The 72089-nt window shown below is 36.6% G+C and overlaps 1 protein-coding gene across 4 annotated transcripts; it reads right to left on the bottom strand.

Annotated features, from left to right (window-relative positions):
- Nucleotides 1-11759: 11759 nt before the first annotated feature.
- Nucleotides 11760-69223, bottom strand: LOC125396011 (sulfotransferase 2A1-like). 4 transcript variants are annotated; one of them, XR_015738541.1, is made up of 8 exons: nt 68997-69223; nt 57643-57851; nt 55879-56005; nt 40028-40122; nt 29842-30019; nt 21735-21840; nt 14991-15115; nt 11760-12252 (listed from the first exon to the last, which is right to left on the bottom strand). XR_015738541.1 is itself a non-coding variant. In XM_087908905.1 (7 exons), coding segments are annotated over exons 1-7 (846 nt in total). In that variant the 5' UTR covers nt 69127-69223; the 3' UTR covers nt 11763-12251. The 4 variants fall into 4 exon arrangements, 3 of the variants coding, with proteins under 3 accessions (XP_087765031.1, XP_087765036.1, XP_087765025.1); XM_087908905.1 differs by lacking the exon at nt 14991-15115 and having other exon boundaries at nt 11763-12252; XM_087908910.1 differs by lacking the exons at nt 11760-12252; nt 14991-15115 and adding an exon at nt 68447-68482 and having other exon boundaries at nt 21651-21840; nt 68997-69136.
- Nucleotides 69224-72089: the final 2866 nt, after the last annotated feature.

The following is a 72089-nucleotide window of genomic DNA, read 5'->3' as shown; positions in this document are numbered from 1 at the left end:
CCCCTGTTCCAGATGGGAGGGGGCGTTTGCCCTTTTTCCCCCCTAGTATATATACCCGACTTGTGCTTAATAAAGTGGCCATTTACTCCTTTGGTGAATGAGCCTGGTCTCTCTGTGTGTCTGTTCAACCCTTAGGATATTTATCCTTTCTCGTGGACTTGGTTCGGGGCGGCCGCACGCCTGAATCAGGTTTGGGAGTTCACAGAAATTGCAGTCAACGGGCAGTGACTCTTCTGTTTCTATTTTGTGAAACACATTAAGGAATATAGGTATTAACTCTACTTGGATTATCTGATATAATTCTGCATTGAAACCATCTGGGCCAGGGCTTTTTTGGTAGGGAGGTTTCTGATGACAGCTTCTATTTCCTCATGACTTACGGGTCTGTTTAAACTGCTCACCTGGTCTTGACTTAATTTTGTTAAATTGTATTTAACTAAAAAAGTGTCCATTTCTTCCACATTTTCCAATTTTGTGGCATACAGGCTTTTGTAGTAAGATCTACTGATTCTCTGAAATTCCTCTGTGTCTGTGGTTATGTCCCCCTTTTCATTTCTGATCTTATTAATTTGCAGTTTCTCTCTCTGCCATTTGATTAGTTTGAATAGAGGTTTGTCAATCTTGTTGATTTTCCCCAAGAACTAGCTTTTTGTTTCAGTGATTCTTTGGATTGTTTTCTGTGTTTCTATTTTGTTGATTTCAGCCCTCAGTTTGATTATTTCCAGTCTTCTACTCCTCCTGGGTGAGTCTGCTTATTTTTTTCTAGAGCTTTCAGGTGTGCTGTTAAGTCACTAATGTGTGCTTTCTCGTTAGTGACTTATTTTCTTTTTGTGAGCATTTAGTGCTATGAACTTTCCTCTTAGCACTACTTTCATAGTGTCCCATAGGTTTGGGTATGTTGTGTCTTTATTTTTGTTGAATTCAAGGAAGACTTTAATTTCTCTCTTTATTTCTTTCTTGACCCAGGGATGGTTCAGTAGTTGACTGTTCAGTTTCCATGAGTTTGTAGGCTTTCTGGGGTTAGATTTATTGTTGAATTCTAACTTTATTCCAAGGTGATCTGATCTAACATTATTCCAAGTATACAGGTGATTACTACAATATCTATGGATGTTTACTTTGTCACCAATTATGTGATCAATTTTTGAGAAAGTTCCATGAAATGCTGAGAAGAATGTATATTCTTTTCTGTTTGGGTGGAATGTTCAATATATGTCTGTTAGGTCAGTTTGTTTGGTTCATTACATCTGTTAGTTCTCTTATTTCTCTGTTAAGTTTCTGTCTGGTTGACCTGTCCATTGGTGAGAGAGGAGTGTTGAAATCATCCACTATTAGAGTGTGGGGTTTGTTGTATGTTCTGAGTTCTAGTAATGTTTCTTTTACATATGTGGGTGCTTTTATATTAGGGGCATAGATATTCAGGATTGAGACTTTCTCCTGATGAATTGTTCCTATTATGAGTATAAAATGGCCATCTCCATCTCTTCTGATTGATTTTAGTTTGAAGTTAGTTTTGTTGGAAATTAGAATGGCCACACCTGCTTGTTTCTTAGGTCCATTTGCTTGGAAAACCTTTTCCCAACCCTTTACTCTGAGTAGGTGTCTGTCTTTGTGGTTGAGGTGTGTTTCTTGTAAACAGCAGAATGTTGGATCTTGTTTTTGTATCCAATCTCTTAGTCTGTGCCTTTTTATAGGTGAGTTGAGTCCGTTGATATTAAGTGATAATAATGACCAGTGGTTATTGACTCCAGTTATTTTTCTGATCCTCTTGTTTGTGTGTTTCCCTTCTTTGAGTTGTTCTGGTGAAGGGTTGTCAGATGCTTGTGTTATTACGAGCGTTGTTGGCTTCCTTGGTTTGTGGTTTTCCTTCTAGTATTTTCTGTAGGAATGGGTTTGTGACTACGTATTGTTTAAATCTGTTTTTGTCCTGGAATATTTTGTTTTCTCCATTGATGGTAAATACAAGCTTTGCTGGGTATAGTATTCTGGGATTGCATCCTTGGTCTCTTAGTTTCTGCAGCACATCTATTCTAGACCTTCTGGCTTTCATGGTTTTCATTGAGAAGTCAGGTGTAATTCTGATAGGTTTCCCTTTATATGTTACTTGACCTTTTTCCCTTGTTGCTCTTAATATTTGTCTTTATTCTCTATGTTTTGTGTTTTGAATATTATATGGCGAGAGGATTTTTTTTATCCAGTCTATTTGGTGTTCTATATGCTTCTTGTACCATCAGAGGAATACCCTTCTTTAGATTGGGAAAGTTTTCTTTAATAATTTTGGTGAAAATATTTTCTGGGCCTTTGAGCTGTAAATCTTCTGCTTTTTCTATTCCTATTATTCTTAGGCTTGGCTTTTTCACGGTGTCCCAGATTTCCTGGATGTTTTGTGTTACGAATTTGTTGGATTTGTTTTGTTCTTTAATCACTGAGTTTATTTCCTCTACAGTGTCTTCAGTGTCTGAGATTCTTTCTTCTATCTCTTGTATTCTGTTAGTAATACTTGTCCCTGCGGTTTCTATTTATTTACCCAGATTTTCCATATCCAGCCTTCCCTCCTTTGGTGTTTTCTTCATTACTTCCATTTTATTTTTTAAGTCTTGAACTGTTTCCCTTATCTGTTTGATTGACTTTTCTTGGATTTCTTGTTTTGCTTGGGTTTTTTTGAGAGATTTATTCATTTCATCTACTTTTTTGTTGTTATCTCTTTTCTTTATGGCAGGTTTTCACCTCCTGTTTAAGTTCCTCTATTATTTTCATATAGTTCCGCTTATAGTCGATTTCTTCTATTTCTTCTGGAGTAGGGTGTTCAATTCTTCTAGTTTCGTGATCCCTTGGTTCTGGTGATGTCATGTTGCTTTTCAGGTTGTTGGAGGAATTTTTGCATATATATCAAGAAGTAGAGTTTGTGGGCAGAAATAAGTTACACATATGTAATAACATCACTCAAGTATATTAATTTCAGACATTCTAAGCTTTTTTATGCAACCTAGCTTTTGTTTGATAAATATGTGACACATAGAAAAGACATTGAATTACTTTAATTAATAATGACTTAGTTTTCTTTTTAAAAAAAATCTTCATTTATTTTACATACCAGTCCCAGGTCTGCATACTTCTCCTCCTCCCTCTCCCCTCAATTTCTCCCAACAACACCCCCATTCATTCCTCAGCGAGGGAAAGGCCTACCATGGGTAGTTGATCACATCTGTCACACCACCTTGAGTTAAGACCTAGTCCCTCCACCTGCATCTAAGCTGAGTAAGATACAGCTCCATAGGGAATTATCTCCAAAAAGCCAGTTCATACACTAGAGACAAATCCTGATCTAACTGCCAGTTGGCTCTCAAACTGCTCAAGCCACACAAATTCAGAGGGCCTAGTTTGATCCAATGCTGCTTATCTAGCTGTCAATTGAGAGTCAGTGAGCTTCAACTAGCTCAGGTCAGATGTTTCCCCATCATCATCTTGCTCCCTTTGATCATAATATCACTCCTCCCTCTCCTTGACTGTACTCCAGGAGTTCAACCCAGTGCTTGGCTGCAGACCTCTGCATCTGTTTCTATAAGCTATTGTATGAAGGTTTTATAATAACAATGTGGTAATCAATCTGATTACAGGTCAATGCCAGCTGAGGCACACTCTCCACTATTGGTTAGAGGCTTTGCTGTGGTCATCCCCAGTGCCAGTTTTTGATAACCCCTTAATGGCTCCCTCTATCAAGACATCTCTTTCCTTGTTCTCCCTCTCATTTCTTCCCCCAACTTGAACGTACAGTTAACTAGTGTTTCCCTCCAATTTCCTTCATCCCTCTCCCCTACTCTTCCACCTTCAATTCCCCTGCACTCCCAATTTATTCAAGAGATTTTGTCTATTTACCTTTCACCGAGGTGTGCATGTATGCCTTTTTTAGGCATCTCCTTGTTACCTAGCTTCTCTGAAGTTCTGGTCTGTAGGCTGGTTATCCTTTGATTTATGTCTGATATCAACTTATGAGTGAGTACATACTGTGTTTGTCTTTCTGGGTCTGGGTTACTTCACTCAGGATATTTTCTCTAGTTTCATCCATTTGTCTACAAATTTCAAGATTTTGAGACTCAGGCTAATATATCCCTGGGTGACCCTGAATTACTTTCATGTTCATTTTAAAAGTTATAGTTATCCTCCTGGATATTGGAATTAGACAATGTTGCCAGGCAAACTTGGGTGCACGGAGCATGGGGGGGGTGGAAGTAAGGGGAGATGGTTGGAAAGAAGGGAGAGGGGGAGGATTGGGGATGGCTTGGGGGAATGGGATGAGGGGGAGGGAGGAAGGATTGATGTGGGAGTGGGGAGGTGTGTATCTCAACTAAGGGAGTCATTTTGAGGTTTGCAAGAGACTTGATTCTGGAGGGTTTCCCAGGCCCAAGGAGAGTTTCCCAGATTGTTCCCTCGGCAGCAGAGAAGAGGGTGCCTGAACTGGCCTTAGCCCATAACCATACTGATGAATATTTTGCATATCACCATAGAACCTTCATCTGCCGATGGATGGAGATAGAGACAGAGACACACATTGGAACACTGAACTTAACTCCCTAGGTCAAAATGAGAAGCAGATGGAGGGAGAGCATGAGCAAGGAAGGCAGGATCAGAGGGAACCTTCATCAGACAATGGATGGAGATGGCGACGGAGACCCACATTGGAACACTGAACTGAGCCCCCAAGGTCCAAATGAGGAGCAGAAGGAGCGAGAACATGAAAAAGGAAGTCAGGACCCCAAGGGGTGCTTTCACCCACTGATACAAGGGATCTGGTCTCGTGGGAACTCACCAGGGCCAGCTGGACTGGGACTGAATGAGCATGTGATCTGGCTGCATTCTCTGAATCTTGCTAACATGGGAGCTGACTGGGAGGCCATTGACAATGGTGCTGGGTCTTGTTTCGTCTGCATGTGCTGGCTCTGTGGGATCCTGGTCTATTTGGATGTTCACCTTCCAGGACCTGGAGGCAGGGGGGAGGAAGTTGGACTTCCAGCAGGACAGGAGGCCCTGACTGCTCTTGGGACTGGAGAGGGAGGAGGGGAGGGAGTGGGGGGAGTGGGAGGGTATTGGGCGAAGGGACGGAAGTGAAATTTTTTTATAAATAAATGAATAAAAAAGACTCTTACCCAGGGACTCTTACCCAGGGACCTCCGACGCACTAGATGTCGACAGCTTGCCACTATGACCACTGAATTCTTTTCTAAAGGATGTGGGTTCAAATTCAAGCACCTATATGGTAGATCACAAACACCTGTATTTCAATTTCCACTTCTAAGATCACTGATATTGTGGCCACACACGATTGTGCAAATATACAAGCATGTAACACTCAAACAAATAAAACAAAACAAAAATTGACTTTATTTATCTGTTTATGTCTGTGCTGCAGCATATGTATGGAGATCAGATGACACCTTATTGTAGTTGCTTTCATCCTTTCACCTTGTGGAATATGATGATAGAATACATGGCTTCAGACTTAGTGTCAATTTTGGATCCATGGGAATCATGAAAAGATGGGTACAGACCACCAAAGTCTAAGAAACCAGAAGCAAACTTTATTTCAGAAACCAGGTTCCAGAAACAAATAAATAAATAAATAACTCTATAGGGGCACAAAATCTTACCAACAAGCTGAGACCACAGCTAGAGATGGATTTTGCAATACTGTGGCGAAGGCTGGTTTCTGAACCCACTTTTTATAGTAGGGGCACCAAACATCAGGACTGAACAAAGGAATCTTTACATGAGGTAAAATTCACATACAGATTGCCTTACTTTACAATCCTTATTAACAGAATTTTTTGTTCATCTAGTGTTTGTACTTAATCTATTGTCTTTCTTGATACTTTCAGGTACTGTATACTGAAGCCCTTGCTCTCCTCTTTGATTCTGTCAATTTCACACAGCAGGAATAATGTGTAACCCAGAAGTCATATATCTATCTCCTAAAGGCTAGCTTAGCTGATATCTGTAATTAATCAAGATTGGTCGAATGTGTGAGGCTCTCAGTTTTCAGAGAGATGCTTTGGCCTTGTAAATAGAGCTATGAGTTTTAAAGGAAAGTATTCCACTGTTAATAGTTAATACTTAAGCTTCTGAGAAAGCTTCTGGCAGTCTGTTCTCATTAACCTCATCTTACAGCTTTAGATTTTTTATATTCCTACATTTCTATATTTTTATTCTTGGACCCTTCACAATCACACTTAGTTATTCAACTGTCTTGACTCCCAGTTTCTTCTTTTGCTTTCAGACAGGGTCTCACATTTTTAGTATAACTTTTCAGATAGAGTTTCACTGTCAAGTTTTGGATTTTCTGTAATTAATTATGTAGATCAGGCTCACCCAAGATCTCCTTTAAGCCAAGCTGTTGAAGCACTGGGCCTTCCTGTCTCCTACTTCTGAATACTGAGATGACAGGTGTGAGTCACCATGCCTGGTTTTCCTTGTTATTTCACAGGCCATGGTAGGAATGTACTAAGAAACCCTCAGAACCTAAGCTAGATCCTGAGAGTAGCTGGAGGACTGCAGGGAGGAACTTCCCATCTATCTGAAAGTGGAAGACCAGTGGTGAGAGGGATATCGTCTTGGAATGAGAAGAGCACTTATACTCGTAAATGAGTGTCACATGCTAGGGCTGACTGAGAAAGTTTGCTGGCCCAGGGCTCTCAGCTCTTTATAGAAATGGGATTGATTTATTGCTGAACAAAGAGTTCACTTGTCATTTGAAAATATCCATGTTGGGGCCAGAACCCTTACACCTGAATTCTTTTGTTCTCTCTCTTTTTTATTTTATTTCATGTTGTTTTATTTTATTTTATTTCTGAGAAAGTGTTTCTCTGTGTAGCCTTCACTGTCCTGGAACTCAATATGTAGACAAACCCCTGAAACAGATATCTCTCTGCCTCTGTCTTCTGATTGCTGGGGTTAAAGGCATGTGACACTAGGACTGAGCTCTGTTTCAACTTTTCACAGAACTGTCTCACACCCTCTCATTCCTTTATTTATTCTATCACTTTAGAACTGATCTCACTATATTATCCTGGCATCCATGGAAATCTCTATTTACACCAGGATGTCTTTAATCTTCCCTAGATCCACATGGATCTTCCTCTTCAACACCTGGACTAAAGACATGGGCCCCTATGCCGAGCACCTTCTTTCTTGGAAATAGGGTATCATGTTGCCCAAGTCCAGGTTGTTCTTTACCTCGTCTTGTACCAGAGCACAACCTATATTCTTGGTCCTCTGTGTCCACTTTCTGCTAATCCTTCTCTAATCTACTCCCCAGCCACAATTTTCTATGCTGGTATTAAATGCTCTTAACATCATTCCAAGATACTTATGAAAATCAACTATCTTTTTTGATACAGGACCTCTTGTAGTGCAGGCTTACCTCAAACTCTTTATGTCACTGAATATGACCTGGCAATTCTGGTTTCCAGCCTCTATTTCCTGAGTGTTGGGTTGAAGATCTTGCTAAATACTGAACACACAACTTCCTGATTACTAGTCAAGTATCCCGAAAAACCAATCCCTCATGATGGTGACAAATTTTGCAAGTCAATCAAAAACTAAACTTTGGAAATGTAGAGATGGTTCAGAGAATAAGAGCACTTGTTGTTCTTCCACAGGATAGGAGTTTGATTCTCAGAACCCATATGAGAGCTAACAATCTTCTGTATCTTAAGTTTCTGGGGTTGTGATGCAATATTCTGGCCTCTATGGACAGATTATCAAAATGTACATGTATGCACACTGACAGAAATAAAATAAGATAAAGCTTTTAAAAAATTCCTTTATTTTGAGATCACAACTGCACCATTTACTTTATCCTTCCAGACCCCCAAACCTTCCATGTAACCCTTCTGGCTCTCTTTAAATTAATAGGCTCTACCTTCATTGTTGCATAATGTATGTTCTCAATTATATGACTTCAACCCACTCAGTGTATATAAAGTCACTTGTATGTATATAGAATTGACCCCTTAATACAAGATGACCAAGTTGTGTGATCTTCCTTGGTGAAAACTGTCCCTCCTTAGGACAGGCATTCTTTAGTTGACTGTACTTTTTGTAGGATTGTAGGATATTTTGTAGGAAAATACAAGTATTTTCCCTTGTACTTGTTTGAAGACTATTGGTGTTCATTGTGTTCTGCTCTGCTTAACCATCTGTGTTGGTGAAACTTTCAAGTTCACAAACATATATTAAACCCAAATTAAAAAAAAGTGCTGGAGAGAAATCTCAGTAATTAAGAGCACTACTTAATCTTCCATATATCTAGTGTTGTTTTCTTAGCATGGACACAGTAGCTCAAAACCATTCAGTTTCAGGGTTCCAACTTAGTCTTTTGGTATCTTTGGTCTTAATGAAAAAACAGGGTTCACAGGGCATGCATTCTGGCAAAACACTTACACACATACACACACACACGCACCAAAAAAAAACCACAGAAAAAAATAAAGAACTAAAGAAACAAGACAATAAAATTCTAAGTAATTCAATTAAAAATGGGGTACTGAACTGAACAGAGAATTCTCAAAAGAAGAAGTTCAAATGGCCAAACTATACTTAAGGACATGTTCAACTTCCTTAGCTTTCAGGAAAATGCAAATCAAAACAATTTTGACATACCATCTTATACTTGTCAGAATAGCTAAAATAAAAAAAACCAAGGTTGGATAGGATGTGGAGTAAGGAGAGCACTCATCCGTTGCTGGTGGGAATGCAAACTTGAGCAAACACTTTGGGTATCAGTGTGGCAGTTTCTCAGAAAATTGGGAATCAATCTACCTCAGGATCCAGCAATACCACTCTTGGGAAAATACCCAAGAGATGCACAATCATACTACAAAAGCATTTGTTCAACTATGTTCATAGTAGCATTATGTGTAATAACCAGAACCTGGAAACAACCTAGCTGCCCCTCAATAAAAGAATGGATAAAGAAAGTGTGGCACATCTATACATATATATAAATCAGTGATATCTTGAATTTTGCATGCAAATGAATGGAAATAGAAAACACTATCCTGAGTGAGATAACCCAGACCCGAAAATATGAATAGTGTATGTACTCACTTGTTAATGTATTCTAGTCATAAACAAGGACATAAAGCCTATAGTTCAAGATCCTAGAAAAGCTAAGTAAAAAAGTGAACCCAAAGAAAAACATATAGTTATCCTCCTGGAAATTGGAAGAAGACAATATCGCCAGGCAGAAGTTAGGAGCATAGGAATGGGGGTGGGGTGTGTGGAAGGGGAGAAGGGAAGAAAAAAGGGAGAAGGAGAGGGTTGGGGAGAGCTTGGGGGAGTGGGATGGTTGAAAGAGAGGAGGGACAGATATGGGAACAGAGAAGGAGATATCATAATTAAGGGAGCCATTTTGGGGTTGGCAAGAGGCTTGGCTCTATAGGGGTTCCCAGGTGTCCACAGGGATGTTCCAAGCTAGGACCCTGGGCAGTGGAGGAGAGGGTGCCTGAACTGGCCTTGCCCTGTACTCAGACTGATGACTATCTTGAATATCACCATAGAACCTTTGTCCAGTGATGGATGGAGATAGAGACAGAGACACACATTGGAGCACTGGACAGAGCTCCCAATGTCCAGTTGATGGGCAGAAGAAGGGAGAATATGAGCAAGGAAGTCAGGATCAGAAGGGCTTGGTTCACCCACTGAGACAATGTGCCTGAGCTAATGGGAGCTCACCAAATACAGTTGGACTGGAACTGAATGAGCATAGGATCAAATCGGATCCTTTGAATGTGGGTGACAATAAGGGCAGACTGAGAAGCCAATGATAATGGCACTGGTATTTGTCTCTACTGCATGTACTGGCTTTTTGGGATCCTATTCTATTTGAATGCATACCTTCCTAAGCCTGGATCGAGGGGAAAGAGCCTTGGACTTGCTGCAGGTCAGGGTACCCCTGCCCTCTCTTAGGACTGGATGGGAGGAGAATGATGACTGGGGGAGCAGGAGGGAAGTGGGAGGAAGGAAGAATGTAGAAATTCTGATTGGTCTTTTTTTATAAAGTAATAAAAAATAATCTGCTGAAACAAAATAATGAAGTCTAAAAGATAATCAGGGGTTGGATGACTAATTAGGCATTAAGGAAGTTTACCACCCTTTCAGAATATACAGGTTCAATTTCCAGAACAAGCTTGGCAGTTTAGAATCATGAGTATCTCCCTTTCTAGCGGATCTCAAGCCCTCTCTTACTTCTGAGGGCACCAGTCACACATATATGTACACTTACTATTTGTTTGTGTACCACATTATTATTTATTCTTTTGAGTCAGTATTTCATGTGATCATATTTGTGTGTTATGTGTGTGAGGGTGTGGTGGTGTGTCTACATAAAAGCATGTGCCCTCTGAGGTGATGAGGGCGGTAACTTGTATGAGCTTAGAGTTACAAGGAGCTGTTTCTATATTTAACTGTGTGTTATGTGTGTGTGTTGAGTGGGTGGTGTGTCCACAGAAGAGTTTCTGTATTTAACTGTGTTATGTGTGTGTGTGATGAGTAGGTGTGTTCACAGAAGAGCATGTGGCCTCTGAAGCAATGAGGGTGTTAGATTATAGCAACTTTGAGTTACGAGCAGCTGTTAATCTCCTCACATTGGTTTTATAAACTGAACTTGGGTCCCTTAAAGTCACTAAGAACAGGTTTTTCTCATCACCATGTGACCTAATAGGGTCATATAGCAGAGCAAACCTTCCAAAAGAGAACTGAAGGTAGGCAAGGATAGCTGTTGTGCTGCTGATGGCCACTAGGAGGTAGCAACACAAGTCATCCCAGTCCCAGGCATCACCACCACTATCAGAACTTGGTTTTTTGGTTCCTAGTTAGCCTTTCTATGGGGCCTCAGATCTGGAAATGTGATAGAAATTTGACCTTTTTTCTTTCATATGCACATTTTTCCATTTTTGTTATAATCAGATTAACCATAATCTTTGTGTCTTTATTCAGAAATGAACATGCCAGCACCCACTTTACAAAGCTGTGAGGGTAAAATTCAGACATTTCAAGAAGCCCAGTAAATCAAGAGAATAAATGTTTTGATAAATTCAAACTGTTTAAGAAGACTAAGAGCAACATTAAATAAATGGGACTTCTGAAACTAAGAAGCTTCTGTAGCAAAGGACACTGCCATTAAGACAAAAAGGCATCCTACTGAATGGGAGAAGATCTTCACCAACCCCGCATTAGACAAAGATCTGATCTCCAAAATATATAAAGAACTCAAGAAAATAGACTTTAAAATTCAAATTAATCAAATTAAAAAATGGGGGTACTGAACTGAACAGAGAATTCTCAGCAGACGAAGTTCAAATGGCCAAAAGTCACTTAAGGTCATGTTCAACTTCCTTAGCAATCAGGATAAGGCAAATCAAAACAACTTTCAGACACCATCTGACACATGTCAGAATGGCTAAAATCAAAAACACGAATGATATCCTATGCTAGAGAGGATGTGAAGTAGGGCGAACACTCATTTATTGTGGGTGGGAATGCAAACTTGTGCAATGACTTTAGAATTTACCTTCTTTAATAATATGTCATTAGTTCATATACCATATAATTAAGTATATGTATAACAGGGTATTGAGCCTCCAGAACTATACAGAAAAGTTATGGAAATTAAGAAGGCACTTTTATTCTTTTTTTCTTTTTATTTTTTTTTTAAATTTTACATGCCAACCACAGTTTCCCCTCCTTCCTCTCCTCTTGTTCCCTCACCTCACCTCTCTCCTATCCCCATCCACTCTTCCTCAATCCTCATTCAGAAGGGGTATGCCCTTTCTTGGGACTCAACAATGCCTGATATATCAAGTTGATGCAGGACAAAGCCCCTTCCCTTGCATCATTCTGGAGATGAGAATAGTTTCCAAAGGGCCAGTTTTTGTGTCAGGGTCAGGTCCTGGTCCCAATATTAGAGACCATACAATTACACAATGGATTCAAGTTGATCAAAATATCAAGCTACACAACTGTCACCAGATGCCGAGAGCCTATGTCAGTCCCATGTGGGCTCCCTAGTGGTCCATTAGAGTCTATCAACTCCCAAGAAGTTCAGTTAGTTTGTCTCTGTGTGTTTCCCTCTCATGATCTTGATGTCTCTTGCACATATAATCCATCAGTCCTATCTTCAACTGGACTCCAGGAGCTTGGTCCAGTGCTTGACTGTGTATCTCTGCATCTGCTTCCATCAGTTACTGGATGGAGGGTCTAAAATGACAATTATAGTAGTCAACAATCTTATTATAGCAGAAGGTCAATTCAAGCATCCTCTCCACCATTGCAAGGAGTCTTAGATGGGATAATCCTTTTGGATCCCTGGAAGTTTTGCTGGCACCAGGTTTCTCCATAACACCAAAATGGCACCATCTGCTGTAGAGGCTTAAACACCTGCTCTCAGCCCCTACCCAGGGCTCCTTAGAGTGATGATTGAAATATTTCTACAATAACTTCACATGGTATCTAAGGATCATTTTCTTTATTTCCTCTTTAGTTCAAATTCTCTTTCCCTAATTGCCCATAATTTCTTAGATCCAATTTTCTGTCCCATTTCTATCATTTCTGTTTCTTCTACCTTCTACATTCTTATCTTTACATTCTATATTCTTCCAGTTTTGTTTCTTCTACATTATTATTTTCATTTCTATATTCTGATTCTCTTGTCATTATAAAATCCCAAGAATATATACCTCCACTCATTAGGAACTTGTTAGTAATAAAAGCAACTACAAGCAAATTCTCTGAGACAGAAGTATTTGAAGATATGTAGTAAAACTTATCAGCTAGTTTGTAGACAACTACATCTGCAACTGTTAAAATGGGACAATTACAGGTTACAAAAGTAAGAAACTAAACCAATGACGGATCTAGGGAAAAGGCAAATAATACATGTACTACTTTACATTTCTTAAGTGTAATTAATAATATCTTGACATAGTTTGTCAGCTAATAGCATTTCCTATTACATGAATCTCAGGTCCTAAACAAAAACAGTTAGTATTCTGAATGTAAAATCTTGCATGAGAAACTGGGAAATGCCAATTAAAGAAGCTTAGGGCAACAAAGGTGCTATTGATATCTTGAAGGACTATGATATAACAAGAACAGACACCTCTAATTTCTTTCTAGTTTGCCAAGTCTTCTGAAGGGTTTTGATCTAAACAAGGCAAGATATCTGCAATGCTGCTCATGAATAATATCTGTGAAATTTCTGCTCATTATCTATCTACAAGGACAATTGTCTTTCCAAGTTCCTCTGTTAGTCAGGCTGTTGATAGATTACAGGCTTCAAAGTTTCTTACCACAATATGGAACAAACACTGGGCTATGAGAGTTTGTTTTATATACCAAAATTACAGAAACATCAATATCACCTAGTACATTAGAATTCTAGCCTCCCTCCCCCAACCAACACAATCAGAGTACTTGTCAGGCAGAGCTCCAGGGCCAATCATGATATAATAAGTTCCTTGAGCATTTGGTTAAAGATTTCTCTACCATTGGATTCTGACCTTGGCCTTGGAAATGAAGAAGGACTTGGAAAAAAGATAGATTGGAAGGTAGGAAATGATGAGCCATGGTCCTTCCTTATTAATATATATTGGATATCCTAATTGTGTTTCTATCAAGGGTGAGCATTCCCATATGGGTACAGATTGGATCCATTTGGGATTCCCCTTAGTCAGAATCAAGCAGAGAATCTCAATTAGCCAGTTAGTTCCTAAATAAGAAGAAAAAGTGATGGTCACCCATTTCAAGATTACTTGTGAAAAAGCCTTAAGTAGAATATACAACCATACATTTTACACTGTACCTCTTTCTAAGCACCCAGACATGTACTATTCACAATGTCAACATGGTAGAAGTACAAAGTATATTCATCCAGAAAATTCCCAATTCTTCACCTGGCAAAACTGAGACTCTATATTCAATAAACTCCACCTCCTTATTGAACATTCTTTCCAGTGCTGAGGCTTTATCATTCTACATTGTGCAGTAAATCAGACTATCCCAGATATTTCCAAAGCGTACTGTCGTGGAATCTGTCCAAGAGACTAGCTACTTTCATTTAATTCAATGTCATTGAGATGCATGACTGCTTCTGTAGTGTATGGGTAGTACTGTTTCTCTCTAAGGTAAAGAAATCCCCTTGTGTCTATTCTACACACACAATTGTATCTGTACTTATATGCTCATTTGTCAATGGATGTTTTTCTAACTCCTTTCTCTGAGTTATATTCTGTATACATTTTCTACTTTCCTCTGCTACTATTTTTCCAAGTTATTGTATATTTAATGTCAACAACTGTTGTAGGGTAGCTGCTTGTTGGTTTCTGGCTGCTCAGCTAGTTTAGACCCCAAATAATCACACAGAAACAGTATTAATTAAATCGCTGTTTGGCCCATTTGCTCTAGCTTCTTATTGGTTAACTCTTTTCTTTTTAGATTAAGTATACAGTGTTTTTCCTGCATGCATGAATAAGAGGGCACCAGATCTCATTACAGATGGTTGTGAGTCACACTGTGGTTGCTGGGAATTGAACTCAGGACCTTTGGAACAGTAGGTCTACCTGTCATTTTCCTCCTCTCCACAAATTCTTACATTCATATATTTTTCTTATGATTCTATTTCATCTGTTTATTCTCATCATTCTCTCTCTTCTACACAGAGACAGACCAATACCAGAGTCTGCTTTAGGATATACTCTCATTGCTCAGAGGATCAGCTAAGGCATTCATTGATATTGCCTTAGCTGCTCCTCTGTCTACATAAGCTTTGTTTGAAGTCTTTCTCCCAGAGGAAATGTTCTCACATATAGCTCTGCATATCCACAAAGCATTGAACACATAAGATAAATAAAGAAATCTAATTACTTCCCAAATTAATGAAGATCAAAGCCCTAGACTTCCTCAGATCAATCAGTACCATTCTCACTGAAAGTCCTTACCTGATTTGAGGTAAGTCAGTATGACTGTGTCTTCATCTCTAATAACAAACTTCTCAGGAATTTCTTCAATTCTTTCTTTATCATACTCAAGAGCAGCAAAAGTATTTCTTCAAACCAAAGATATTCTGGCATTGCAAAGAGACCTTTGTGAGTACTGTAAGGTTTCCAAACCTGGTCAACTATTTAGCTTATAACAAATGCTGAGAGACACAATTTATGGTGCAGGCAAAAAATGATTAACATTCTAAAGTTTGTTCTGAGACAATCTATTGATAAGAGAAATATACATTGAAATAGCCAAGCAAAGGTTGCTGTATTAAGCAACTGTGAAATTATTTAGAGATCATTCTGGAGAATCATGAGCCTAAGGTCATGATACAAAACAACAAACTCAGCATAGATTTGGACAAAGAAATGGGGTTTAATTTAAAAAGTTTTTAAATAGAATTTAGCTTTCAGAAAGGTTTGAAATGTGAAAAAATAGAAAGAACATAAAATGTTGACATGTGTAATTATTTTTTCTGTTTTAATTAATAGTTTTAATGCAATTTTTCTCATTTTATATAACTATCTCCATTCCCTCTCCCTCCCCTCCTCCCACTCCTCAAAAAGGCTAAGGCTTCCTATGCGGAGTCAACTTCAATTTGAGGCAAGACCAAGGCCCTTCCCACTATACCTAGCCTGAACAAGTTCCCACTCCAAAAAGAATGTGCTTCTAGATGCCAGTTCAAGCACTAGAGATAAATCTTGATCCTACTGCCAGTGGCCTCATAGACTGTACCAAGCTTCACAACTGTTCCCCACATTCAGTGGGCCTAGTTTGTTCCTATCCAGGTTCCTCCACTACCAGGCTAGACTCAGTGAGCTCTCACTAGCTCAGGTCAGCTGTTTATGTGGGCATCACCATCATGGTCTTGACCCCTTTGTTCATATTCTTCCCTCTCTTGGGTTGGTGTTAGCTCGGCACAGGGCTTCATTGTAGATCTCTGTATCTGCTTCCATCAGTTGCTGGTTGAATGTTCTATGATGACAATTAAGGTAGTAATCAATCTGATACAGGGCAAGGTCCATTTATGCATCCTCTCCACTATTGCTTAGAGCCTTAGCTGGGACCATCCCCATGGATTTCTGGGAATTTCCCCAGTTCCATGTTTCCCACAAGCCCTTTAATGACCCCATCAATCAAGATTTCTCTATCCTTTTCCTCCTTTATTGTCTTCCCCCTTCTTGAGCATCCCATTCTCTCATGTTCTCACCCTCTCCCATTTTTCCTCCCACTCTCCTTGCACCCTCCCTTCTCATACACCTACTAGTTTTCTCAAGGAGGTCTTATTTGTTTCCCCTTCCCAAGGTAATCCATGTATGTCTCTCTTAGGGCTCTCCTTGTTACCTAGCTTATCTGGGATCATAGATTATAGGCTGGTTGTTCATTGTTTTGTGTCTAATATCCACTAATGAATGAGTACATACCATTTTTGTCTATGTTACCTCACTCAGGATGCTTTTTTCTACTTTCATGCATTTGCATGCAAATTTCATGATGCCATTTTTTACTGCTAACTAGTACTCCATTGTATAAAAGTACAACATTTTCTTTATTTATTCTTTGGATGAGGGACATTTATGTTGTTTCCAGGTTGTGGCTTTGATGAATAATGAATAATGCTGCTATGAGTACAGTTGAATGAATGTACTTGTGGTGCATTCTTTTGGTTTATTCCCAAGGAGTGATATTATTGGGTCCTAAGAAAGACTGATTCCCAATTTTCTGAGAAACAACCACACTGATTTCCAAAGTGGTGGTACAACTTTACACTCCAACCAGCAACTTCTCCAGCATAAGCTCTCATTGATGTTTTTTATGTTATTTATTCTTCTCTGGCATAAGATGGTATCTATATTATAGATGTATATGTGTATATATAAAAATGTATTCTGTTATATAATTTATAATGGTAATAGTCCCACAATGTGCCATGGAATACATATAAAAATATCAGTCCCATGCAGGAGAAGACCCCCTTCAGGTTGTTGTTCAGTATAATTCAAAAGAATATCAATTATTTTTTCCCTTGATTGGCTCACAGAATGTCAGGATATGAATCTGTTGCTGAAGCCAAAATTCCCTTCAGACACAGAATCTGTAGGAATTAAGTTGAATGTGACCGAGACCCTCTCTCATGAGAAGTAGTTTTCATAAAGTATAAAGCTTCCAAGAGAAAGGAGCAATCACTCGACTAGTCCAGGTGTGATATCTGGGAGCCACAACAAAAACTGGACTACCAAAATATCCACAATGTTGCAAGAGTGAAAATTTCACCTTGGGGATTTCATAGTTAACTACTTGGGCACAATAAGGGCATAGATCCAAGTTGAGAAAAAGCTAATGACATTTACTTAACCTGTATACATTCTACTTGTTTTCTAAATACCTATCTATATTTTGTATTACTTTATACATAATACCATTCAAAATATCCACTTCCTTACCTCTTCCCACTTCCCTCCCACTCCACCACTCACCATCCCTCCCTCCCCCACCAGTCCTAAGAGAGAGCATGGTACCCTGCCCTGTGAAAAGTCCAAGGCCCTACCCCATCCTTCCAGGTTTAGGAAGGTATGCATCCAAATAGAGTAGGATCCCAAAAGGTCAGTAAATGCAGTAGAGACAAATTTCAGTGGCATTATCATTGGCTTCTCAGTCTGCCTTAATTGTCAGCCACATTCAGAGGGTCCAGTTAGATCCTATGCTCGTTCAGTCCCAGTCCAGCTGGATTTGGTGAGCTCCCATTAGCTAAGGCACACTTTCTTGGTGGGTGGATGAACCCCTCGTGGTCCTGACTTCCTTAATCATATTCTCACTCCTTCTGCTCTTCAACTGAATGTTGGGAGCTCAGTCCAGTGCTCCAATGTGGATCTCTGTCTCTATCTCCATCTGTCACTGGACAAAGATTCTATGGTGATATTCAAGATAGTCAAGTCTGATTACAGGACTGGGCCAGTTCAGGTACCCTCTCCTTCACTGCCCAGGATCCTAGCTGGGTAGATCCCCAGGGATACCTGGGAATTCCTCTAGAGCCAAGCCTCTTGCCAACCCCAAAATGGCTCCATTAATTATGATAGCTCCGTCACTGCTCCCATATCCATCCTTCCTCCCTCTCAACCATCCCATTCCCCCAAGCTCTCCATAAGCCTCCCCTTCTCCCTTCTCTCTCCTCCTCTCCTCTTCCCCCTGACCCACATGCTCCCAAATATTTACCTTGTGATCTTGTCTGCTTCCAATTTCCAGGAAGATATATATATATATATATATATATATATATATATATATATATATATATGTATGTATATATATATATGTATATATATATATTCCTTTGGGTTCACCTTATTACTTAGCTTCTCTCGGATAAGGAACTATAGGTTCTATGTCCTTTGCTTTTGGTTAGAAACCACTAATGAGTGAGTGCATACCATATTCGTCTTTTTGGGGTCTGAGTTATCTCAGTGAGTACAGTATTTTCTATTTCCATCCATTTGCATGCAAAATTCAAAATATCTTTGTTTTATACCACTGAATAGTACCCTAATGTGTAGATGTCCCACACTTTCTTTATCCATTCTTCCATTGTGGTTGTTTCCATGATCTGTCTATTACAAATAATGCTGCTATGAACATAGTTGAACAAATGCTTTTGTAGTATGATTGGGCATCTCTTGGGTATATTCCCAAGAGCGGTATTGCTGGATCCTGAGGTAGGCTGATTCCCAATTCCTGAGATATTGCCACACTGATTTCCAAAGTGGTTGCACAAGATTGCATTCCCACCAGCAATGGATGAGTGTCCTCCTTACTCCACATCCTCTCCAGCATAGGCTATCATTAGTGTTTTTGATTTGACCCATTCTGACAGGTGTAAGATGATATCTCAAAGTTGTTTTGATTTGCATTTCTCTGATATATAAGGAAGTTGGACATGTCTTTAAGTATCTTTTGACAATTTTATATTCTTCTGTTGTGAATTCTCTGCTCAGTTCAGTACCCCATTTTTCAGTTGGGTAATTTAGAGTTTTAATGTCAAGTTTCTTGAATTCTTTATATATTTTGGAGATCAGATCTTTGTCTGATATGGGGTTGGTGAAGATCTTCTTCTGTTGCCTTTTTGTCTTAATGAATGTTTCCTTTGCTTTACAGAAGCTTCTCAGTTTTAGGAGGTCCCATTTGTTCATTGTTGCTTTTATTGTCTGTGCTACTGGGGTTACATATAAGAAGTTGTCTCCTGTGTCTATGTAATGCAGGTTACTTTCCACTCTTTCGTCCACCAAGTTCAGTTTGATTGGATTTATATAGCTGTCTTTAATTCATTTGGACTTGATTTTTGTGCATGGTGATAGATATGGATCTATTTTCATTCTTGTACAGGTTGACATCCAGTTATGCCTTCACCATTTTTTAAAGATGCTTTCTTTCTTCCATTGTATAATTTTAGCTTCTCTATCAAAAATCAGGTGTTTATAGGTTTGTGGATTCATATCTGGGTCTTCAATTTGATTCCATTGGTCAACTTCTCTGTTTTTATGCCAATACCAAGCTGTTTTCATTACTGTAGCTCTGTAATAGAGTTTTATGTCAGGGATGGTAATGCCTCCAGAAGTTACTTTATTATATAGGATTGTTTGGGCTATCCTGTGGTTTTTTTTACATATAAAGTTGATTATTGTTCTTTCAAGGTCTGTGAAGAATTTTGTTGGGATTTTGATGGGGAATGCATTGAATCTATAGACTGCCTTTGGTAGAATTGCAATTTTTACTATGTTGATTCTACCAATCTAAGAGCATGGGAGATCTTTCCATCTTCTAGTCTCTCCTTCAGTTTCTTTCTTCAAATACTTAAAGTTCTTGTCAAATAGACCTTTCACTTACTTGGTTAGTGTTACCCCAAGATACTGTATGCTATTGTGGCTATCGTGAAAGGTGATGTTTCTCTGATTTCCCTCTCTGATTCTTTATCCTTTGTGTATAGGAAGGCTATTGATATTTTTGAATTGATCTTGTATCCTGATACACCACTGAAGGTATTTATCAGCTTTAGGAGTTTCCTGATAGAGTTTTGAGAGTCACTTATGTCCACTATCATATCATCTGTAAATAACAAAAGTTTGACTTCTTACTTTCTAATTCAAATCCCCTGATCTCCTTGTTGTCTTATTGCATTTTTTAGAATTTCAAGCACTATATTTAATAGATATGGAATGAGTGGACCGCCTGCCTTGTTACTGATTTTAGTAGGATCACTATGAGTTTCTCCCCATTTAATTTGATGTTTCCTCTCAGCATGCTGTATATTGCTTTTATTATATTTAGATATGATCATTGTATCCCTATTCTATTTAGAAAGTTCTCCATTTCCTTTACATTTTTCAATTTTGTGGAGCATATATTTTGTAGTATGACCTAATGATTCTCTGAATTTCCTAAGTGTCTGTTGTTATGTCCTCCTTTTCATTTCTGATTTTATTCACTTGGTTGCTTTTTGTCTTCCTTTTGATTAGCTTAGATAAGGGTTTGTCTATCTTGTTAATTTTCTCGAAGAACCTACTCTTTGTTTCATTGATTCGTTGTGTTGTTTTCTTTGTTTCTATTTTATTGATTTCAGCTCTCAATTTGAATATTACTGTCTTCTACTCCTTTTGAGTGAGTCAGGTTCATTTTGTTCTAGAGCTTTCAGGTGTCCTATTAAGTCACTAATGTGAACTTTCTTCATTTTCTTTATGTGGGCACTTAGTACTATGAACTTTTCTCTTAGAGTGTCCCATAGGTTTGGATAGGTTGTGCTTTCATTTTTGTTGAATTCAAGGAAGTCTTTAATCTTCCTTAGACTCAGGGGTGGTTCTGTATGACTTTCTATGACTTTCAGTGGTTTCTATGACTTTGTAGGCTTTCTGAGAGTATTATTGTTGCTAAATCATAACTTTTCCTTGGTGATCTGGTAAACACAAGAGTTACTCCATTTTTTTATCTGTGAAGGTTTGCTTTGTTACCAAGTATATCATCAATTTTAGAGAAGGTTCCATGAGGTGCTCAGAAGAAGGTATATTCTTCTGTGTTTGGGTGGAATTTTCTATAGGTGTCTCTTAAATCCATTTGATTGATGACATCTGTTAGTTCTCTTATTTCACTGTTAAGTTTCTGTCTGATTGACCCATCCATTGCCAAGAGTGGTGTTTTAAAGCCTTCTACTATTAGTGTATGGGGTTTGATGTACAATATGTTTTAGCATTGTTTCTTTTACATGTGTGAGTGCCCTTGTATTAGGGCATAGACGTCCAGGATTGAGACTACATGTTGATGGATTTTTCCTGGTATGAGTACAAACTGTCCTTTTCCATCTGCTTTCACATTCTTTGAACACTAGAAAGGCTTTAATATTTTTATTTCTTCTTTGATGCAGAGGTGGTTAAATAGAGCATGTTCAATTTCCATGAGTTTGTAGGATTTCTGAGTTTAGTCTTGTTGCTAAATTCTGTGTCTGCAACTCTTCTGTCCCCTGAAGGTACTACACACAGACATGTGTATAAACACACACAATACAACTAGTGCAACTCTACTACTACTACCATTACTACTAACACTACTAGTAAAAGTTTAAAACTACACAATTCAGTAACAGGATTTATTTTATTTTCACACCTAGTCATTCACACTCCCAAATACATGATTTAATGATTTTGAGAACTTATTACCATGGGAACAGCCCTGGTGGAAAACCAACCATCTTCTCCTGGAACACTTTATCAAAGACTTCAGCCTGGGCTACTGTAAAGTGATTCTTCCAGTCTCCAGTTATGCCTGGAAATGTGAAGCAGACCCAAAAATGGGTTAATAATGATCTTAAAACTATCACTCCTTAACTTAATATGCTCTTACTATCTGCTTGACAATACCCATAGAATATATAAATTAGAAATACCAGAGACTCCCTGGTTATTCCTTCATATTTCTTGAAATAATATGAAAACATGCATATACCTATATGGAAATAATGCCCCACCTTCTCTCTCATCATGTCAACTACACAATCTAACTATATCAGCACTAGCTCTGACTTGTCTATTATTCCTGATTTGCACTACATCTGCTTCGATCACAATGTCCAACCCAGCAGAATTTTCTTATCTTAATTTTCCAAATAGAGTTTAATTATTTTTTCTACATTTCAGTGTTTACTTATAAAAGTTCTGCAAAACATTCAAGCAACTTTTAAAATATCTTCTGAAATTAATTTTAATTGTGTGTAGATGCACATGAATGCAGGTTCCTGCAAAGATTGGAGGCAGAAGATCCTTTGTAGCTGAAGACACGCACAGAGGTGAGCTACATGGCTGTCATATTGATGATTATATAAGATTCTGGAGTCCTAGGAAGCTACAACTGTAAATGTCGTAGGATTCTATTTTCAGTCAGTATAGTGTTTTGTGATGCCTGAGGATCTAAATGATTTCATCCCCTGCCATTTTTTACTGTTCTTTGGTTTTGATTACTGCATTCCGATGTCTCTAGTTGTAATCTTAAATTGTCTAACTGTTCATACTATATTGTGTGTTCCTTCACCTGGAGTGCTTATATCTTCCATGTAATCATGTCTTGTTCTTTTTGTTTCCATATTAATGCCATTATAATTATTCCTTCTCTTCTTTCCATATAGAACTCTGAAGCTGCTATTCTTGTATTTAATTTCATGGTTGTGATACATTGATATTCTCTACTAATTTCCATTTTGTATACATGCATGGAGTATGTATCCAAAATATTTGAATGGTAAAATAATTCTTAAATTGCCTTATGCTTCATTTTCTAAAGCATATCAGACATAGAGAACATACTCAGTATGGAATTTTTTAAAACATTCCAAAATAAGTGAGAAAAGTATTGGTATTGTTCCATTTTGCTGATGAAGAAAAATTCATCCCCGAGATGTTAACAGGCATGATAGTGATGTTTTCATATTTGAAGCCAAAAAGATAGGGCATAGAAATCATCCTTATCCTTATCATATTGCATACATTTTTGGATTTATCTGTTAGTTATGTATATAACATTCTGTGTTCATGTATTTCTTAGGCCAAAAGAGGACACCAGATCTTATTACAGATATAGTGAGACATCATGTGGTTGCTGGGAAGTGAATTCAGGACATCAGGAAAAATAAACAGTGTTCTTAACATCTGAGCTATCCCTCCAGTTCATCTCAACACTTTCTGTATGTTAATTTTAAATCCTCAATAGTATATATGAAAGAAAATATAAGGAATATAAGTAAATGGTAATTAATGATATACCACATTCAAATAATATACCATTAATTGATATCACTATGAGAGTGTCATCTCTTATAATGACAACTTATCAGTATCCATTTCTACTCTCAGCTTCATTTTTATCATTATCATTAATACAGGTTTATTTATTGTTTCCCACAGTACCTGTGTCTCCTAATAAGCCAGAATGGATACTGACTACCAGAATCTCAGCAAATTCAATATGGCTGCCCATTTGAATGAATGAGTCTAGTTAAGAGAAGCATAACTTTGCAGGTACACAATGATGCTCTAAGTTCAAATATGTCAAAAATCCTGTGCATTTTACAAATGTATATTTCTCATCATTTCTTCTTTCTAAAAATCTCAAACTCTGTTGTGTCAGGGGACAAGATAACCCTACATATATGATGTTTTAACTCTTGTTGGAAAGGAACTTACTCATAGATTTTGTGGCTACATGTCTCACAATATATTTTGTCCAGAGCATTCCTGGCCTTTGTTATGGCTTGAAAATAGTGGGATTCTCCCTAGTTCTTCTTTCCTCTGTGACTCAGATTAATGTATTCTCAGAACATCAGTGAAAGTGATTAGTTACTCCAGCACTCTGTCTAGAAAAATACACTGTGCAGTAATGAGGGATAAAACTTGTGAAGTTTGTCAGAGGATATTTCCTCCCACATCTCTTGATTGTGAAAATGTCTTTATAAAACTTCTGTCAACAAAAAGTAGCTTAACAAGTTGAACATCTCTTTTTTTGGTATTTCTGTAGTATCTAAATATAGAATAATAATGATCAAAATTTCTTGTGAAAACTATTACTTGAAGATTAAACCAGATTAATCCCTTTTAGACAGATTAGGCTCATTACCCTCGTAATGAGTAGCTCCTCTGAATAGCTCTCCAGAGGCACGAACAGGTATTTTCTAGTTTTCTGAAAAGGAAAACTAAAGAACAATTGAAAGAAATGTAGAGAATTTCTCCCAGCTAAGGATAGTACAATGCTTAATAAAATGACTTTACAACTTTTATGATTTAGGGAATTAGGTATCTAATTGTAAACAATGAAATTAAATTTAAAAATATTCTTTTATTTCCTGATATATTCCCTATAAAAAAGAACAAGTCTAATGTATGAATTTAGAATGCCAACAGCATCCTCCTGCATTTTTTAACAGATAAGTAAAAATGTCTTACAGTTCATAACTTATCAGAAGAAAGCAGCCCAAAGGGTACTCTCTTAAGGTCACTTGAAAATATTCCACAAAAAAATCTTGAAAAATGTACAAGGTACCTAGTTTCTAATTCTTCCTATTTAATACCACCATCAATGTTAGGACAGAAAAATTAGAGTAACAAATCAACCACATATATTTTGTTTCCTTGGAGAGCTTTGAGCTGAAAGTCAATGTAAGCTTGACTAAGTGAAAGACTTTAACTCGCAAGAAATCTGATAATTTTGTCTCATGTTTTATGATTGAACATTTTTCTATAATAATTTGTCTCTCTAGGATCTAAATGGAAAAATTATCAAAACTAAATTTAAGGTTCACCTTGTTACTTAGCTTCTCTGGGATCATGAACTATATGGAGAAGGAGAGGGAGGAATAAAACTTGAGGAAATGAGGTAGTCGAGATGGAAAAAGGCTAGAGATGAGAATAAAGAAAGAGATATTTTGATTGAGGGAGCCATTACTGGGGGAGGAACAAACCTGGCACTAAATACTTTCCAGGAATGCACAAGGATGACCACAGCTAAGATCTAAGTAATAGAGGAGAGGGTGCCTGAACTGGCTATGCCCTGTAGTAAGACTGATGAATCTTTTAAATGTCATGATAGAACCTTCATCTATCAATTGATGGAAACAGAGGCAAAGACCTGCATTGGAGTATTAGACTGAACTCCCAAAGTCCAGTTGAAGAGTGAAAAGAGTGAGAATATGAGCAAAGAGGCCAAGACCATGGTGGGAACACAAACTGAAACCATTTATCTGAGCTAATGGGAGCTCACTAACTCCAGTCAGACAGGGAGAGAAACAACATAGGTCTAAACTTTTCCCTCTGAATGTATGTGACTGTTGAATAACTGGGTCAGACTATGGGGCCACTGGAACTGGCACCGGGATTTATCCCTACCCCTTGTATTGGCTTTTTTGGGCCTATTTTCTTTGAATGAACACCCTGCTCAGCCTAGATATAGTAGAGAGTACCTTCTCCAAAACAATATGCCTTACCCTCTCTTAGGAATGGATGAGTGGTGGGGTGGGTAGGAGGAGAGGATGAGGAGTAGAGGGAGTGGGAACTGAGAATGGTATGTAAGATGTAAAAGTATAGTTTGTTTTCTTGTAAAAAATATTAAAAATAAACTTAAAAAGGAAGGTAGATTTCTTGGTTTATAGTACTGTGGTTCAGTAATCAAGTAAATGAGCACACTTCTCAATATTTTCAGACTAATAAAAATGGTAAAACTGATTTGTTATCATGCTAAATGGGTACTCATAAGTAATACTTCCCACTAATAGCTCCTGCCAAGCCCTATAACTACAATTCTTCTTTAACATCCTTCCTGTACTTAATACCCATTCACTCCTGTTACAGAGAAAGGACTGGATAATGACAAGAGCTTAATTTAGTGAATAGACAATGTTTCCAGAAGGAAATTCCCTAGGTGTGTGCCATTAGTTCAGTTCTCATCATGCCTTTTGGGCAGCTGTAAGGGAGAAATAGTTTTGTTCCTTGGATTTAAATAAGAAGGCATCTACTTCCAAATGTTTTGGATCCTATTTCCTATGCTGGGATGTGTTTCCCAATAATGCAATGAAGAGAATCTTGGACATGCCTCAACTTGATAAACCTTGCTTTACTGAATCCCATAGTAGGCTGTACCCCTTCTGAATGGAGGTGGTGGAGGAGGAGTGAATGGGGGGGTAGAAGGTAGTTGGGGGAGGGAACATGGGAGAGAGGAAGGGGAAACTGTGACTGGTATATAAAATAAATAAAAGTCATTCTAGTACTCATGCATGTGCAGAAAACTCCTAAGCAAAACAAACATGAATATTCATCAGAGAGAATACAGAAACATATGACTACAGATTCAATTAACTGTCCTGAAGTTAGAATTCAGTGGAACTAACTGAGATATTCTTTGTTCCACCTAGGTTGAATTTTTTTATTTGCATACAAAAGCAAAATTATTTGTGTGTTTTTTGTATAGGGCTTTCATGCAAAACAGGCATGTACCTCAATAAGAAAATCATTTTAAGGCACTTTCAGATATTGTTCACGATCAGTGATTATTATTTTCATTTTGAAGATTTTTATAAACTACTGCTTCCTGAAAAGGAAAATAGCAGTGTAATTTTTTTTCTAAACATAAATTCTTTTGCTATCAGTCAGCACCTGTTTATCCAACCATGAGTCCCTTATTCCCTGCAAGCCCTTATTTTCTAATTCATAATAAGACAACAATTTCATTTGCTACATTGTAGAATTGTGAGTACTAATTTGATATGTTAAGCCTCAATTCTGGCTCTTATGGTAAGTACTAAAAAACTGCTGGTAAAATTGTAAGAAAATAGAATCATTGAAGATTATTATAAAAGGGGGATATTTATTTTTTGTTTATATATAAACAAATACAAATATTTATTTATATATAAATATATTTTATAAACATGTGTGTGTGTATGAGTTCAACTTTTGTCCCTTATCCTAAGTAAAAAAGGATGTCAGAAAAATCTAAAGTGTCACAATACACATGAATTTCCAGTCTACAAGAGGATACTCTATTGACAAATTTGTTACATTTAATTGGAGACAAATACACAAGGCTATCATAATCTGTAGACCACACTCTTCCTCCCTCCCTAAGAAGCATACTACACAGAGCAATCTAAGTATAGTTATAAAATTACATAATAAAGTAAGAAAATTTATTACTTATAAGTAAATGAAAGTTTAATTAGTGTTTTCTTTTGAGCAATACATGCATATTAGAAATATACATGCATTTTCCAGTCTATTTTGAATATTCGTACTGGACCTGTATTAATGATATGATTTACTGATAAGTGATTGAAACTTTTTTTATTGACTTTTGTTACTGCTATGATAAAAGACCTAAGAAAAATGAGTTTAAGAAAGAAGTGTTAATGTAATTTATATATTTTCAATATGAATACTTAGGATAAATATAATCAATATATTGTATATACAATACATATGTATTACAGTCTGGGTAACTTTTATTTAGAAGGAGAAGTGAGAGGTTCACACTGTTAGTGCTGGGTGTTACTGCATGTGAATGAGCTTAAGAAACATTTATAGGCACAGGTCCGGCTTTCAGAATACATACTAGGTTGTCTTAAGACAGAATGACATCACTTGTGCTTTAACTTCTATTCTCATGCATTTTATTGGTATGGGACACATGTCTGTATTCTGTCAATTATATTTTAAATAAACACTGATTGGCCAGTAGCCAGGCAGGAAGTATAGGCAGGACAACCAGACAGGAAGTAGAGGCAGGTAAATGAGAACAGAAGGAAGAAGGAATCCCATTCCTCTGCATTCCTGGCCCTGCCACAGAAAAAGCAAGATGTGACTGCTTCAGTGAAAAAGGTACTGAGCTATGTGACTAACACAGATAAGAAAAATGGGCTAATATACATTATAAGAGTTAATACAAAGCCTGAGCTAATGGGTCAATTGGTTTATAGTTAATGTAGAACTCTGTGTGATTTCTTTGGGACCTAATGACTGCGGTAACTGGGCAGGACAGAAAACAAACAACATTTTATTCTTTCAAAATTTTTCCAAACATATGCATCTCAGCATCCTCTATTTTTAACTCATACATAAGGGTGAGGGAGGTCAGGAAGTTGGTCTCCCTCTTCAATGACCTGGTTACCAGAGGGAATCATGATTTATCATAAGTGTTAGTACAAGGAAAATAATTCCCCAGAATGAAAGGTACGTGTAAATGGATATCATATATAATCTTTATGGATAACTAAATTACAAATGACTTATAGAGTCAGATCAAGTACATACATACATACACACATATATACACACACATATCTGAGGGTTATGATACATGAATCACACTAAGTTTTGGAACAAAATGAAGTATAACCCTACTATATTTCCATCTTGGAAGAATGTACCTGGAAAAGAGGAAATGACCATTGTCCTCATGGAATTGTGTCCTAAATTGCATTGCATCGACTCCAGTGTGTCTCTGTCAGCACTTTTGCTTGTCACTTTTCATAGCTTCTCTATAAAACATGCTAATTCCTTCTTTTAGAATTTCATTACTATCTTTTATTTAAATATACTCTTTTACCTCATCCAAATTCTGATTCATTGTAGGAAATCCAAGAATATGCAATTTTCTCTTTAGTTGAGGCCTTAAGTTCTTGTAAAGACAACTCCATCTCCACAGAGTTTGGATCAGAGAATCTGAGTTTATTTGTCAACAGCAGGGAATTCTCCCTGATGCCTCAGTCCTTAGTGTATAGATGATCATATTGTTGAAGTGAAATGTATGTGTGCTCAACTCTGCCTTCAAACATCCTTTTGTGAGGATATACGAGTATTAGATTAAATGCAATTTGCTAATCACTTTAAATTACTTACCTATATGTATATTCCTGTTCCTTACTCCCTAGTATGGAGGAGAACTGAAGCTAAGGCTGAGGCATTTCAGTTATTGGAAGAAGAAAACTGAACCCATTACTCCCTGTTTCCTGCATCTCTACACAAGTTCCTTACTCATCCATAAAGACCTGACATCTCACTCTTTCCTTCTTCAACCTTGAGTCCCATCACACTAATTATTTGTTAATGAGGTGTAATAAAACTCAGGTGTGATTCACTCTGGCAAAATTATGTCCAAATTTTATAGTAATGAAACCACACCCACAACCTGATCCAAGAGTAGAGAGGTGGCACAGACATAGAGAAGATGTATTTTGCCATTCTTGCAGGGACAATTCAGAACAAACTGAGTAGCCCTGATACTGCAGCAACTCAAATTTAGGTTGGAAAATACCATCGTATTGTAGCAGTGGTGAATAATTTCCTTCATCTTTATGGGGTCTATACTCAGATTTCTATAAGTCAGCAATCTTGACATATTTCAACATCTTTTTAAGCCATTAATTGAAGCGAATTCTATGATTATCATCCATGATATCTCTTTGGTCCCATGCATTAGACATTTTCTTTAGAGTTGAGGTCTAAGATACAGGAAGCCTTGTAAAGCCTCACTGCAACATGTCTACTTCTTTGCTTGTTGATGTTGGTATTGGGCATAACCATCTACAATCCCAAGGTGCTCTCCCAGAACAAATTATTTCTTTTCAGAGTTTCTGAAGCCCACATCATCACCATAGAAATATTCCCCAGTACATTCTGTGAGAAAATATGATGTAAGGAGCAATGACTTCTGAAACATTCCCTATTCTTTGTTAGAATCTCTTTGGACAAACAAGCCCTCCAAGTGTTCTGATATAGAAAAGTTCTTTACCTTTTCTCAACAGTTTCAAACCATTAGTAACCACATCTTGTGGGATGAGACTAAAATTGGACATGTTATTTTCATTCATGGCTTGGAAGGAGCTGTGCTTAAGGACCAGATCCAGCTCTTCTGTCTCTAATTTCTTTCCTAGGAAGTCACATATCTTCTCTATGGTTTTCCTTGTATCCTAAAATGAAAAGAAACAGAAATGATGGTAGTAAATAGGACGTTCTGAGTGACTGAATACAGAGAAGGGAATTACAGATGGATTTTGAAATGTGGGGCGTGAAGAAAGAAATAGCACCATGATATGTGAAAGCATTGAGAAGGGGAAAGTAAGAGGATATTTGAAGTGTGTAGGAGTCACACATAGCATCTGTATATTGAGTAGATTCCAATGTGGCTGATCTCTGGCCCTAAAAGTCAGAGGCTAGAATCTATTTTAGGTAAGAGATTAACATTAGAGACAGAGTCTAAAATAACTGAGGTTGTTCTCAAACTTACTTTGTAATGGATGAATACCTTAAACATGCTCCTGTTTCAATCTCTGTAGTGCTGTGTTCACAGGTTTGTGCCAATACACCTACTAAATGCACTAGGGTTTTTCTTCTTGTGATGGGGTCTCACTATGGAGCCCTATCTAGTGGTATGGAAGTTGCTACAGACACCAGAGTAACTTTAAGTTTAAAGGGGTCATAGATCTTTTATCTGGCTTTGCTTTCTAAGTGCTATAGTTAAAAGTGTGTACCACCATATGTAGATGGAGGCTGCTCATTTGTTCTCAACCATCCAGACTGAAAGTAACCACATGGAAATTGTATTAATTAAAACACTGTTTGGCCAATCACTTAAGCATTTTTCTAACTAGCTCTTATATCTTAAATGAACCAATTTTTATTAATCTGTGTATTGCTACGTGGTTGTAGCCTAATGGTATGTTTCTTTTTTGCATTCAGCATCCATGTCCTTCATTTTCTCTCTGACATGGTTTCTCTCTGACACTGCCATTTTTTTCATTATATCTCTGTTCAGAGTCCCACCTGGCTTTACTATGCTATGTCACTGGCTGAAAGCATCTTCAGTATTAACCAATGGCAATAAAATTATCCACAGAATACAGGAAGGAATGCCACCTCACCTCTCCTTTTCAGTCTATTTTTTTTTATTAGCTATTGGATTTCTTAAATTGAGCATTGGATGCAGGAAAACAAAAAATAGAATTTGAGAGCAAGGATGGTTGAAAGTAGGAAGACAGGAGGAAGCCATTGTTTAACATAGCTAGTACCAAGCATAACTCATACCAAGTATTTGTCTGACGTTTCCATCATAACTTTCTTGTGTGATACCTCATCCAGGGATCCCATCTCTGCAGTCATTTTCACTTTACACACCCAAAATAACTGAAACACTAATGCCTTTCAACCATAGATAAATATGTTGGAAATCACAAGAGATGACTGTTTCTATTATTTTGCAGGGATAAGAGAGAGTCATTGGTAAAATGAAAAGTGGGTTGGAATGCTCCTAGAATTAACTACCCGCTATGCTTAGAGCTCCAGAAGGATTCTCCAAGACCTCCAGAGAGACACTGGCAGGACATGAAATAGTGCTTCAAATGATGTGTTCAATGTTCAACCTCCGTTTGTATGTAGGCAAACACTATCATATTTAGATGCAACAAGACTTCACAGCTCATTTGGTCCATGTGCGAGAAGAAAAATGAAGGTAAATTTGACACCCAGTAATGGAAATGCTGCTTCTTTCTGGAAGTTAGATGTCCTAAAAAGCTAGATTTTAACTATAACATAGTAAAATTTCAAATAAAAAACAGGTCTCAAGCAGAAATTACATTTACAATATTTATATCTCCTTTATCTTTTTATCAAAACTAAGGAATATTAATTATGGCTATTCTTCAACTCCATCAAAGACTCTAAAATATATAACATTACCTAAGTTAACAGAAAATGAATTGTGAACAACTTCCAAATCTCTTGAATTGACAGAGACATCTCATTGCCTTTACAGTCACCCAAAGTTCTTCTGCAACATTAGGGCAATCATCTCCAGCCTACAGTCCCTAGTTTCTTGCAGACATTTCCATGAAACAGGAAATTTGAAAGACTCTTTTGACTCTATTGGCAGTGTGTCCTGCAGAATGTCTTGTAGACTCTTTCATGAAGCAGGAACACTGAAGACTGCTTAACCTTCTTTAGGCAACTTTAGCAGTCATTTTTCTGTGTGTTCTACATGTCCAGTTCATACAGCATAACATCAACCAATCCAGGTAAGAGCAGTTTCTTGCCCACATGGCGTCCTTGTCACAGTGAAGGCAAATTCCAGAATGAATTTCTTCTATGACCTTCGTCCTCTTGAAGAGATTGGTTATCACAGAAGCAGGTGTGTCTCATTGTTATGAAAAATACTAAGTTCTTAAACATTTTAAATGCCATATTCTGTTAGTCTTTGAAGGGTTTGAAGAATAACTATGCATCTGAAATACATTTCTGTATATCTAGAAAACCTAACTAATATGACTACAAGCTTGACTATTATAGATGACAATCTTTTAGCCTATATTTCTTAAATATACTTATATTTTTAATGAGCTTCACAGTACAATACTTTAACCAATATACATTAAATGTGTCTCATTAAACCAAGATACATACCAAAATATTCATTTCTATAGCATATAAACTGTATTTGTATTTATAAACAATATTTAGGAATATGGGCATAGTTGTCTTCAAACTGCTGCTTATTTTTGTTGGGTGAAATATTGGGGAGGGTATTCACAAAGACCTCTCAGTTGGTTTTGGTCCATCAAACAACATTTGTCTGGAAGGAATCCATATGTTCTTATCCTCTATGGAAAGAAAAGCAGAACTTTTCCAAAGTAACACATCTTTGGACCCAAATTTTGAAGTCATAATACCTTTAAAATATATATGCTGGTTTAGCACAGCAGTCTACACAATCAAATGTCTCTCTGCAGTCAAAAGAATCAAATTAAACATAATAATACACATAATTCAGACTCTCTGCATATATTCCATCTTTATGAGGCTTATATTTTGCACCTTTAATCTATGATTGCCTGTACTCTGTGTCTATAAAGACTTTGCTTTGCTTTTGTAAACGTTTGCTTCTGTTTATAACTCTCTATACTCTTTTTCATATCTCTCTCAAGCCTACATGCATTTATTCAACACTGTGACCCATTTAGAGGTTTATTTATGTCTGAATCTATCTTTATTGCATATCTGTCATTATTTATGACAAGTACTGCTTCTTCAAATGTGAAGTGGTGAGGCTATGACTAAGGCTGCTTTGTCTTTTGGCTCTGCCCAGGCGAACATATTGGAAGCATATTCATTGCCTTTATGAGTCATGTACACCAGTTCCAGGTATGTAAAAGATCAATGTCTTTTCATTAGGCAGTTTATAATATGATGCTCACAAACCCCATGTAAGTACAGGACTTGCCAAAAGAGCTAGAATTCATGCTGCCATCACAAATAAGGATGTCACCATTTTTTATGCTGAGTCAGTAAGCCTTCTCTTAAAAGAGGTGTAACACCCCTGTTAGCTTCCAACAAACAGATCTCATTTTTTTTAAAAAAAATTAGCTACCAAGAAGCCATGCATAATTTGTTCTTTTGTGTCTAAAATTTCTTCCCAAGATTTCTCAGGTTTTATGAGGATGGAGTCAGACCCAAGTTTGTGCAACAATCTATAGTTAAAGGTTGTTCATACATGCCTAGTCACTCAGTCCCAAATATCTACACAGAAACAGTATTAATTAAAACACTTCTTGTCCAATCACTTAAGCATATTGCTATCTATTTCATATATCTTAAATTAACCTTGTTCTACTAATCTGTATATTGCCACGTGCTTGTGTTCTACCAGTAAGGTTCTATCCAGTGTCTGGTATCTCTCTCCTGCAGTAGTTACATAACTTCTCTCTGACTCTGCATACTCTCTTTCTATGACTCTGTTTGGAGTACCCACCTGGCTGTACTCTGTTAAACCATTGACTAAAATCAACTTTTTATTAACTTTATTAACCTATGGCAATAAAAGATAGTCACAACATACAGAGGGGAACGCCACATCAACCAAACCCAACCTGAAATGTATAAAGAAACTAACACAGATGTTTCTAGACAGTGATAAATGGGAATGAAGCAAATGGGCACAATGATTTTGAGAGAAGTCAATGTTTGCAACATGCAATACTGTTTCCTAAGGGTAACTGAGAATAACACAGATTTAGAATTCTTTCATAAAAAAATTTCCCAATAATTATTACTTTAGGTTACTTTTGGTTGATTTTATTTTGTTTTGAGTTATGATTTCATGCTATATCTCAGATGGGCACTACATTCACAGTCTTCCTGCTTCAGATACTCATATTATGATATTATAGCTGCCACTACTAGATTAATTGTAGGTGATTGCCATAAGAACATAGAATCTTGAAATACTGAAAACTGTGATTTGAATATTAGGCCATTTTCTGGGGCCCTATATGTATTATTGGATCAAAATTTTTATTATATATTTTAATCACAGATATATTTTTTATTTCATGGAAGAATAATTGATGATGTCAATAACAGAAACTAATATATTGAATGGTTGTAAGGAGACTTGTGGATAACTGCCTATAAACAGAGATAACTGTGTAAAGAAGCTTCCTGGGCAATATTGAATTTTATGATGAAAACATAAAAGTTGTTATAAATGGCAAATGAGTCTTTGATATTGCTATTTACATAGGAACTTTCTATTCTTGGAAGATAACCTTAAGAGATCAATTTTTGAGGGATATTATTTTCCTGTTTTTAATGCTCCTTAATATTTTTCATTTAGAGTGGTTTTTCTGACTCCTGCAAGGGAAGCAGATAGGCTGACTACAGATTTTTAACTTTCTCTGTGCTCCTCTAGAGACAATCTCCCAGTTCTTTCCCCAGTTATGACACAGAAAATCTGTGCCAACTTCCTATATCTAGACTGGATATCACAGATATTCTTCTAACCTCCTTCCTCCAATTAATTGTACCATACACTTACCCATCTTAAACTAGGCCATTCTTGGAAATGCACAGACTACTCTTGTCAGGGAAGAGATGACGTAACTATATATCTTCACATCCCCCTCATTCCCTTGAGTATCATGGCTCTATATTATCCCCAGCTCTGTAGCAGAATACCTGCACTAATGACCCACATCTCTAGTTTATCTCACAGAAAACTCCCAACAACTCCTTCCCAAACTTACTGCTTTATCCAAAATATCAACTCCATCAAACATTTTCTGTAAACCCACAGGCCAAGCTGGGCAGTAAACCAGGTAAGGTAAATGAAGATCTTTGGCTCTCCACTTGCTCCTCCAAGTCCAGTCTCCTGGTATCATCCTTAGCTTTATGTAGAACCCTTGCTAGAGATTCCCTCAGCCCAAATGACAGTCTCAAGAGAAAACACAGATCTCAAGCTTCATAGTTCCTTCTCACTACTTATTACTTTGTCCTAGCCCTAAATTTCATAGGAAACTCTCTACGAACTTGCAGGCCAATCTAACCAGGAAAACAAGTAAGCCAACATAAGATCTTGCCTCTCCCTTTTTTCTAACAAGTCCAATCCTCAGTCTCATCAAAAGCATTATCAAACCCTGTGCTGTGGTCTGTTCTTACTCACTGCCAGGTGACTACTTAAGCAATTCCAGTATGAAACTCTACTCTTTTTCCTACTGTGGATGTTTGTATGCCCCTCCTGTTCCATGCATATTTCTAAGTGTCAGCTTTCTGTATCCATCCAGAAATACATTTAATCTAGAATATCCAGTGTTCGTGTTTATGAGTATCCCAGAAGAATTTATTAGCTGGCAACACATTGTCATCATACTCTCCAAATTACCAAAAATGGAAGTAAGAATCAACCTTACAAAGACAGAATCAGAAATCAGCACCTAGAATTACAATTTTCCCAATGCCAGATACAGAGACATTATCCTAAAATGCCATCAATAACATCCATGAGAATATGTCTTCACTAGAGCCCATAAGCCCTACCACATCAAGTCCTGAGTATTCCAACATAGCTGAAGAAGGAAAGGACCTTAAAACAGCCTGTAAAAAGATGATACTGGTACTTAAAGAGAAAATGAATAAATCCCATAAGGAAATCTATGAAAACATAAAAAGTGGAAGAAAATGAATAAAAACATTTAAAATCTGAAAGTGAAAATACAATCAATAACAACAAACCAAATTTCAGGAAATTTACCAAAGAAAACTTTAGGAACTCGAACAGGAACCTTAGTGCACAGATTTGGGAGCAATATATAAGAGAATAAGGAGTATTTCTCAGTTAATGAGGATAAAATAGAAGAAATGGATATATTTGTCAAAGAAAGTTTTTAATCTAAAAAACTCCTGTAACAAAATATTCAGAATATCTGGAACATTATGAAAATACCAAGTCTAATAATAGGATTGGAGTCAGAAGAAGAAAAACCCAAGTCAAAAGCACATAAAATATTTCAACCAACTTATAGAAGACCAATTTCCTAACCTAAAGAAGGAGATACCCATCAAAGTAAAAGAAGCATACAAGGAGACTGAATCAGGAAAGAAAGTCTCCTCCACAAATAACATTTAGAAAATAATTTTAAAATAGAGGAAAGTTATGTTTGAATATGTAAGGATTGTAATGGGAGGATGAAGTCGGAAGGGGGAGAAAAGAGAGACTCAAGGAAGAAAATATGGGGAGAGATAATTAAAATTAGGGACATTTGAGAGAACATATGCCACCCAAACTACTAGAAATATTTTAAAATATACACATACACACCCATATGTACAACTGAAGGCAAGGTAAGTAATAGAACCTAGTAATTGTGGAGATGTTGTCCCAAATGGGCATCTGATGACACAAAAGTACTAAGATTGTGTTACACATAATTGAGTTGTTGGTCAAAGAAATCTTACCAGAACACATAAACAACAGAGGCTGTGGTTTGCTATCCACAAACTGATAGCATGCCTGGTTGCTGAACAAAACACCTTTATAACTCATTGAACATGGAGTTACTGGGCTGGTGGCTACAAAGAGCTTTAACCCCTAAATTCCAGCATGTTTGTTACAGGAAGGTACTCTGCATGCTATTAAAAGAGAAATGTTAGCATGAAGCCAGTCACAAATCCTTTGATCTGTAATGGTGTCTCACCTACCTCAAGATATGCTAGAGCAATCGTGGCACAAAGCTCATTGAAATAACCACCCAATAACTGACTATAGTTAAGACCCACTCCATGAGAAAGAACCCATATCTGGCACTGATTTGGTTTTCAGAGACTAAAATAGCCTGGGGACCAAGGATAAAACAAAATAATACTGCTCTAAATAAGAAGTGGCAAAATTAATCCTAATGTTATTCTGCTATGCTTAGATTAGTACATTGATCAGCTATCATCAAAGAGGTGTACTCCCAAATCAGTTGTAAACACATATAGAGATTCATGGGCAGATAACACATAGAGTGAAGTACTTTTGAGAGATCAGCTCTATATGGTACGTCTCTGCCAAAGCTCTCACTTTAGAATTCAGAGAACTCTTCAGGAGAAGAAAGATTGTAAGAGAACTAGAGGATGGGGGACACCAAAAAACAAGACCACATATGAACTCACAGACTGTAACACATGAATAATGTGCCAACCATTCTGTATAAATTCTCTACTTATGTATTAGGGCTTCTAATTAAGTGATTGTATGAAGTCCCTGAAATTCTGAACTTGCAGGTCTCTGTTTGTACCTTCTTTTTTGCTGTTTTCCTTCTGTTGGCTTGTCTTGTCCAACCTTGAGGTGATAATACTGTTTCTTCATATCATATTTTACCTTGTTATATTTTGAAAAAAATGAATGGATGAATTAATTAATTAATAAAAATCTTATAATTAAAATAAATGTTAACAACTGAATTCTCATCTACACCTGCTGTGGGAGGAAAAATCAGTTTTCTCTAAAGCAATGTCACTGGATACATCAATCATTCAAGGACAGTCTAGATATTAACAAGTAGTTGATCAACATATAATAAGTTTTGTTCATTTTGAGGTGTCTGGGGGTGGGAGTATGTGATGCACTTTTATTTGGTTACAGTTTGATGTTTTCATTTTTTTTTTGGTATTGTTTTGTTTTGTTTCCTTTTGGGGGAATTTTGTTTTACTGGGTTCTTGCTTTCTTGAGAAAGAATTTAAAGTTGGTTGGGTAATAATGAGGAGAATATTTGAAATGAATATGATCAAACTAATATTACATTTAAAAATATTTTAAATTATAAAAATATATTCAAAACAAAACCCAAAGATGTTACAACTAACAGTAGCCTTTGTCATCACCAGAGTCTACCTCTGTAAGTAAACACTGGCTGGAAGACTGCTTTTTCTCCTCCTTAACTGTAACAGGAGGAGCAGGCTGCTTGTCATCCCAGCCGTCCAGCTATCTTACACCCAAAATAACCACACAGAAACTGTATTAATTTAAATACTGCCTAGTCCATTAGCTCTAAATTTTTATTGGCTTATTCTTACATTTTAATTTAATCCATTTCTATTAATCTGTGTATTGCCATGTGACTGTGGCTTACCAGTAAGATTCTAACCAGTGTCTGTCTCAGGCAAGAGATCCATGGAGTCTGCCACTCTGCCTTTCTTCCCAGAATTCAGTTCTGTCTACTCTTCCTAAGTTTTGTCCTATGGACTAGGCCAAGACAGTTTCCTTATTCATTATCAAATGAAAGCAACAGACAGAAGAAACTCCTACACCATTTCCTCTTTTCTGTTTAAACAAAAAGGAAGGCTTTAACTTTAACATAGTAAAATTACATATAACAAAACAGTTATTAAGCAAGAATTATAGTTATAATATTTATATCTATTTTATCTTATATCATAACAAAGGGAAGCTATAACTATATATTTTTAACTCTATTAAAGATAATATATGATATATATATATTGAGCAGCCTAATGATGGTCAAGTGTTTTCTCTGGCAGACTTCATGCTCTTTGTAATTTTTTCTGCTTCAGTAAAATATTCCATTGATATCTTTATCCGTGATAGGTAAATGATGACTACCTTTCACCTATAAATTTCGAACTATTTAAACATTTGAGTCACTGATCAAATCAGGATTTTTTACGTTTAATAAATAATAATTTAATAATTATTAAATCATTAGAAGTATATTTTTAACTAAAGGAAAATAAAATGCACAAATGTACATACCATTATTTTTTCTAATTTTCATTAAAACAGTAATTTTTTTAGACTTGGTAGACCTCAATCCAGCCATAAAATCAATGATATCCTAGATTCCCCTGAAACTATCTATCTTCTAATGCTATGCTAGAATCATGTGACATTTTCCAAGAAATTTTAATTTTCAAGATACATTTGAGCACACACATAGTATTTAAACATATTTAAACTTTAATGTGACATTTTAATTTAATGAAACCTTCAATGGGTGGGCAGTGGTAATGCCTATCAGTCTACTCAACATATATCCTTACTTAGTGTTAAAACAATTTAGATATTCTATGCTAAGACTTTTGAAATCTCCAGTGTATTCTATCCAACCATACAAAACCCTCTGTACTCTAGAGCACAGGACACAATCCTCCCAGACTGGTCTCACCCTGTATATACCTGTATATATATATATATATATATATATGGTCAAATTTATGTATCGCCTAATGTGGTTCATTTGTCTACAGCACTTGTGCTCTTCCAGGATCCACATATGGATTTTACTTCTTTGTCCCTCTTCTTGCAGTCAACAGGAGATGATATATATTGGGCACAACAATGAAATGACACTACATTACTGAGTTTTCAGGTGTATCAAATGTGTTGCACAGACAGAATTTAAAACTTATAGTGCAGGTGTGAGATACCCTACCCTACCTCAGGGTGAAGTTGGGTAAAGAAGATGTGGGTGATGAACAAGAAGGTTAGAGAGAAAATGCTAGATTCAGATAAATAGAAGAGATAGGGCATAATCTTAATTTTAGTGACTCTTTATGAAGCTAACACTGACATGGAGATACTGAAGAATGTGGGGTGCTCCATGGGGTGAGTTTTAGAGAGACTTTGTGGTTGCTGTAAGAATGATGGTTACCTTTTTCATTTCTTCATAGCTCAGTAGCAGGAAGTTCTCCCTTTCTCTCATGGACAACCAGTCACGGGTGTGTTCAAACCATGATCCATATATCACTGTGTAAAGGAATGAGAAAACTGTTAATTACAAATAACAAATAATTACAAATAAAAGTGACATGTTCCTGAAACTTCGTTTTTCTGAAAAGTGGAGACAGATTTACTAAAAACACTCAAGCCATTATTTCAGTATTCAATATGACATTTCACACACACACACACACACACACACACACACACACAGAGAGAGAGAGAGAGAGAGAGAGAGAGAGAGAGAGAGAGATATCTTGTGTGATTTTACTTTGGGACTAAACAGCTGGGGGAGCAGGGCAGGACAAGAACCCCAACAAGCAGGCCTGGCCTTTTCATGTTACACCAAACTGTTTCTGTAAACCACAGAAATTAGAAATAGACAATTGACTCCACAAACATGTTCTCAAGGTCTCACAAAAGTTTTGTGAGATGTGTGTATCTGCACAGACACTCATACACACATAAATACCAGCCCATAATAAATAAGGAAATTTTAAAGGAAAAAATACAGTGTTAAAGCAAAGTGAAGGATATGGTACAGTTCCATAATAACAAAATAACACAAAAAGAAGATAGGAGTGGATATTCCAAGATATGTATCACACGATGAAAAGATAAAGTCTATGTTCATATGCATGGAAAACATTTTTGAAATCATTTCTAGTAGTTTGGAAAAATGTTCTGTGTTCAATAACCTTAAGTATTAGCACAACCTATAACCACTTCAGAAGAGAGTTTTAATGAGGAATTGTCTATATTATATTGGTATCTGGGCATGTCTTGGAAAAGTTTTGTTAATATGTCATTGATGATATAGAAGGATGGAGGACATTATGAACAATTTCATTCCCTATTCATGGAAATCCAAAAAAAGCATAAGGAAAGAAAAAGTAAGCTTTGGGCCAGAAACCAAGAGATAACATAGTCATTGTCTCTCTGCTCTTGACTGAAACATATTGTTTTAACTTCCTATCAAAACTTCTCGTGTACAATAAACTGTAACCTGGATTTGAAAAAAAAAATCTCCTTTTCTCTCTAAGTTCCTTTTTGTACAAACAGATGCTAATTCACATACAGGCAGAATTTAGGGTACCGCATAGACAAGACTAGATGAGAACCTCCCCTCATAATACTAGAATTAAACAAAAAAGTACATTGAAACTGGCAAGATAGAAACAACAAGTAAAATGTAAAGTAAGCTCTGAAATCTCTCATAATAACAGATTTTTCAACGGAGACTTTATAAATCATGAGAGAGGGGCTGGAAAGGTGTATTTCAAGTTGTATAAACAGTCAATGATAACTCCGTTTTCTGTACCCATCAAAGCTACTTGTCATAACTGAAGGAGCAATAAAATTTTGTATGCTAACATTTGCAAAATGAATTTATGACCACCAAGGTAGCTCTACAAAATACATTTGTAGGGTCTTTTAAACTGAAAAGAAAAGTAGAGCTATTCATAAGACTGCAACAAGTACAACTTAGCTCTACTAGTCAACATGACACAATCTATAATTAATTGAGAAAGTCTCAGTTAAAGTTTTGTCCCTTTCAGTTTGGCCTGTGACCAAGTGTTTGAGTAGTTGCCTTGGTTGATGAATAGTGTGTTAGGAACCAAAGCACAGGTAGCTTAATCTGGGTTTTATGAGAATACTAACTGAGCATGAGACACTGTAGAAGTTAACAATGGATTTGTAAAATGGTTTCTACTTCAGTTCCTTCTGGAGATATGGCCCTGACTTCTCCCATAGATTGTGACCCGAGAGTGAAAGCTTCGTCTACATAGTTTCTGGAAAGTATGTTCTATCACAGAGTACATAAAGTAAACTAGAACAACAAGTAACCAAAAACATGTTTAGCAGGTTGAAAAAAAAGGAAGTATATTTTTGTTGTACTTCATTAAAAGACAGATGGAACATTATAATGAAATGATGAAAAAAATGTGTTCAGGACTAATGGAGCTACAAAACAAGCAAGTGTTGCCCATCTAATCTGACAAAAATGACTTAAAACCAAATCTAGTAAGAAATGATAAAACTTCCTTCTGATTAAGGGAACAATTCATGGAAAGAACTGTATAATTCCAAACACAGGTTTACCCAGTTCTCTGCAGAAAATACTAATAGATATAAATAAACCAGCTATCACTAGGTGTCAGTAATTTTATTATCATCAATTAACTTGAATCCCAGTAGAAAATGAGCAGAATTAAGTGATTTCACAGTTAATCTGGACATAAAGCACAAGTAAAAATATTTTATGCAAACTCTTAAGAATGAATACACATTGTTCTTAGCATCAAATGAAATTTTCTTTAAAATATATCAAGTATTAGAACACCTAGTTCTAGTCTTAGAAATATGGGAAAATAATGTCTTATTCTCTACCTGACAACAAATAAATGACTGCAAATAAACAAGAGAAACTCTAGAAGGCAAACAAACTCATGGAAATTAGACAACTCACAACATTTTATGAATGAGTCCTTGAAGAAACTAGAGTAGAAAGACACCTACAATAAAATTAAAATTAAAATCCCAAATCCTTTAATCTGTGAGATGCAATGTAAATCTCTAAGAGAGATGTTTAAAGTTCAATGTACCTACATTAAGATATCAGAAATATATAATAATTTTATTAATGATTCACTTTAGGGCTCAGGAAAAAGAACAAATCAATCACCAAAATCAATAGCTGGCAACAAAAGATGTGCATCAATGAAATTAGTGAAATGGCAACATCAACAAAGATGTAAAAACAAGCAGAGATTCAATGAAACAAAGTTGCTTCCTTCAAAATGTTAACAATATTGACAACATTTTAGATAAACTAACCAAAATGTAGAATGAATACCAAAGCTAATACAGTAAGACATGAAAATAAAGTCAAAATGACAAGCACCAGAGAAATTCAGAAAAATATTACAGTTTATTAAAAACACTTAACTAGGGGCTGAAGAGATGACTCAGAGGGTGAGAGCACTGACTGTTCTCCCAGAGGTTCTGAGTTCAGTACCCAGCAACCACATGATGGCTCACAACTATCTGTAATAAGATCTGGTGCCCTCTTCTGGCTTGTAGGTACACATGCAAGTAGAATACTGTATACATAATTAGTAAATAAATCTTTAAAATAAAACACTCAAGTGTAGTAGAGAAACTAAAACAGGAATGAATTTCTGTATTGATACAGAATACCAAAATTAAATTAAAATGGGATTTGAGAAAAGTAAACAGGTAAGGATGGGAGAAGTCTTAGCAAATAAAAAAAAAATTCACAGTTCTTTGAGAGGAGCAGGATTCAATTTCTAGGACCCACATGGCAACTCATGATGCCTTCTTCTAACCTCTGAGGGCACCATATACATATTCTGCAAATACACATACATGTAAGCAATACACATACAAAAAAAAACTTAAAAAAAATATCATCAGGGCTAGCCCTGCCCCTTAGCAGCACCTCTGACATCAGGTGAAGGCACTAAAATGACCAGGGCTAAACAACTCAGCTATGACTGAGGCCAGATCTAGAACCTTGAGCCAACCCCATTACCTGTCTCATCTATGAGCTGCTATAACAGGTGTAAGTCCCAATCCTGTGAAACTATAGCATCAGAATCTCCATGACTCTGAGCAACAGAAGGCAGAATGTCTGACAGGAGTCTGTATGAGTTTCCATCATTGACGGTATAGTATAAGCAAGAGATTTTGAGTCAGACGAACAGCTCATTTCAATGATTATTTGTAAGTAAAACTGTTTGACAAAAGATACTGAATTGAAACTTCCATGTTACATAGTCCCTCTGTGTCTGTGGATTATAACAAAGTTATCTTTTATTTTATAGCTAATATCCTCTTATGAGTGAGGACATATGATGTTTGCAAGCAAAATTTGTTACAGATGCTGTCTTTTTTCTATTATATAATTTTGACTTCTATTTGAAAATCAAGTGTCCGTAAGTGTGTGGATTTATGTCTTGGTCTTCAATTCAATTTCATTTATCCACCTGTCTGTGTTTATACCAATACCATACATTTTTATTACTATAGTTTTGGAGTAGTGCTTGAAATTAGGGCACTTGAAATGATTGTCCTTCAGACATTTTCTTATTTTACAAGATTATTTTAAGCAATCCTGAATTTTTTGTTTATCCATATGAAGTTGAGTATTGTTCTTACAAGTTATGTAAATAAAGAATTGTGTTGGAATTTTTATGGAAATTAAATTTTATCTGTAGATTGTTTTGGTAAGATGATCATTTTTTTCTATGTTAATTCTACAGATCCATGAGCATGGAAGATCTTTTCATCTTCTGACATTTTATTTAGTAAAGAAAAATACTCAATATCTCTTTCTTTAAAAAACATTTTTAAACTGCATAGTGTAGTGGTGGCACATGCCTTTAATCCCAGCACTCAAGAGAGTCAGTCAGATTTCTGTGAGTTTGAGGTCACACTAGTCTATAGAGTGAGTGCCAGGACAGCTCCAATGCTACACACAAAAAAATCCTGTCTCAAAAAAATATTTCATTTTCGTTCTTTAATTTTCTTTTTGTGGATGTTGCAGTGGTTGAAGGCAAATATGAAAGGACTAGAATATGAGTGGAACTGGGGTATGGGATAGGAAATTCTCAAATAATAAATAATAATAATATTACAAAAAACACTCAGTTTTTTACCAAGCAATGATATTTCAAAAGTACTTAAAACAATCTTGCTACAAGTCACAGCAAGATACAATAATTACTCAGTCATCTTTTCATGAGGTCAGTCCATCAGGAGCAAGGGATCTGGTGGAAGATTAAGCCATCATGCAAGATGTGTCGTAATCATTGCCTTGTGAATAAAATAGCTGTTTTTATGTAAATTTATCAATGTAGCTTACTCCTTTCTGTTACAAATTTGGGATTTACCACCCATGGTTCTGCACGATTTGAACTACATGTGATGACACTCATACAGTCAAGAAACCTGTTTCCCACTGCCAGGTCTTTGCTCCTCTCTCCTATGTAAACATTAAGAACTATCTTCCTGCAATTATCTTTATTGGTAGGCATTTGGTCAGTGTTTAGGGTCAAAGTAAAAATTTTCCCTTTGAGACCTTCCCATATATCCGAAGACATAGAATTAGTACATGCCCAAAGCTGTTGATTCATAGCTGCTAACATACATAGAGAAAAATAATTATGTTTTGGTTTTATGCCACATAGATAAGAAAAGTGATGAACTAAAACTAATCTCACATTAAAAGATTCCGAACTCCTCACTTCACATTCAGCTCAGTTTACTCATGATTTTAGTTCAGGAGATTTACTGCCTGTGTCTTACTCTCAGGAAAAATAGTTAACCATGTACCCACAGTGTGGAAGAAGACAAATCTTCACTTGTGCCTCTGACCTGATAGTTTATAGATTTTGGTATTCTCTTTGTACAAACTATTTAGAGCAAAGATTTGACTTCACAAACTGAAAGGTCCTTAGAATTTGTTGATATTTGACAAAAATGCTAATAAACCAAGGGCTATAAATGTCCCATGTCTGTTTACATAGGTGGCCTGATCACTCTGTATGCTTGTTAGATTTTGTGGATCTTTATATCTGAGTAATAACAAAGAGTAGCAGGAACAGAATAACGAGCAGTAATTAGAGAAGTAGCATCCCAGGAATTAGCAGAAATAAGAAAATAAAGAAGAGGAATAATAATAATAATGATGATGATGATGATGATGATGATGATGATGAAAAGAAGAAGAAGAAGAAGAAGAAGAGGAGGAGGAGGAGGAGGAAGAGGAGGAAAATGAGGAAGAGGAGAGGAAGAGGAGTAAAAGGAAGAGGAGGAGGAAAAGGAAGAGGAGAAGGAGGAAGAAGAAGAGGAGGAAGATATCAGAGAATTTTAGTTGGAATGAGAATTGAGCTAGAGAATTAGAGCTATGAAATTAAAGATAGAACAGAAGTTTTAGAATAGAGGACAAAGAAGGGGGAACATTAAAAGAGACATGCTGAAGAAAAATCATATGAGTTATTTAATTTTTCTCTCAGATCCCCTTAGCAATATTTCCTTCTCTGACTTTAGCACCTGAACTGAAATCTGTGGGGGTCCATCTATGCTATTTAATTTATAATTATTGATATTTATATATTGAACTAGCCCTGCATTGTCTTTCTGAAATGAAGTCAACTTGATCATGGTGAATCAATGTTTTCATATAAGCATGTCTCTGTGTATGTGAATGTGCATATGCATTTACATATGTATATATATAGTGTTATCATATATATATGGAAATTAAGAGAAGACAAAAGATGATGTGAGATTTCATTCTATATGCTATGAATATGTTTTATTACCAGTGGATAATAAATAAGCTGTTTTGTCCTAGGTCAGGCCGGAGCATTCAAAGTTGGGAAAACTAAACTGAATACGAGGAACAAGAAGGTAGAGCCAGGAATATGTCGTGTAGCTTCTGGAGAAGAAAGATGGCATGTAGATACCCAAAAAGCAGTAGGTAACAACCCAAAAGCTTTGTGGTAAAATATAAATTAGCAGAAATGGTTTAATTTAAGTTGTAAGAGTTAGTTAAGAAAATCCTGAGCTAATAGGCCAAACAGTATTAAATTAATATAATTTCTATGTGATTATACAGGTCTGGGTGCCTAGAAAATGAACGAGGAGTAACTGTTTACAGAGAACTTGTAAGAATGAGTTCTTCTTGAGAAGTATTACATCTATGTTAATCAGGGTACATTGTCTGTACCTTTTATTTTGTTGAATATTTATCTCATTTTTGTATTAAGACGGTACTTTATAAAAGTACTTTGATGGTGTGCCTTCTTTTCCTTCTTTGATGGAACAGTTCAACAAGTTTTTTCAAGTTCTCTGAATGTCTAGAAAAATTCACATAGCCATAAACATTTTTAGCTTAGAGATTGTATCAGGATCCTCTTGCTTCCTATTTGTGGATTGAGGTGTTAGGACCCAGTTGCTTCCATACTACCATTCATGCTTCCCTGGTGCCATGCTTCCTGTGATAGTGATAATCTCAATTATCAATTATGTCTCTAGAGCCATAGGTCTCAACCAAAACCACATTTTTATTAGTTTCCTTGCTATTATTGTTTTATCACAGCATTAGAAAAGTAATGAATACACCAAGGATTTGAATTCATCTTTAATAAAAACCTCAGCACATGAAAGACAGAAACTGATACAGATATTAGGAGATGGAAAATGTCCCCATAATCATAGACTAGGAGAATTAATGTTATGAAAATGACCCTCCTACAATAGCAATGCACTTGGGATTGGGATTCAACACAATCCCAATCATGATTTTACTGTCATTATCATAAAAATAAAAGAAAATCTTAAAATTCATATAGAATGATTGGATTGCAGTCCTAAATGTAACATCATGCAACTACCTCTAAGAAAGAAGAAAGGAGCTCAGAAAGATAAAGCAAAGTGCTGAAGAAAGCTGAATTGTGTGCATGACAGAAGAAGTATAGTCACAATTTCACTGAAACTGAAGCTGTTTGCCATGGACCTGCATATTAATGGTCTATCAATGATGCATCACTGGTTGGGGAAGACACACATTTCACCACTGTTACTCACTGTGTAAGTGCTGGATTCTGAAGAATTGTGGGTAATAAGAAGCAATTGTCTTCATCTTTGTCACACTAATGTACCAATTAGATTTCCATTGGTAATACAAAATTCTACATTCATTCTTATAGATGATCCAGTAAGTATTTTGAAATTTCCAAAGAATAAATTTAATAATAAATTCATATGAAAATATTACCCCTTCTAGATAATCAAACAATTTTGGAAAAATACAGTACTTTATTTATTTCAAGTAATACTACTGACATCTTGTAATAAAACAGTACTGTACTGATTTTAAAAAAAAGATATGTATATTAATGGAATAGAAACCTGAGACATGAATTCACACAACTGCAGGCACCTCTATTTTGACAAACTGCCAGAAATTACACTGGAAGATAGACAAAAATCTTCAGAAAATAGCAATTTGAAAACTGGACAACTGCCTATAAAAATTAAATTATGTCTAAATCCCTCATAATACAAACACACACACACACACACACACACACACACACACACACACACACACCAATCCCAAGTGGATCAAGAACTACAACATAAGAACCAAAACTCTGAAAATGTTAGAGGAAAAAGTAGGAATTCTATTTTGTGGTGGAATCACAGCTAAGGACTTTCAAAATAGTACTCATTTTACTCAGCAAATAAGGCAAATAATCAACAAGTGGGACACCATGAAGACAAAAGGATTCTAATTACCAAAGGAAATCATTAATCATGTGAAGAATCAGCCTACAAAATGGAAGATAATCTTTGCAAGCTAAATGCTCCTGGACAAACCTTCTGACTGGGAGATCTTCACCAACCCCTCATCAGACAAAGGTCTGATCTCCAAATTATATAAAGAACTCAAGAAACTAGATACTAAAACTCTAATTAACCCAATTAAAAAAAAACGAGAAGCAGAAGGAAAGAGAACGTGAGCGAAGAAGGCAAGACCAGAGGGAACCTTCATCCGACAATGGATGGCGATACAGACGGAGACGCACATTGGAGCACCGGACTGAGTCCCCCAAGGTCCAAATGAGGAGCAGAAGGAGGAAGAAAATGAAAAAGTAAATCAGGACTGCGAGGGATGCGATCACCCACTGATACAAGGGGACTGATCTAATGAGAGTTCACAAAGGCCACTTGGACTGAGATTGAACGAGGACATGATCCAACCAGATTCTCTGAATGTGGCCGGATTCTCTGAATGTGACTGGCCCGAAGTCTTTCTGAAAAGTCATTGACAATGACACTGGGATTTGTTTCCTCTGTATATACTGGATTTTGGGGATCCAGTCTGTTTGGATACTCACCTTCCTGGACCTGGAGGGAGGAGGGAGGAATTTGAACTTCCCACAGGGCAGGAAACCCTGACTGCTCTTAGGGACAAAGAGGGAGGAGGAGGGGGGGGCAGTGGGAGGATGTTGGGAGGAGGGGCAGAAATGGAAACTTTTATAATTTAATAAAATTACTTTCTCATAAAAAAAATGGGGTATTGAACTGAACAGAGAATTCTCAACAGAAGAATTTCAAATGGCCAAAAGGCACTTGAGGTCATGCTCAACCTCCTTAGCAATCAGGAAAATGCAAATCAAAACAACTTTGAGATATCATCTTACACCTGTCAGAATGACTAAACTCAAAAACACCAATGATAGCCTATGCTGGAGAGGATGTGGAGTGAGGGGAACACTCATCCATTGTTGGTGGGAATGCAAACTTGCACAGCCACCTTGGAAATCAGTGTGGCAGTTTCTCAGGAAACTGGGAGTCAACCTCCCTCAGGACCCAGCAATTCCACTCTTGGGAATATGCCCAAGAGATGCCCTACCATACTATAAAAGCATTTGTTCAACTATGTTCATAGCATCACTATTTGTAATAGCCAGAACCTGGAAACAACCTAGGTGCCCCTCAATAGAAGAATGATTAAAGAAGATATACACATTAGAGTTTTACTCAGCGGTAAAAAACAATGACATCTTGAATTTTGCATGCAAATGGATGGAAATAGAAAACGCTTTACTGAGTGAGGTAACCCAGACCCAAAAAGAGGAATATAGTATGTACTCACTCATAAGTGGAATCTAGCCTTAATTAAAGGTCTTTGAGCCTATAATTCGTGATCCTAGAGAAGCTAAATAAGAAGGTGAACCAGAAGAAAATCATGTAGTTATCTTCCTGGATATTGGATGTAGACAAGATTGCCAGGCAAACTTGGGTGCATGGTGGTGGTGGGGTGGGGGTTGGAAGTAAGGGGAGATGGTTAGAGAGAAGGGAGAAGGGGAGGATTGAGGATAGCTTGGAGGAATGGGATCGGGGGGAGGGAGGAAGGATGGATATGGGAGCAGGGAAGTATATATCTCAACTAAGGGAGCAGCCACTTTAGGATTTACAAGAGACTTGATTCTAGAGAGGTTCCCAGGTCCAAGGAGAGGTTCCCAAATTATTCCCTGGGCAGCAGATAAGAGGGTACCTGAACTGGCCTTGGTCCATAACCATACTGATGAATATTTTGCATACCACCATAGAACCTTCATCTGGCGATGGATGGAGGTAGAGACAGAGACCCACATTGAAACACTGGACTTAACTCCCTAGGTCCAAATGAGAAGCCAAAGGAGGGACAACGTGAGCAAGGAAATCAGGATCAGAGGAACCTTCATCCGACGATGGATGGAGATAGAGACGGAGACCAACATTGGAGCACTGGACTGAGCCCCCAAGGGCCAAACGAGGAGCAGAAGGAGGAAGAACATGAAAAAGGAAGTCAGGACTGCGAGGGGAGTCACCCACTGTAACAAGGGGACTGATCTGATGAGAGCTCACCAAGGCCAACTGGACTGGGACTGAATGAGCATGTGATCAAACCGGATTCTCTGAATGTGGCTGACATGGGGACTGACTGAGAAGCCATTGATAATGGCACTGGGACTTGTTTCATCTGCATGTACTGGCTTTTCGGGATCCTAGTCTGTTTGGATGCTCACCTTCCTAGACCTGGAGGGAGGGGGGAGGAACTTGAACTTCCCACAGGGCAGGAAACCCTGATTGCTCATAGGACTGGAGAGGGAAGAGGAGAGGGAGTGGGGGGAGTGGGAGGGTTTGGGGAGGAGGGGCGGAAGTGGAAATTTTTTATAAATAAATTAATAAACAAACAAACAAGTGACCCCTCAACATTAAGGAAAACAAAAACAAAGATGGAGCAAAACTCGTTCTGTGAAATCCAACAGTTTTACTAAAAAAGAAAATGTCTCCTGTGCATTTTAAAATAATTCAATCCATTAGCCATCAGGGAAATACAAATAAATCTACATAGATATTTCATCTGTTCCCGGTCAAAATAGCCATTGCCAAGAAAACAAAATATTCAAGAACTGTTACACAGTTTTTGTCTCTAAAAACTAAAAAAAGGAATGAAAGAAAGAAATCAAATGACAACAAATGTTTGAAGTGCAGATCAAATAGAAGTAAATCCAAACAAAAACGTATGAGAATGTTATAGGTACAGTTAATCATTAAAAAGTTGAAAGAGAGTATAAGGTTACTGTTTATATAGTTTTAAATTTGTCATTGATATTTTTTGGTTCTGTGGTTCATAATTGAGTGAAATATAAGAAATATTAAAAGTGGATCATTTAATATGAAGCTTCACAGCTTATCTTTTAAATATTAATTCTAACTGTATATGAATTGCATATAAATTTATGTAGACTCTGAGTCTTAATTTCAGTGGATATTGTTTTCATTTATTTCCAAGTTTCTTCATAAAGTTTAGTTTTTTAAATTCTAAGTAGAAAATATTTGGAAAGACAAACACTGTGGTGAGTGGAATATGACACAGCCATAATTGAAGTCACTGTGGAATGTAAAGCTGAAAATAGAACTTCCATATGACCCAGATATCAAATCTTAGGCATATACTCAAATTACTTAGGTATATGCTACTAAATATTAGGTATATGTGACTGTACAAACACACAAACACCTGTGCTTGCTGAAGCTCTATTCACAATAGTCAGGAAACAGGTTCAGATTAGATGATCATCAACTGATAAATAAAAAATAAAATTGTGATGGGTGTACAAAGTTAAATTTATTTAGGAATAAATGAAATTACTAAACTCTCAGTAAAATAGAAGGAACTGGAAAATATACTTAATGTAGTAACTCAGGCACAGATAGAAAAACACTTCACATTCTTTCTCATATTGGGATTATAAACAAATTGTTGGTGTGCTTAACTTGAGCTGCACAAAAAGGAAATGAAGCTGAAAGTTAGACAATTAGAAGGCACATAATAAAAAGAGACTTAAGTAAAGAGAAATTCCAGAACACCAATGGTATGGGTATGAAGTGAGGAAATATGAAATTCAGTGGGTTGATGCAAAGATAGAGTGAGAAGATGAGGTATAAAATTAGCCAAAACAAGAATAATGAAAATGACGTATGGAAACTCAGTAGTTTGTAAGCTCATTAAACATATTAACAAGTTTATGTCAAGGTACTTGTATGAGTAGACAATACAGCTCCAAGGGGTCATAGGATAATAAATAAAAACTTCATTGCTGGTGTTGGGATACCTCACTAGAAACTGTTGCCTAGAAGGGGCCTGAGGATCCAAATAATAAAAGCAATTGTCACTGTTGTCAGTTGTCCCAAATAACTAGTTGGTAAGACCCAACTTCTCATATTCTTGTCATACTACATAAAGAAAGCTATCAGGGAATATATCTTTTGCTGAATATCTTTCATATTACCAAAGGTATTATGCAGTCTGGTAGTGGGATATTGTCATCAACATTATTACTGAGCTGTGGACACTGTGATATATACTTCAACCATGCTTACAAGGTATGCCCACTAGAGCAATAATGGCAATTGTGATATTGGGATAACTAATCATTTTATGATCGAAAAGAGATTATATCTAGTGCAGTCAACATGGTCAATTTCTGATGCCTGGGAGGCAATAGTTTGTACTGTTGAAGCTATCACTTATTTTTCTCATTAACAGATATGATGTGGATATCAAACTGTCTTCTAAATAGTTACACTTGTACTTATAAATCACTTTTGTCAGTTTGGTCAAAAAGATTCTTCTGGTAATGAGCAGTGGTAGATTTGGAGTGTCAAAAGTGGTCACAATGCTGAGAATGTGTGCCTTTCCCATGCTCACCCTAAATGAGACATATAAACCCCCATGTAGGCTTAAGAAACATTAAGGAAGAATGTGGAAATGACAAAAAAGCCAAAAGATGGGCTAAATGATGTGGAATATTTTTTCCTAGAAATGATATGGTCACAATACTCTTTAACCTATAATTTCTGTGATTACTACACAAGGACTACACAAAACTGGGTCTTTCAATGTTATAGCAAGGAGAAAGTAAATGCTATAAGAACCACCCCTTACCTGAAGCTTTATAAATAGTTAAGAGTAGTTAGGGGGCATAGAGTATGATACCACTTCTTACAGGAACTATAGGCAGCTATTTATTGATGGTTAAAACAAATAAATATTTTTAGTAAACTAGTTACTGGTAAGGTACCCATGTTCCTCTAAATGACTTCTTCCATGTTTCCCAATGAGCAAACCCAATAGAATTCCTAGGGTCATAAAATTACAGATGAAAATCAGGACATTGAAGTAGAAAGCAGAGCTAGTTGGGAAGAGGATAAGGAGCAGCAAGAGTGGGAAAAGGACAGAAGAGTTCAGAGGGCTCTTAATGTGACTGAAAGACCTGTGCACATTATTGAAATGTCATAATGAATCCATTTATTATATCTAATCATTATAAATCAATAAAAGTAATGCAAAGTGTAAAGAATCCTTGCCTATGATAATATTTTGAGACAAATAAAAAATAGTATTTACAATATTTGGAAAGATGGCCTTAAAAAAATGGTGAAAGTTACTGTATGGGAAGCCACCGAGAAAAAGATAAGAAAATTCACAAATCAGAATCATGATAGGAAGACAAGCACACTTGTTATTTCTTTTTGCTGTGATAAAACATCATGAACAAAGGCAACTTACATAAGACAGAGAATACTTAGTTTTGGCTTATGATTGTAGATGGATAAGTATAAATAATAATGGTGGAAAGGGAGCAATGGCAACATATGTCAGGTAAGGTTATCTCCTCAACTACAAACAGGAAACATAGAAAGATGGTGTAAGCAACTTAAGAATTTAAACATATTATGTGAAACAAAATACTCCTCCTCTACTGGTGGTAGTGCAAGCTTGTACAGCCACTTTGGAAATCAACATGGAAGTTTCTCAGAAAATTGGCAATCAATTTACTTCAAGATCGGGATCTGTACCACTCTTAGGCATATACCCTAAGGAAGCTCAAACATTCAACAAAGACATTTGATCAACTATGGTCATTACAGTGTTTTTCATAATAACCAGAGCATGGAAACAACCTAGAGGCCCCTCAATCAAATAACAAATAAAGAAAATGTACATTTACAGAATGGAGTATTATTCAGCTGTGGAAAAAAATGACATCAGATAATTTGAAGGCCAGAACTAGAAAAAAATATGATGCTGAGTGAGGTAACCCAGACACAGAAAGAAAAACATGATATGCACTCACTCCTAAGAGGATATTAGTTGCAAAACAAAGAGTAATCAAGCTGCAATCCACAGTCCATGGAAGGTTACATCACACGGAGAGCCCTAAAAGGGACTGGAATATATAGATGGTCCTAGCATGGGCACATAGAAGATCTCCTAGGTAGATTGGGGAACACTGGATAATGAGAACATGAGGAATTCTGTTGGGTACATAGATGGAGGGGAGAGTAATGAAACAAAGGTCTAATGGTACCATGTTTAGGACCTGGTGCAATGGAAAATCCCATGATTCTACAAGGATGATCCAAGGTAAGACTGCTAGCAATAATAGATAAGTAGCCTGAACTGGACATATTCTGTAATCAGATTGGTTACTGTACCAATTGTCAACCAGGAGCCATTCTCCAGTGACTGATGGAACCAGACACTGAGATTCACAGAAAAGCACTGGGAAGAGTTTAGGGAATCCTCTTGAAGAGAGGGAGAAAGCATAGTATAAGTCATGGGTTCAAGGTCATGATAAGGAAACCAAAGAAAAAACTATCCTGGGCTAATAGGAGCTCAAAGGCTGTGAACTGACATGAAATAATAGCTAGGAAGCCTACAGGGGTCTAACCTATGCCCTCTACATATGTGTGTCAGTTGTATATCTTGATCTTCTCATGCGACTCCAACTGATGATAACAAAACCTGTCCTTAATGCTTTGGGTGTTTTCAGTACCTTATTTCTAATACTGTGTTAACTTGTTTAGCCTTAATACAAGGGGAGTAGCTTAGTCTTAGCTCAACTTGACATGCCATGCTTTGTTGATACACGTGATGAGGCCTGACCCTTTCTCAGCAGAAACATAGGAGGAGTAGATTAGGGGATCACATGGGCAGAGATGTTGGGGAAAGAGTGGGAAAGGATGAGGGAGGGCAACTTCAGTTAAGGTTAAAATAAATGAATTTAACTGAAAAAAGAATTTAATCTTCCAAAGTCCATATTCAATGTAATACTTCTGCTAGCAACTCTGTGTCTTGTGTCTTGTAAATCTTTTGAAACACTTCCATCAACTGGGAAACAAGTGTTCAAATGCTGAAACCTGTGTGTAACATTTCTCATTCAAACCACCACAAATGATCATATCTACACTAGTCCTAGAAACACTACCTACACCACATGTTTCCAGGATGGAGTGACATGGGGAAAACTATTGTTTCGCTTTTTTTGCAGTGGCATGTGATAGCAGAAAGACTTCTCAGTTAGGTTCAAAATGGTAAAGAGCCTTGATCAGTTGTATGTAGAGGGATATGATGGAACCAAGAGAAGCTATAGAATATATTAATGTCTGTGGATATAGACAAGTTATATAACATAGATGTTTTGTGGGTTTGAGCACCAGTATTATATAAACATAGCATGTAAATAGGTGTTTGTATGCCTAGAACTCAAGGCGAATGCTGGAGGAACAGAGCTTCAAGATCGTCCCTGACTATGCAGAGAGTTGAAGCCTTGACTAAGCTACATCTTACCTTTTCTTATAAAATATCTCTAAGACTCTCCCAGCTCCCATTTTTAACATGACACTCACCATTTCCTTTGAGGAACCATTCAAAATAAGTTCCAAATGACTTTGGAGTCTTAGCAAGGTTAGTTTTATTCAAGAAAAAATAACCAGACACAAGAACATCTCTAGGATTTCTGATGACAAAGATCACCTTAAATGAAAAAACATAAGTGAAGGTCAATATAGTCATTTCAAACCTTTTACCTGTCACATTTATATAAAATATCAATCAAATATCCAAGAGAATTTTAAAACATTTATTATTTTATGTGGACAAAATATAAAAGTGAGTCTACATTTTAGTATTTTAAATATCTATAGTCTGAACACTTGTTATACTTCTTTTTGATTTAAAAAATGTAACAACTAAAAGACTGAGCTCACTAATATTGCTTAAAAAACAAACAAAAAACCAACATCAAACCAAGACTGATGCAATTGTTGGAAAGATCAATAAGTTAATGTCATGAAAGACTATTGATCCATTCCTTTAGAACATTTTATGCACACAGAATGATGAACACCATGATAAATCTATTGGCAAAATGACAAAGTACTTGATTTCTGCAACTGTAACTACAAAATATAACTCTCAAAATAATCATAATCCAAAGCCAAAAGTCAGTGTGTCATTGCACAAAGACCTACAGTCAACTAAGAAATGCTGGGAATGGGAGAAATGGACTCCCATTTATAAAAGCTTAAAAATTGGTTATCCAAATTCTCAACTATGAAAAGATACAAGTAATATGGTAAGAATGAGCAGGTAGCAACTAAGTATTTACTAATACGAAGATATATATATATACTTACACAAATGTAACAACAATTAATGAAAAAAGACCATAAATTTGAAAGATAGAAAGAAAGGGTATATGGGTCATGTTGGAGAGAGAAAGAGGAAGGGGGAAATGATGCATGTAATTATATTATAATCTCAAAATAAAATTAATTAATTAAAAATAAATGATTTTAATAAGATGAAATTTATAATTGTCCCATGGCTCTTTGTGATATTATTCTAGAATTCATCTCTATAAGCCTTAAATTCTTCAGCCAGGAGCTTGCCAAATTCATATAAGACACATGCACATAGGTGAAGGGTCCCAATTCATTGTGATATTTTCAAGAGAATTTGTTTTTCTAAGTTTGTCTTTGTAGCTCGAGCATAAAATATTTTAAGGTTCAATGATAGAACAACTTCTAAAAAACTTTCTTACTTACAAGGAGCTGTAATAGGTTATAACCTAGATATCTCTGAACCCTTACGCAGATCATCAGTCAGTTGCACAGACAATAGCTGTTCCTATTGATCTCAAAGGGCATCTAGAAATGGCAAGGCATGAGATGAGATATAGACTGTTAAATAAACTCCTTGAAGAGACCATTGGCCCTGTGAGTCTGCCTTGAGTGATTCACCAAAGAGCATGAACTTTGTGTAGAATCCGGATTAGCTTAGTGATTGTGCTGACAACAAAAGAGTAACAACCACTGTACACTACAGTTTGAACTCTGCTTGACCTACATATGAAGTTTCTGAATGTACTCGTTTATTTTTCACTTTCTCTCATATGCCTTCACAGAATCACTATGCAGTAATTGATATCCAGGTACTCTGATGTAATCTGAGGAAGGGACACATCAACATCACTTAGTGCATGAGAATCCCAGTTTCCCTCCCCCAACTTAAACAATTAGAGTACATTTCAGCAGAGCTCCAAGGCCTATCTTGGTAGAATATGTTCAATGAGCATTCAGTAAAGGATTTCTCAAACACTGGACACTGACCTTGGCCTTGGAACTGAAAAAGGACTTGGGGAAAAGATGGAAGGGAAGGTGGGAGCTGATGAGACGAGGTCCTTCCTTACTGATTGATAATCCATATCCATATTGACACTCTAGCCAGGGCGAGCGTTCCCAAATGGGAACAGATTGAATCCATTTGGGATTCCCTTTGGTCTGAATCAAGGAGATAATTTCAATCATCCAGTTTGTTCCTGAACAAGAAGGAAAAGTGATGGTCACTCATTTCAACAATACTTTAGAAAAAGCCTCAAGTACAATATACAACTAGACAATGTACAGTGCACCTGTTTCAAAGAACATAAACTTTAAGTTTTCACAATGTCCGTATTGTGTAAGGACAAAATATACTCATCCACCACATTACCAATGCTTGACTTAGAAAAATTGAGATAGTACTCAGTGAACTCTACCTTCCTACTGAACACCTCCTCCAGTCCTAGGCTATCATCATCCAACATTCTAGTGCAATGAACTTGACTATCAGATATTTCATAGGGATGCAGTTATGGAATCTGTCCTTGAACCTGGCTCCTTTCATTTAATATAATGCTGTTTAGATGCCCTTGTGTCTACTTACCACACACCCTTGTATTTCTCTTTAAATGCTTATTTGTCAATGGTTATTTCTCTAGCTTTCTTCTTTATCCTGTATTTCACTGCCCTTGACTTTTTCATGTTACTGTATTGTTGATGTCAGCAGCCTAATACTTAAGCAATGTTCCATGCTTCTGTCACCCAACAAACACCCCTCCCACAAACCCATGATTCCTCTTTTTCATTACTTGCGTTTTGAAACACTTTTCACTATCTGGACCAAAGTTCATGGTAATTCTTCTGCTTGACATTATCCAGCGTTGTGGGAATTTGGTCTGATAAGCTAATGAAACTGGGGCATGAAAGTCTGAGGACATGATCTTCTCTGGGTCTGTGGCCAAATAATAACTGAGGGTGTTCTCTCTCTTTGGGATGGTGAGTGAATGAACAGAGCTAATGTTTGGAGTTCCTTTGGCCCTTTGGAAAGGGGTCACAGAGCAGCAGTGGAGAGTTGGTTCCCTGGCAGTACACCACAGTGGTTGGAGATGTGACTTGGAGTTCCCCTTTTGTCCTGCAATCATAGTGCTTGGGTTTGATTTAATAAATGCTAAAACTGTCCCCGAAGTTTCTGCTTTACCTGGCTCCCATGTGGTTGTACCCTCAACACTCCTGAAAGGTCTCATTGCCCCACAAGCTTCCCCCCAAACTCCTCCACTGCCCATCAGTTTTGGCAAGCCCTACCTGTAACTGAACTGCCATCCAGGTACTGTTCCATGCTACCTTCCCCCCACTGGAGCTGGCTGATTCTACTTCTTCTAACTGTGTCACACCCGCTTTTTAAAATCCCTTCTTGGCTAGTGGGAGGGCAGTCTGGCTCAGTATTGCCCTCCACCAAGCCAGAGGCTCATACACTTTGCAGGTTGGGCAATATTGTTAGTGGTGGCTGTGGAATCCCAGTTATTGCTCATGCTAGGTCCCAGAGACAACTGTAACACTTACCCCACCATAGTCCTCCTCCCTCACCTCAGTCTCCATTCTGCCTTCTGTAGGAAGTACCTGTGATGGGCTATCATGAACACATTGCTGCACAGTACTTGTGTGGCCTAGACCTTTGTATCTGTTGGGTTTCCTCCCAAATCAGTACTGCTCAGCTTATACAGACACTGGGTAGATTTTGGTGCTGCTGCTTAGGATATTTTCTTTATGCTGATAATTCTCCAAATCCATCCAATCAAATGCTAACAGACAACTACTATGGAGTAAAGCTTTTGTATCTAACCACATTTGTTTGGTTTAAATCATCTGCTGTGGGCCATGTATGTAAGTAATTTTTTTCGCATCCCCCTTCTGGGATCCCTGCAATTCTGCTTAGCACTCACAGGTACCAGTTTGGGGGCGTGGCCTGGGTGGAAATTTCATCCAAAGAACAGTCAGGTCCTGGAGCCTGAGTCAAAGCACTATACAGTAGAAACAAGTCCCAGTACCTTTATCAATGGCTTCTCAGTCAGTCCCCATTGTCAGCCACATTCAGAGTGTTCTGTTTGATCACATGCTCATTTCTACTGTATGTACTGGCTTTTTGGGACCCTAGTCTATTTGATGCAAAGCTTCCTAGCCCTGGATGTGGGGGGGGGGCTTTGGACTTCCCACAGAGCAGGATTGCCTGCCCTCTCTTAAGGAAGGAGGGGAAGAGAGGATGGTGAGTGGGGGAGCGGGAGGGGAATGGGAGGAGGGAAGGAAGTGTAAATTTTTAAATGGAAAAAATTTTTAAAAAGCACTATACAGGATGTCCCCTGAAGTACTCTGGTGTCTCAACTGTAATATCTGATGGCCAAACATCATTAATACATCCTAAAATCTTCACAGGAACTAGCCATATGAACATTAGCAATATCTGCTGGTCAATCAAGATTATTACACGTATGGCAATTCTCTAAAATTTTAAATTACTTGACAAATTTAGATAATAGAATAAAAAATAAATTTTAAAAAATAAGAAAATAAAAAGTTTACAATTTATAAATCTTTGCCATGTCACCAGCTGAAAATGTCATTATGGAGGCAATTAGGAATATGTTCATTTGAACTATCGATGTGATTCTAGAAGAGATAAGCAACCTTGCTATTATGAAAACATTTTAAGCTATAATTGTTATTAACCTGGAAATTCATATTTTATAATTTAAAATTGTTTGATGAGAACCTGATTAAAGTAATAAGTACTTTGCAATATGGTAATGAGAAATTGGATGAAAAAATGCAGACCATGGAGAATGGTTAAGAGCAATTGGGAGAAAGGACACTGATTTCGGAAGATAATATGCACAGTTAATCACTGAGGAAGATAAGACAGCCTTGACAGATAAGATAAAAACTTTAAAGGTATTTACAAATGGAGAAAATTAGAAACTGAGTGATCTTATGAAGGCTTTAGAACAACTCACTGTTTAAAATTCAACCCCTCTTTAAGGCAACTACTAGTAAATTCCAAGCCTTAGAAAAACTTATTAGTACTGTTAAGAGTGCTCCAACACATATGAAAGAATTCAGAGGTGGACTATGTCATCATCAACTGATGGAACTGGAGGTGAGTGGTTAAAAGTTGCCTTACCATTAACTTATGGAATTAGAGATGAGAGGCATAAGGTTGTTTGTGGACCAAACCTGATTTATTCTGTTACCATTTATGAAAGACCAGCAAATGACAGTTATCCCAAAGATTATAGAGAATATAAATGGAAACCTATATTTGATGGATTTAAAAGATATTAAGGAAGTTATAGTTTTCTGTGTGCATTCACTGTTTGTGAGACAGATATTGAATACATGGTCCTCTCAGAACTAAATTATACCAAGTGACTGGAATTAATAATTCACAGCAGTATTAGAGTATGGTCCTCAGTTAGAATGGAAAAACTGGTTAAGGAAAGATGCTAAGACCCTTGAATGGCAAAATAGTGCTAAAGGTTTTGAGATTCCCCAAGATCAAATACTTTTGCAAGGGCCATTATGCTGATAAAAATAGTCAAGTTACATTTGATGAACACACTTTGCTCTTATGCTGTACAGCAGCCTTAAATGCATGGGTCAAGATTCAAGAATTAGAAAAGAGAATTGAGTCATATACTAAAGCTATACAAGGCTCAAAAGAACTTTCCATTGATTCTTTGCAAAGATTGACTGAAACCATAGATAGAATGATACCAGACTGAGAAATCAGAAAGGAAATAATTTGATCTTTGACATTTGTACTTTTTGATTTTGAGATAGGGTTTCTCTGTACATTTGGAGCCTGTCCTGAAAATTGCTCTGTAGTCCAGGTTGGCCTTGAACTCACAGAGCTCCACCGACCTTTGCCTCCTGAGTGTTTGGTTTAAAAGAATGTGTCACCACCACCAGACTTTGGTTTATTGAAAATGCAAATTCACAATGCAAAAAATAATTGGTGTATTAAAGATTAGATCAGCACTTATGAAGGAATGCATTAAACACAAAGTCAATATCTTGACTTTGATAAAGTTTGGGTAGGAGGGCTGATTTCCAAAGGCTTAAAGAGAAACCAAAATGTTGAATGTTTTAATTATGGCAAAAAGAGATGCTTAAAAAGTGATTGTAGACAGGGAATTCCTACATAGAATGTTTGTCTCTTGTTGAACTGCCTCCATTCTTCCAATGTTGGCATTTGCTACACATTCTGCATACTCCAGAAGGCAAGGGCCTTCTTTTTGGATTAGAGTTTTTCTCCATTTAATTTGATGTTATCTGTTGGCTTGTTTTATATTGCTCTTATTATATTTAGATATGATCCTTGTCTTTCTAATCTCTCCAAGACCTTTATCATAAAGGGGTGTTGGATTTTGTCAAATGCTTTTTTGGCATCTAATGAAATGATCATATGTTTCTTTTTTCTTTCAGTTTATTTGTATGATGGATTACACTGATAGATTTTCATATATTGAATCAGTCCTGATTCTCTGGGATGAAGCCTATGATAATGAAGTTTTATCATAATGGATGATTTTTTTTATGTGTTCTTGGATTCGTTTTGCCAGTATTTTATTGAGAATTTTTGCATCGATGTTCATGAGTGAGACTGGTCTGTAATTCTCTTTCTTGGTTGAGTCTTTGTGAGGTTTTCGTATCAGGGTAACTATAGCTTCATAAAAAGAGATTGGCAATGACTCTTCTGTTTCTATTATGTGGAACACATTAAGGTGTATAGGTGTTAGCTCTTCTTGGAAGTTCTGGTAGAATTCAGCACTAAAACCATCTGGCCCTGGGATTTTTTGGTTGGGAGGCTTTTGAGGACAGCTTCTATTTCCTTGTTTCTTATAGGTCTATTTAAATTGTTCATCTGGTCTTGGTTTAATTTTGGTATATTGTATTTATCTAAAAATTTCTTTCACATTTTCCAGTTTTGTGAAGTACAGACTTTTGTCTTAAGACCTAATGATTCTCTAAATTTCCTCAGTGTCTGTTGTTATGTCCCTCTTTTTACTTCTGATTTTGTTAATTTGAGTGTTCTCTCTGCCTTTTGATTAGTTTGTTTAGGGGTTTGTCAATCTTGTTAATTTTCTCAAAGAACCAGTTCTTTGTTTCATTGATTCTTTGGATTGTTTTCTCTGTTTCTATTTTGTTGGTTTCAGCTCTCAGTTTCATTATTTCTAGTCTTCTACTTCTCCTGGGTGAGTCTGCTTTTTTTCTAGAGCTTTCAGGTGTGCTGTTAAGTTTCTAATGTGAGCATTCTCTGTTTTCTTTATGTGGGCACTTAGTGCTATGAACTGAGACAGTGTGCCTGAGCTAATGGGAGCTCACCAAATCCAGCTGGACTGCAAGATCATGGAATCAAACTGGACCCTATGAATGTGGCTGACAAATGGGGCAGACTGAGAAGCCTATAATAATGGCACTGGGATTTGTCTTTATTGCATGTACTGGCTTTTTTGGGATCCTACTCTATTTGGATGCCCACCTTCCTAAGCCTGGATGTAGGGAGAGGGCCTTGGACTTCCCATAGGGCAGGGCACTTTGCCCTCTCTCAGGACTGGAGGGGTAGGGTATGTGGGGGAGCAGGAGTGGGAGGAGCAGGAGTGGGAGGAGCAGAGGAAGTGGAAATTTTGATTGATATGATTTATAAAGTAATGAAAAAAATTTAAAAAATGAAAAATGGAGAATGCTGACAGACTTGAGAGGCATAAATAAAGTAATTCAGCCTACAGGTTTTCTACAGCCCTGAATTCCTTTGCCACCAAGGGATGGCTTTTTATAATTATTGATTTAAAAGACTATTCCTTCATTATACCTCTACACAAAAAGGATAGGGAAAATTTGGCCTTCATGGTGCCTAATGCGGGCTGCGTACCATTGGCCCCTTGACTTTCTTTGCCTGTTTCAGACTATTTGCCTGCTGGAGTGAACTGAGCAAAAACAAAACTTATTTACCTGTGCCTGCATCTGCTCTGAGCACGAGACCTTGATGGCAGCAGAGTGGTTTCTGGTGGGCCTGAGAGTGAAAGATCCCAAGAGCTGGAGCATGGCCAGAGCCCTATATAAGCTACCCCTAGAACAATAAAGTTGGCATTCTTGTATCAAGGATGACCTGTGTATTCCTGTCTCTGTCTGTATGTCTGTGTGTGTTTTTAAGTTTCCAGCTTAGTTCCTGACTCCCGTGCTGACCTGCTGTGGCACGAGCACTACAAGTGACTACTTATAATAATCCTCACCCTGTTAAAAGATACCAATGAAAGATACTCCCACAAGGGACGCTAACAGTCCCACCCTGTGCCAATATTTGTACAACAGTTGGGAATAATTTATATACAGTTTCCTCAATCTATAATTTATCATTATATGGATGATATCTCGTTTGGTGATTCAAATATAGATACTTTGGAAAGAACTATTTGAAAAATGTAAAAAAAAAATTGTCTTGCTGGTGACTAAAATTGCTCCTGTAAAAACACAGAGTAAATTCTATTAATTATTTAGAATATAAAATAGGCCTAAGCAAAATTTTACTCCAAAACATGCAAATTAGCAGAGATCGATTGCAGACACTTAATGACTTTCAAAGATTGCTGACAGAAATTGTCTATCTGTGGACCACTATTGGAATAACAATGTGGGAACTTAGTACTTTTTTTCAAACCTTAAAAGGTGGCCAAAATTTAAATAGTCCCAGAGAATTAACAGTGGAACCTGAGAGAATTGGATTTCATGTAAAAGAAAACAGGATGTATGCGTGTATTTTTTTTAATCTGGAGATTGAATTGATTCAGGTTATATTACCCTCTATCAATTCCCCTACAGGAATTTTAATGCAGAAGGAAGATATTATCTGGGGATGGGTATTTTTACAACATAAACTCAATAAGAAATTAAAAACACTTGTGGAAAAGATTTCTGAGTTGATTCTAAAAGGAAAATTAAGACTTTGACAACTGACAGGAATAGATACAGCAGAAATTATAGTACCTTTTACTGATAAGTAAATTTCCTCTTTGTGGGCAGAAAATGAACACTGGCAAAGAGCTTGCAGAAAATTTTTGAGAGGGATGAACAGCAGATATCCATAAAACCAGTCTTTAATACATAAAAAGAACCAGTTGAATCATTCTTCACATTATACAGAAAACACCAATATCTGGATCCCTTACATTCAATACTGATGAAAATAATTCAGGAAAGGTGGGACATAAATAAGGAAATTTGAATAAAGTGTCTCAAAGTCATTATAATTCTGTCCAAAAGTCAGAATTGTATACCATTCTTATGGTATTAATGGTTATTACAGAACCTCCCCATATAGTTACTGACTTTAAATATGCAGGAAGGATTGTTTTTCACATTGAAATTGCTGAACTTATTTCTGAGCCAGAATTTGTTTTCCCATTTAAACAATTATAGGAAATGATCAGGAATAGAAATCATCCCATATATATAACACACATAAGAACCCATATAGGTCTGACAGGCCCTCTGTCACAAAGTAATGATAAAATTGATATTCATAGAAAATGTACTGAATGCCTCAGAATTTCATAAAAAGCACCATGTCAATAATCAAGGTTTGAAAAAGTACTTTTCCTCACTTGGCCACAATCAAGGAAGTTATATTAAACTGTCCTCCTTGTTCCTTTTGTAATCAAATTTTACTACCAAAAGGAATTAGCCCCATTTTATTCAAAGAACTCAAAGAAATGATATTTGAAAGATGAATATCTCATAATAAATAATTTAGAAAATTTAATATGTATAGAATATCATAGATACACGTTGTATCAGGATTTCAATGGACAGCTGTTTTGAGCTTTGAAAATGATGATTCTGTAAGTATACACCTAAAAGAGGTCATGGACATCATGGGAATACCTGTACAAATTAAGACTGACAGTGCTGGAGCATAAGTCTTTAGTAAAAGAAAACATGTTTCTGCATATTAAAATATGAATCATTTGCAGGTATGTTATGTAATCTAACTGGACAAGTGGCTGTAAAAGATCTAATCACACTATAAAAGAAATGCTTAATAAACAGAAATAAAGGCCACCCAGAGATAGATTGTGCAATTCTTTATTAACTTTATATTTTTTTAAATGCTAATGAGAAAAGAAAAGCAAGTGTGGAAAGAAATTGAACAATAGGAGAAACCACTGAACTAAATAAGCCTGCATACTGTAAAGATGTGTTGACCTCAGAATGGAAATCAGGATATGTGTTACCTTAGGGAATGGGTTTTGCTTTTGTTTCCAAAGTAGAAAAATGGTATGGATGCCATCAAAATTTATAAAGATTCAATTTGAACAGAAGAAATCTCTTACTATGGAAAAGTGATAGCTCATCAAACTATAGAGCAATTCGACTTATAGGAAGACTACACACCCTGTAAATGTTGGGCCAGGGATCTATTTCTCATCTTACAGGAAAATAGAAATACCCATCTTAAACAAGTCAAAGACCTTTGTATATCTAGACATCAAAAGAAGAAGGGAAAACTATCTGGAAAAATTTCCAAGCAAAGAATATTCTGGCCTAATGTAACAGATATTCTCTACATGGCAAAATCTTACTACATAAAAATTAAAATCTCTTAACTTCTCAAAAAAATTGTAGTCCTAATTCAATTAAATATTAAAGTTTGTACCAGGCAGAGGTTGGCACACACCGTTAATCTGATAACTTGGGAGGCAGAGGCAGGTGGATTTCTCTGAGTTCTGTGAGATACCCTTGCAACCAGACAGCAGAATTCTAAAACAATGTCCCTTCTTCTAGTAGGTAGGGTGGATGGTCTTGGTTTCCCTCAAGGTTATGGAAAATAGCTATCTGTTGAGTATTGGTAAAAAGTTGTTATATGGTTGGTGCAGGAAAATAGAGATTACACAAAAAGATCTCATAGGCTATAGATACAAGGGGGCTAGAAATGATAGGATAATAAGGTAGATTGTTATATCTATTTGTAAAGTGAATAAGCAACTAACAATTTTAAATAATTTGCACTTGTATTGATTCTTGAATATTGATAAAAATTTAAAATTATTTTTCTATTCCTGTTTAAGGTAATTTGTACATTGATGAAAATTTGAAATTGTTTTTGTTATATTGCACATATGTTCCTACTTTTGTTTAAAATATTTTTGTATACTAATACAAGTGTAAAATTAATTTTGTCATACTATATTATATGTATATATTTCTACTTATGTTTAAGATGTTTTGTATGTTGATGGAAATGAACATTATTTTTGTTATATTGTGATATACATTTCTACCTCTGATTAAGATAATTTTGTATATTGTCACAATTTTGAGGTCATTGTTCTTATATTGTACATCAGTTTACAGATTGTTTATTTTTGTAATGTGAAGCTTTATTCTTTAAGTAATAGAGGCTAATAGAATTATAGTTTAATCATCATTCATATTTGTCAAACTTATAGTCATGTTATTTGGGTTTTCTAGGAATGCAGAGATACATTCCACAAAGATAGCTAATCTTCAAACATTTCAAAGTCCTATAAAATATGGCATTCAAATGACTTAACTACTAATAATTCTGGTAACATGAGGCATGACTACTCCAAGAAGGACTGATCTACTCGAGAGAGGATGATAAACACTGAAATCTCCATATGGAGTTGGTTTTCTATTTGGCAATCCTGGCCTACAGGACAAAAACTGCATTTGCCTCAACTGCTGACAGTAAACATCCATTCTGTCCAGTCCAGACAAGCAGGACAAAAGGACAAGTGATTGATAAACCTTGCCTAGAAAACAATCTTTCAAATTTTCCTGCTTGTAAAAAATGATCTGTCAGACATTCTATACCTACAGCCAAAGTTGGTTGACCCAAAGTTGCAGAAGAACGGTGGGTGACTGTACAGGCAGCCAGCTGTTTTTGCCATTTCTTACATTTTTTGAAATTTGCTAGCTGACATGCCATACTTACTCAGGTAATATTACTTTACTTCTTAGGCCTTTGATGGGGTTGAAGACTAGATAGTTACTATTAAAAGGCTCTCAAATCTTAGTTTAGTGTGTATTAGGCAAAAAGCTTGCTCTCCTCAGTAAGGGTAGCTATTGGAGTAAGTAATCCCTGCAATTTGGCAATTACCTATCATATGGACATCTATAATGAGTTTCTTGTTTAATGTTTTTCTTGTTATTTGTAGCAATTTTGTTTATATTATTACCTTTTCTTTCTTCTGAATAGCATTTGATAATTATTTTTTTGCATATACTTTGTGTTAGAATTACAACATACTTAATTAGACAAAAAGTGGGAAAAGTTGTGTGAATTTGGTCCAATAAGTCAATGGTATTGGGATGATGAAGCCCTATGCATGTGGTTCTCTCTGTGTATATGAACAGATAAGAATTGAGGATAAGGTTTGCACACTTTCACTTTGGGACAGTGAGGGACTTAGCAGAGATCTGGGTTGGAGTTCCCTTTGGTCCTTTGTTAATAGATTATAGTGCAACAGTGGAGAGCTGATTGCCAGGTAGGATAATGAAGTGGCTAGAAACATAATCTGAATTACTCCTCTCTTTTGCAATTATTATAATTGGATTTAATTTAATGACATCAAAACAGTCCTGTAGTGGCATTCCATTTATATTTTAATAAATAAAACTTTCCTGAAGATCAGAGAGTAAAACATCCATAATGGTCAGTCATACAGACCAGGTAGCGGTGACATACACATTTAATCCCAGTGGCTACACTAGTTTGACATAAAAACCCGACAGTTCATACCTTTAATCTTGGTGGTTCATGCCTTTAATCCCAGCTCTAGAACGGAATATAAAATGGAGGATTCTCAGACACAATCTCATACTGAGATTACTGGAGGCAGGATTGCCATTTTTGAACTGAGGTCAAGATAAGAGTTGACTGTTTTGCTTCCTGTGTCTTCATGTTGAATACTAATTTCTCTCCCTGAGATTTTTATTAATCATGCTTCACAGTACCCACAGTTCCAGCCTTTTTCTCTTGATACCTAATTTTTTTGTTTATTTTCATCTTTCTCCTCCTTCTACTATTTTTTCCACACAGAGACAGAACAACATCAGAGTTTGCTTTAGGATCCCCTAAAATGGCTCTCATGGCTTAACTGATCCTCTATTGATGCAAATCAGTTTAGAGGTCTTTCTTTGAGAGAAAATGCACTCTCACACAGCTCTACATTCTCACAAACTATTTTAAACATCAGATATTATAGAGCAATCCACTCATTACCCAAATAAATGTTGATCAAAGTCCTAAACTGCCTCATACAGTTCACAATCATTCTGATGTTCCTTACCTGATTTAGGGTAAGTCAATATGACTGTGTCTTCATCTCTTATCACAAACTTATCACAATTTTCAAGTGTTTCTCTGTCATATCCTATAGTAGGAAAAGGTATTCCTTCATACCAAAGGTAGTCAGACATGGCAAAGAACTCTTTGTTGGTGCAGTTAGAATTCCAGCTTTATCCACCTGTTCAGTTTGTAGCAAATCTTGGGAGGTGTATTTAATGTGCAGGGAAAAAATAATTAATAACAACATTCATTGTCAAATGGCTACTGACATGAAAAATAGATGATGTAACAGTCAAAGGTTGTTGTGTTAAGCAATAGTGAACTCATCCAAAAATCATTCTGCATAATTTGTGAGCCTCAGTTCATGATCCAATACCAGGAACTCAACAACAAGTGTTAGGACATAAAAATGGGTCATAATTTAAAATATCTTCTAATACAATTTAGCTTTTGGGATGGTTTCAAATTTTCAGAAAAGTTATAGAGGTCATACAACCTGTTGACACATGCAAAATATTTTTTAAAGTAGTGGTATTTTTCCTTTTTCCTTGTTTTGCTGATGCTAGGAGGTCCCCTTTAATCCACATGGAAGTAAATTCATATGACAAAATCTTTCTTCTATAGCAAGGATGACTATCATATACATGGGTGGATCCATTGATGGAACACAGCAGCTAAGAAGGTGGCAAGCAGTCATCACATGCTTCCTTTGAGATTACCATGTATGAAGTTTTAACTACCAACTTTGTTGTTCCACATTTTAAGTTTAGCATTTTGTTACAGACATTACAGACTTTTAATTCCATCCATTATGCTTACAAATCTTGAGGTACACAAGTTTTACCAAATAGTCTTAAAAATCTTGAGATGAGATTTATACCTTAGCAAAAGTTTTAGTTAAATCAAAACAAAAAGATTGTGAGATAAATAGTAATAGTCCCTTTTAGAAATAGTCTGTCCCTCTTATGTCCTTTTTCTGTCCTATAGCAAATATATATTGGACAGAGTTTTTGAAGAAAATAATTAGAAAACCATGATTGGGTCTAGATGAGAGGAATCCATAACCCAGCTACAAAGACATATTTTAATTGAAGTGTGGTAGCTTAAAATAACAGTGTAATGCCTGCTGTGGGAACTCCTTTAGCCAACGGCCTTTGAGATGCTGGACTGCTTTGGTCATGGCCTTGGGTACTATAAAAACAGTCTCTTTCCCTTGGCTGCTTGATTTGATTCATGTTTCAGGACTATTGTTCTATGGAGCAGGGTGGAGCAGCAACTGCATGCGGAAGAGCAGGTACCCCTGACTTGAAAAATCTCCACAGGTGAGTTACATCTTTGACATGCAGGTACAAATATTTTGGATAGCAACTTGGTGACTTCCTTCTGCCTGCCAGCCTATGCATGCTTTTCTTCTACCTCAATTCCTGCTGTGTCCATCCTACTAGCTGCAGTCTCTCCAGCAAATGCTGAGGTCCCATACCTGGCCCACCCACACATGTTTGTGCTTGCTAGTCATAAACTTTGAGTTCCCTGATAGTCTGATCACCAAAACTGCTCTCCATGTATGGAGTCAAATTAACCGCTATCAATCTGTTAAGCATAATTTAGTATTTAAATCTGCCAACAATGTGAAATGAAGCGCTGCCACGAAAACTGAGCAGGACTGTTGTGTCTCTGTGTTATGTGCACCCACAACCATGACAACTGCTGGCCAATAAAGATTATTACAACTAGAACAATTTACTGAACTCTCATAACAGAGGTAAGTTAATTTAATAAATAAATAAATAAATAAATAAATAAATTTTAACATTGTATAATGGCAGACAGTGTCACCTCCTAAGAATTTTATAACATTTTTGCTTTTACTATGCATGTCTACCCGATTGTCTGGGTAGACAGTTGTATCTGTCATCTATTGCACATATTGGAAATTGCTTGATTGGACTTCCTGTTTAATCAAGTAATATTATTTCCCTTCTCAAGTCTCCGATGTGGTTGAAGACTAGATAGTTGTAGTTTCTTTTCTCTCATGAATTAGCCAAGCCATTCTTAATACAAGACCTAGACATTGTAGCATAGATTAATTATTGAAACATTTAGCATATATTTATTGCTTAACATTGTTTATGCTGGTTGTAATTCTAATTTGTATACTTGATATCTGTTCTTTTTGTATTTAGTTTTGCATTGGGTTTGGAACTTTCTTATTTAGACAAAAAGGGGAGGTGCTGTGGGAATTCCTTCAGCCAATTACTTTTGAGATGTTGGACGATTTGGGCATGGCCTTGTTACTATAGAAACAGATATAAAAACATGCACAGTCTTTCTCTCTCTTTCTTGGCTGCTGGATTCAGTTCGTGTTCCCCACACATTCAGAGGTCTGTTGATCTGTGAGTCTATTCCAAAATAAATAATTCTCTATTATACTCCATTGGAGCTCATGTAAATATACTTTATTGAAATCCTCTACATATGCCATTATAAGTAAAACCCTATAAAACTGAATCTAGTAAACTGAAGGCAAAAAAGATTTAGAGAGATGAAATTTCTGAGCACTGACTCTGAATAGAGGATGCTGTAGGATGAAGCTCAGTGACAAATAGACAACAGTAAGTGTGTGCATATTCCGTTCTTCTGGGCTACTACTCCCAGAAGAACGGGAGGTTTTTGTCCCTCCTGGTCCCACAGCCATTCAGTCCCAAAGAAACCCTCTGAGGCCTACATTAATTATAAATTGGTTGGCCTATTAGCTCGGGCTTTATTATGAGCTAAGTCTTACATTGTACATTAACCCATTATTCTTGTCTGGTAGCCACGTAATCCATGGCAGTGTGGCATTCTCATCTTGCATCCTCTTGGTTTGGGTGATGACCTTAGACTGAGCCTTTCCTCTTCCCAGAATTCTTCTGTTCTTTTCATCTGCCTAGATTTCCTGCCTGGCTACTGGACAATCAGCATTCTATTAAACCAGTACAAGTAAAAAAAACTTTATATAGTACAAGACCATTATCCCATAGCACTCCCTTTTTTTCTTTTCAGAAAAAAACCTCTGAATCTAATCAGAGATTAGATTTGTTTAGCTTTTTCCTGA

The sequence above is a fragment of the Myodes glareolus genome, chromosome 1 (assembly GCF_982192425.1).
Source record: "Myodes glareolus chromosome 1, mMyoGla1.1, whole genome shotgun sequence".
Classification (NCBI taxonomy): domain Eukaryota; kingdom Metazoa; phylum Chordata; class Mammalia; order Rodentia; family Cricetidae; genus Myodes; species Myodes glareolus.
This window is presented reverse-complemented; position numbering and strand designations above follow the sequence as displayed.

Bases quoted from the DNA above. Each gene is read 5' to 3' on its own strand.
- LOC125396011 (XM_087908899.1), bottom strand. From the start codon at position 69,126: ATGTCTGACTACCTTTGGTATGAAGGAATACCTTTTCCTACTATAGGA. The intron at 57,852-68,996 runs GTAAGGAACATC...CTTCTTGTTCAG, and splicing joins ATTGACTTACCCTAAATCAG to GAACAAACTGGATGATTGAA. The intron at 21,841-29,841 runs GTAAAGAACTTT...TCACATTTCCAG, and splicing joins TTTGAAACTGTTGAGAAAAG to GCATAACTGGAGACTGGAAG.